Genomic DNA, 72,089 nt, shown 5'->3' with positions numbered 1-72,089 from the left:
AGGCATTTCCGCCCACAGAACTGCCGCTCACTGGATGTTTTTTCTTTTTCGGACCATTCTCTGTAAACCCTAGAGATGGTTGTGTGTGAAAATCCCAGTAGATCAGCAGTTTCTGAAATACTCAGACCAGCCCTTCTGGCACCAACAACCATGCCACGTTCACAGGCCACAAATCACCTTTCTTCCCCATACTGATGCTCGGTGTGAACTGCAGGAGATTGTCTTGACCATGTCTACATGCCTAAATGCACTGAGGTGCCGCCATGTGATTGGCTGATTAGAAATTAAGTGTTAACGAGCAGTTGGACAGGTGTACCTAATAAAGTGGCCGGTGAGTGTAAATGTGTGAAGAACACATTGAAGAACACGGTGAGCAGGACAGAGACATCGGGGAACAGGAGAGAGACATCGGTGAGCAGGACAGAGACATCGGGGAACAGGAGAGAGACATCGGGGAGCAGGACAGAGGCATCGGGGAGCAGGACAGAGGCATCGGGGAGCAGCACTGAGACATTGGGGAGCAGGACAGAGGCATTGGGGAACAGGACAGAGGCATCGGGGAACAGGACAGAGACATCGGGGAACAGGACAGAGACATCGGGGAGCAGCACAGAGACATCGGGGAGCAGGACAGAGACATCGGGGAGCAGCACAGATACATCGGGGAACAGGACAGAGACACAGGGAAGGGCAGAGAAATCGGGAAGGGCAGAGAGATTGGGGAGACTTCAGTGGAAGAAGAGGAGCGGATCCCGGGACAGCGTATCTCCCGACAAGTAAGCAGATGTGCAGAACATCTGTAATCTATTCTTCACTGTGTTTTTCACTTAAATGATCCTGTGTTCACTGTTTTTATTCTATTCTTCACTGTTCTTCACATCTGCTAACTTGTCGGGAGATAATATACGCGCGGAACAGTGAAGAATAGATTGCAGATGTTTGCATACATCTGATAACTTATCAGAAGACATTCTTTTTCAATTAATTAACACATTTTATTCCCGAACCATGGTCCTTCTGAAAAATGCCCGGGTCTCCCATTGACTTCAATGGGGTTCGTTATTCGAGACGAGCACTCGAGCATCTGGAAAAGTTTGTCTCGAATAACGAGCACCCGAGCATTTTAGTGCTCGCTCATCTCTAATCTTTAACTCACTAACTTAGGGCACCTAAAGCTCCTAGACTCAGAGACAAAATCTGCAAGAGGAGCCCCCATCCCCGATACTCCATACCCCACTCCATAGCTACAACACTCAACTCCGTACCTGATGTTCCAAGGAAGAGACACATAATAAACAACCAAAATGCTAAAATGTTACATAAATCACAAAAACAATGAACAAATGCAACATGTTAGGACGTTGCCCAGTAAAATCCGATGTGACACCACATATGACAGTCTCCTTAAATGTGGAAAACGCTTTGACCACCGTCCGGTTTCCGCTGTGGCACAACTCAGGATGGGCGCAGCCGCGGAAGACTTCACTGCTTGTGAAAAATTCTGTGGGACAAAATGGAAAATAGTAATTCATATAGTAATTATGGCGATCTATGGGGGGGGGGGGTGTCTATGAGTTGGACCCAGATTCTATAGATGATAAATATTTCAAGCCCAGAAAACCCCTTTAAATTTTGTTCTGTCAGATGTGACAAATAGCCACAATTTGGCCCAAATGGAAATCTTGGTGGCCCCTCGGTTAGTTTGGGATTATTACTATTGTACTGTACGCTCTATCGGCTGCTGCAAAAAGCTGTAAAGCAACGCTTTCCTTTACATTAGTTTTTGTATTAGTGGAAGAGATCTTTGTCCCTGGTTTTTCTAAGGGGGAACCTGCTCCCTGCACCCCTGTGGTTACACATCTGAGAAATATTACCGTCTTTCAGCTCCGTGGTGTAGGATATACATTGCGTTGCGTCGCCGGTACATGGGATGTAGTCTTGGCCCAGGCAGACGCCATATGTCTTATAGTAACAGGATTCACACAGGATTCCATTTGTCTTCTTGTTTTTCGGAGGCGCTAGAACAAAAAATATAAGACAAATAGTCAATAATGTCCCATCACCTCCTCTGTATCTCACCCTAGAGTGAGATCCAAGGTCAACCGTCCAACCTCTAAAGCTTGGCCCAACTCCTTTATGTAGACAGACTACGCCCCCGAGCAGCCCAGAACAGCTGAACGAGAGAAGAATCGGGGGCGATGTCACAGTCCAGACCCACAGCCAATAGAAACGCTGGAATGTGGAGCATAAATGGAGGCTTCAACCTCCATGACCTGAAGCAACGCAGTAAAGAAGAGCGGATGGAGCCCATCCAGAATGATCTGAGCTGAGGTGCCTTCTGGGTGGGATCTGACCACCTCTTTTCACTTTGATAAAAAATAATGACACTTTCCTTCCAATAGGCAGAGATGAATGACCGTAGCTGCCCATGTGATGATGTGCTGAGGTATTATGGGATATCTATCACTTGTCTATTTCCATTTGAATCTCCAGTTTTGTATAACGGGTGAACACCTACCGGTCGGTAATGGGGAGACACAGTTGTCAGTATAACAGCAGGAGGTGTTTTTGGAAATGACCTTCTCCTCAGTGGTTATGGTCCCCGCAGTAGAACACTCCGAGGAAAAGCCGCATCTTCTTATCATCTCTGAATATTCCTTTTCCCCTAAAAACAAAAATTTCTGTTAACATTTTGGGCCCGATGCAGACAAGTAGGTTTAGTTTTTACTCCAGGTCAAAGTTCCCTACTGATTATCTTTGGCTCAGCGTTACTCTACCGATGACTCTGCTTGTGGGGCAACTCTTTCCGAAACTAAATTGTTTGTCATTCCTTGTGTGAACTCTGGTTTACGAGTGTTGATGGTTTTGGTTTTGGTTGAAAGTGTTACTGATGGACAGAGCTCTGCCCCAGTTAGCTGGCTACATTACAGCTAGTTAAGTGCTGGTTATATTTCTTGGCTTGCTCTTTACTGCCCATCTCTGTGTTTTTGGTTATCCGATCTTGGCTTACATTTTAGGACTATCCCTTTGTTCCCTACTTTTGTGCCTTGTTTGTGGGTCTTATTTTGTGTCCTCGCTTTGGTGCAGGAAGGGAACGTCGACCAGTTGCTGCTGACTGGTTAGGGCGGACCCAGTAACTAGGATGGTGACAGTATGGAGGCTCAGAGTCCCTATTACAGAAGCCCATAGCATAGGTAGATGAGGAGGTCAGTCCTTGCCCAAAATATTTTGAAGGGATGGCAAATGTTTGCAGCAGGAAACATACAATATGTCCTAAATGTAAACAATGAATAATTAGATACATACCGTGTGTTGTCCACATAATGATGGTCAGACATGCGTCGTGTTCCGGTGGACATTTGACTACCTTGTCACAATTGCGCCCGACTAATCCGTGACATTCTCTGCACGACAAGAAGTTCACTGTAAGATAAAAAGATAATATTCTGTAGATGGAATAAGACTCCATTAATACCAGTAGATTTTCCCTGTATACAGCCGCCACCAGGGGGAGCTAAATGGCTGCAGGTCCTACTTGTATGGATAGAAATTCCCTCAGTGTCTGCAGATTCCTAAGGTCCTTGGACAAGATCTAGAGGCTGCTCCTGGAGGTCATCAGGATCATCAGTCTGACAGAATCTAAAGTTTCTTAGACCCCTTTTAAGCTTTTAGCTTTATCTGTTTATACATGTTCTAGGGAAGGAAGGGGATTTCAGTTTTTAAAACCTTTTTGAGTGATATTCTTGTACACATGTCACTGGTATCTAAATGTATCGGGGAGCTTTGCTGGAGGCATTTAGAGGGTGATACTAGTGATCGGTGCGGGCACCAATCCCGGATGTTACCACTAGGGGCGAGCTTTCAGGTTAAATATCCAGAACAGGTCGGCTCATCCCTAGACGTCATCCTGGAGAAGTCCCGTTTGGTTCCCACTATTAATCCTTTGTTAGGAGTCCAGACGTCATTGCAGGGACAACACCGGGACGAGGTGCAGGAGGTACTGGCCCAGGACCAGCAGCCACCAGTGTGAACCAGCAGGGGTCAGACAGAAGAGTGGTCAGGTACAAGCCAAGGTCAGGTCGAGTATTCAATAACCACAATAAACATATAGAAGTCTCCTCACCTACAGGTAAGTGACTCGTCTTCTCCGCCTTCTTGATGGTGTATTCAATAGGTCTAAACTCCCAATTGTTATTCCGAAATATTTCCCCAATCAGATTTCGCACATTATAATAATTAGCAGACGCGCAGCCGAAAGCAGCGAGAGGGGTTTCCCCATCTACATAAAGAAAAAGATGGGAAATACACTGTGGACTAATAAGACTCTCTACTGTCAGATGGGTGGTCCTGGGCTAGAGCAGACAGTATGGCTCCGCCCATTTGACAATACAGACATGAAATTCTTAAGTGGACTCATTGGACCAGCTTAATATTCAGGCACCAAAGGAGATAAGTTGCCTTTTCCCTTGTTTAACATGAGTACTGCCCCCCACCCCCCTCCAATCGTGACGTCATGGTACATCCCAGAACATTATATGATTATAAAACCCAAGGAATTAGATTTACTGGTGAGGTTGAAGCACAACGTCTCCTCTCCAGTGCATTTCATGGCAACTTTTGGGACACATAGGGCCCTGTTGGAGTGACAGGCCGGGCAGACCAGTCCATTATGTGTGTTCTTGTCTGGTGGCACTGAAAAGAAGTGGAGAGACGTGGTTAAAGGTGATGTCATCGCTTAAAGGGATTTTACAGGACAAAATAAATGTACAGGATTTACAGGATAAAATATCAAAATCAAAGTAGGTGTCAATCATCTCCCACCAATGAAGCCAAGCCATAGCTCCATACAATACACAGTGGCAGAGATTGGTACTGCAGCCATATCCCGACCATATAACATCACTGCCTCGGTAAGTGGCCTCCGGTGCCACCTGCCACTTCAGGATGTCAGGTGTCCTCCCCCGACCAATAGAACTCCTTGATCTCTTCTCCCCAGGAGACCCGGAAGGTGTCGCACTTACAGGCTGGAAGGGGCAATTTACAGTCGTCAGTAGAGCAACAATCGGTGGTGTACTGTATCCGGTAACTCGGCGATGACCATGCGCCGCTCTTGTAGCAGGAATGGCTGTTCCAGCATTGTCTCCTGACAGCCCGGGTGCTGAGGTACTGATCCTCTGAAACACAAATGCAGAGCAACACATGGGGATAGGCAGTGCCTGAAGAAATGTCACCTCCTCCAGCGTTATAGATCATCCCTCATTATTCTGACCACTGAGCTCAGATATTACTGCCGTCCTTGAAATAGGATACAATGTGACCCTGTATAATGATCATCCTATTACAGTATCTCTGTACTGAAAGTCACTGACCCACAACACGATTTCTCCCCGTTCATAATTAGTGGAGAGATAGTACCATCTCCTTGTCTCAGGTACATTATGTAGGCACAGATAGTACTTCTCACCTTTCATTGTATATCCTGAAAGCAGAATCTTCTACAATAAGAAGAGACGACTAAGAAATGTTTAATTTTCACCCGTTAAGGCAAGTGCAAAGACAGGAGTCAGACTGCAAATTATGCAGACAAAGATAGTACTGCCCCTCTATTGTTACATATAAAAGATATAGGCACAGATAGTACTGCCCCCTATTGTTTATTGTAGATGACTCAGGCACAGATAGTACTGCCCCTCTATTGTTACATATAAAAGATAGGCACAGATAGTACTGCCCCTCTATTGTTACATATGAAAGATATAGGCACAGATAGTACTGCCCCCCTATTGTCTACTGTAGATGACTCAGGCACAGATAGTACTGCCCCCCTATTGTCTACTGTAGATGACTCAGGCACAGATAGTACTGCCCCTTTCTTTGTTTTTCCTGTATCTAATCTAGGCACTGATAGTACTGCCCTTCTATTGTTACCTGTAAGTGATTCAGGCACAGATAGTACTTCCCCTTTGTTTCTCCTGTATCTGATGTAGGCACTTATAGTACTGCCCCTCTATTGTTACCTGTAGATGACTCATGTACAGAAAGTACTGCCTCTCTGTTTTTCCTATATCTGATGTAGTCACAGAGAGTATTAAACCTCTATTTTTACATTTAAATAATGTAGATAAAATATTTGCCCCTCTATTTTTACACGTAAATGATGTAGGTACATATAGTAATGTCTCTCTATTTTACCTATAAATTATTCTGGCACAGATAGTACTGCCCCTCTGTATTTTCTGTATATGATGTAGGCACAGATAGTACTGGCCCTCTATTGTTACCTGTAAAGGATTCTGGCACAGATATTACTGCCCCTCTATTGTTACCTGTATATGATTCTGGCATATATAGTACTGCCCCTCTATTGTTACCTGTGAAGGATTCTGGCACAGATAGTACTACCCCTCTATTGTTACCTGTGAAGGATTCTGGCACAGATAGTACTACCCCTCTATTGTTACCTGTAAAGGATTCTGGCATATATAGTACTGCCCCTCTATTGTTGCCTGTGAAGGATTCTGGCATATATAGTACTGCCCCTCTATTGTTACCTATGAATGATTCTGGCTCAGATAGTACTGCCCCTCTATTGTTACCTGTAAAGGATTCTGGCACAGATAGTACTACCCCTCTATTATTACCTGTGAAGGATTCTGGCATATATAGTACTGCCCCTCTATTGTTACCTATGAATGATTCTGGCACAGATAGTACTAATAAAGATCATTATTATAAGTCAAGTGCAGCTTACAGCAGACTGCCTATGGGGCTACACATAACATTGTGGGGGTACTGCTGGTGTACCCCGTACTTACTGTAAAGTATTCTTGTGTGCAGCACCAGACACAGCTGCCCTTTTGGGCACAGAGTCTTCTGTCCGGAGCAGTCATTACTCCCGTCACTGGTTGACTCACACGTTTCACACCAAAGACAAGAACCTGGATGAAGCAAAGGGAAACGCGTCATCAACATCCACATCACATACAAGTGACTACAAGGAGACATCAGCCTCCTACATTATCCCTAACTGACCTGACATGTCCATGGACTGACCAAGCAGGGTCTGTGGTAGGAGAACTCTGAAGTCTTCTCTGAGGCTGCATAACAATCCTCAGATAACGTCTACATGACATACAAGTGACTACAAGGAGACATCAGCCTCCTACATTATCCCTAACTGACCTGACATGTCCATGGACTGACCAAGCAGGGTCTGTGGTAGGAGAACTCTGAAGTCTTCTCTGAGGCTGCATAACAATCCTCAGATAACGTCTACATGACATACAAGTGACTACAAGGAGACATCAGCCTCCTACATTATCCCTAACTGACCTGACATGTCCATGAACTGACCAAGCAGGGTCTGGGGTAGGAGGACTCTGAAGTCTTCTCTGAGGCTGCATAACAATCCTCAGATAACATCTACATCACATACAAGTGACTACAAGGAGACATCAGCCTCCTACATTATCCCTAACTGACCTGACATGTCCATGGACTGACCATGCAGGGACTGGGGTAGGAGAACTCTGAAGTCTTCTCTGAGACTGCATAACAATCCTCAGATAACATCTACATCACATACAAGTGACTACAAGGAGACTGTCCGCTCTCCTACATCTGTAACGGAAGACGATGATCATTTATCTGCAGCCCCAAATATAGAATGTGGATGTAGGACAAGAGGAAGCTCCTACATTAACCCTAACTGACCTGACATGTCCATGGACTGACCAAGCAGGGTCTGTGGTAGGAGGACTCTGAAGTCTTCTCTGAGGCTGCATAACAATCCTCAGATAACATCTACATCACATACAAGTGACTACAAGGAGACATCAGCCTCCTACATTATCCCTAACTGACCTGACATGTCCATGGACTGACCAAGCAGGGCCTGGGGTTGGAGGACTCTGAAGTCTTCTCTGAGGCTGCATCACAATCCTCAGATAACATCCACATGAATGTGTGAGATGATGAAGCCTGCGCTACTGTACATGACTATCACCATCTGACCTCTACCTGCCTCCGGTCCACAGAGAAGCCAAATCAGAGCAATGACAAGAAATGGCAACTTACCTGAAGCCATCAGTAGGGCCTGGATGGAGAGGATCAGCAGGAGCCTCATGGTGGAGCAGGTCCAGAGGTGTTTCAGCTTCTTCCATGTAACACATCAGAGAGAGATCCCCCGGGAGGCAGCGCAGGGCACAGGTGTCACCAGATATAGACAGGTGCCAGACAGCGCCTCTCAAAGGAAAATACATCAAATTGCAGTGAAATCTGCAACATTTCTCATTTACAGAGTTTCGGACCATATGAGAGTAAATTGGGTTTTGCCTTGTGTATCTCCGCTATGAAGGCCACTTACTGAGGACATGATGTACCTACTGCCTAGACTGAGCATCCAGTCCAGGTAATGGAAATCAAACATCAAAATCCATCCTGATAAACCCTGGGGAACTTACTATAGATCCAGGAAGTTCTGGTCAGTACCTGACGATTTATAGATGATCAGGTACTGGTATGAATCCCAAAACCTCATGGTGCTCACTCTCCTGTAATTTTGGGCTTCTGCCACTTTATTGTATCTGGGGGAGCTACACCAGGTAAATATAGATACACACATAGAAATATATATATGCACATGGGGGTAATTTATCATATGCTGGCACCTGATAAGAGCCACTCCCCCCTTTTAGGCTCAGGCTGGGCAAAACTAGGCCAGGTCCAATCTTAAAATCCTGCAAACAAGTGATCAAAGGTTTTTCGGAAGTACACAGGCTCGGGGTAGGAATGGCTCGTGCCTTCTTACTCCACCGGCGGCCGCACCCTACATGGCGAGCAGGACTCATAGATGCACGAAATTGTAATATTTTCAGAGCTTCTTCACCAGACATTGGCATAGAAGCAGCGATAAATGTCTGTCCATCTCCTATGGAGAACAAAAGAATGGCTTCTACCTCCAGAGCGGGGGCACCTACCAGCCTCTATTAACTTACCTGGAGTGCCCCAAGACACATCTCTTCTTCTTTTGGATCTTCCAACCAAAATGGCTGCAGCAGAAGCTTCTTCAGGGTCCTCGATGTCGAGACGGGACGTAGCTGCGTCACGTGACCTGCTTACCGGAGACCCCTGACCAGATCTTTGATCTGATCTTGTGATCCGGGTGAGGGGGTTGGCAGGACCAGTTTGTTGTCATCATGTTTCTTGTTTCCATATTTCTGAGAGATCCCCAGCCCTGGGCCCTGAAACCTCCTCGGAGAGTGGAGGAATGGACGTCTTCGGATGGATATTTTTGATCCTTGGGATACATTTACGCTGAGGGAAATGTTCTGGAAAGATCTACAGGATGGATCTAGATGTACACAGCAATAAATATGTGTTTTAGTGTAGGACCGATCTGACTCGTAGGACTTTGCATGAATGAATGTTGTTTCTCTCCCGGAGGAGTCCGATGGGATTTCTTTCTCTCCTTCCTTCTTCTCTTCTATGTTGATTAGAGTCTTAGTTGATGACGAGGCTCCCGGAGGAGCTCACGCCTGTCCTTAGTCTTTGCCATCAATCATCAGCAGCGGCTCCGCTATGAAGGTTATTCCTCTCGCGGTCTCTATAATATGCGCAGTCACGGTCACAGGTAAGAGAGACAATATAACATAGACTGTGTATAACTATAAGCTCTAGGATGTGGATCACGCAGGGTGGGGGACTGTCACCTACAGGATCAAGTCTTGTGCCCTTTTAAGATATAATTCGCATCACGTTGGGGCAGATTAACTTACCCGGTCCTGTCGCGATCCCATAGTGCTTTTCTGACGAGGATTCGGGTCTGGCGCGATTCACTAAGATCCTGCACCGAGTTCCTGTATCCATTGCTTCTGCACCAATGTCCGCCGGAGTTCACCATCTTCTTCCCGGGGCATGTGATCTTGCAACACATTTCCTTTTTGAAATTCCACAGTTTGTCCGAATCCGTCGGGTTGTCCGACGACCACGCCCCCTGATTTCTGTCGCGTGCAAGTCGCTGCTGATGCGCAAAACCCGGGGCAATTCAGGGCATCATGGAAATATTCGGGAAACCCGAAGAAAGTGTGGCGTTCGGACCCTTAGTAAATGAGCCCCATTGTGTTGTAGGGACTGAAATATAACTGGAAAACTTTACATCAAAGGAGGCAATGAGCTTAGTGGTTACATAGTTCTGAAATACGGCTACTAGTGGGAAGGTTATGGAAAGGTTTACAGCTGGGAAACGCTAAACCTCAAACAGTGGGCTGAACAGACTACGACTACAGCTTGGACTGAAACTTTATTGCAAACTTTATTTGTGGCCCCAACCAGACCCTCGGAGGATAAAACATCATGTGATGCTCCGATCAGCTCATGGCTACACATGGTCAATTAGTTATTGTTCTCATAGAAACTACTTAGGGCAGTGGTGGCGAACCTAAGGCACGGGTGCCAGAGGTGGCACTCAGAGCCCTTTCTGTGGGCACCCAGATCTTTACCCCAGCACAGAGTTTGCCAGATACTACTCAAGGCTTCTTCCTGTGGTCCAAGACAGCCCAGGACGTGCCATGCTCAGCGCTATTTCAAAGCGACATCCTTGGCTGCCAGAACTACAGGAGGAGCCAGAAGGTGTGGAAAGAGATGGATTGTCATTAGAGCTCCTGCTCTGGGTCCCCTGATTCTTCCTCTTCAGGGGACCCTGGAGGGAAGCTTCAATCCAAATTTCTCCATCATCTTTCTATTGTATTGGTGAACTCAGGGCGCCAATACGATTAAAACCTGTGATACAGCAGGGATCAATAAGTTACTGCTCAAATTGGCGTGTTGGCACTATGCGACATATAAGTTGGTTTTGGTTGTAGTTTGGGCACTCTGTCTCCAAAAGGTTCACCATCACTGAGAAAGGGGTTTCCGCACAACATCTGGTATGATACAAGACTTTCCCACAGCCCTGAATGGCTGACACTTCCCATTCACTCACCTATCCAGCCTGAATTCTGGCTTGATATAATCCTGGCATGGATGGGGCACAGCCCTGTCAAGCACGGTAGTCTGCTACCAGCTCTTGTTAGATATAAGCCCCATCCATGCCAGGATTGTATTGAGCCAGAAGCCAAGCTGGGTAGGATATATATTATCAAGACACAGATACAGGGATACGTGGATCGAGGAATATATATATATATATACAGTCACCGGAGTAAAAGTTACAGGTAGAGTACAACAAATATAAGCAATCAAACGTGGGGATACATGTCATCACCTCCAGGATCTCCCGACCTTTAGTGATAGTAATCCAGGAAAAAGAACAATAGCCAAGTGCATCGCTATTATTGGAAGATCTCAATAAATGAGTTCTAACCTCTCGATGGGAGTTCTGGGATTATGATTCCGGAGCCGTCAGACACTTCCGGATTTCCCATATCCTTTGAGACTGGACATGACCCACTTACTATGCTCCCATTGAGAGTTCTGTGTATCTCCTCCGGGATAGATTTAAGACCATGTTGTGCGTTTGCCCTATTGCCACAGTCCCGGAAATGGAGCTGGTATGGAGTCCCTGGTATGGAGCTGGTATGGAGCTGGTATGGAGCTGGTATGGAGTCCCTGGTATGGAGCTGGTATGGAGCTGGTATGGAGTCCCTGGTATGGAGCTGGTATGGAGCTGGTATGGAGCTGCTATGGAGTCCCTGGTATGGAGCTGGTATGGAGCTGGTATGGAGTCCCTGGTATGGAGCTGGTATGGAGCTGGTATGGAGTCCCTGGTAGGGAGCTGAGGCGGAATATAAATCTATTTCTGGCATGTGAAGTTGTCATTCCTTTGTCTTTCTATGGAAATTCTATGAAAACTCAGAGAGACTCTCAGACTGCTGCGGTGTGATCTAGGACTTTGAAGGACTGAGGGACGTGAGACAGAGCGGTGACATGTGTCCAGCACTGGACGGGAAAACCGGACATGATTCTATACTGTGATACTAGAGGTCAAAGGTCACTCCTGTTATCCTGTCTTTGTTCCTTAGCCTTGGCCATTAGTTGCCACACATGTAATTCATATTCCCCCGGCTGTGACCTGGACCCTGCCCGGATGAATCGTGCGCCAGACCCCTGCCCACATCAGGACCACGTCTGCCTGATCATCAATGTACAAGAGAGGAGCTTCACAGGTAAGAAGCACAGAGATCCAGGAAACAATAGCAGACGGGCGGATGGATGGGATAATGGACGGACGGACGGATTGTGTGAAGGGTCATGTCAGGACACGCATTCTTTTTTTTTGTAAACAAATGGATTGTACATTTTGTTGTCCATTCATACTTGCTCCCCCCCCCCCCGCCCCGCATGTCTTAAAGGCTCCCTGTGTGCTCTGTGTTGGCTGTGACTCTGGTGCATCCCTCACCCTGTGCCAATTCTCCTCCCACCTCTCCACATAGATAAAGGTTTGGAATATTTTAAGCTGCAATGTGGGAATCCATCAGAATGTGATCAGCGCAGAAGCTTCACCATGGTCAAATACAGTATAACAATGGCCTCCAACTGCTGCAATACAAGCGGCTGTATCCCAGCACTACCAACATGTGAGTATTATATATCACTGCATACAGTACATGCTATATAGATAAATAGGGGGCAGTATTATAGTAGTTATATTCCTGTACATAGGAGGCAGTATTATAGTAGTTATATTCTTGTACATAGGGGGCAGTATTATAGTAGTTATATTCCTGTACATAGGGGGCAGTATTATAGTAGTTATATTCCTGTACATAGGGGGCAGTATTATAGTAGTTATATTCCTGTACATAGGGGGCAGTATTATAGTAGTTATATTCCTGTACATAGGAGGCAGTATTATAGTAGTTATATTCCTGTACATAGGAGGCAGTATTATAGTAGTTATATTCTTGTACATAGGAGGCAGTATTATAGTAGTTATATTCTTGTACATAGGGGGCAGTATTATAGTAGTTATATTCTTGTACATAGGAGGCAGTATTATAGTAGTTATATTCTTGTACATAGGAGGCAGTATTATAGTAGTTATATTCTTGTACATAGGAGGCAGTATTATAGTAGTTATATTCTTGTACATAGGGGGCAGTATTATAGTAGTTATATTCTTGTACATAGGAGGCAGTATTATAGTAGTTATATTCTTGTACATAGGGGGCAGTGTTATAGTAGTTATATTCCTGTACATAGGGGGCAGTATTATAGTAGTTATATTCCTGTACATAGGGGCAGTATTATTGTAGTTATATTCTTGTACATAGGGGGCAGTATTATAGTAGTTATATTCCTGTACATAGGAGGCAGTATTATAGTAGTTATATTCTTGTACATAGGGGGCAGTATTATAGTAGTTATATTCTTGTACATAGGGGGCAGTATTATAGTAGTTATATTCCTGTACATAGGGGGCAGTATTATAGTAGTTATATTCCTGTACATAGGGGGCAGTATTATAGTAGTTATATTCCTGTACATAGGAGGCAGTATTATAGTAGTTATATTCCTGTACATAGGAGGCAGTATTATAGTAGTTATATTCTTGTACATAGGAGGCAGTATTATAGTAGTTATATTCTTGTACATAGGGGGCAGTATTATAGTAGTTATATTCTTGTACATAGGGGGCAGTATTATAGTAGTTATATTCTTGTACATAGGAGGCAGTATTATAGTAGTTATATTCCTGTACATAGGGGGCAGCATTATAGTAGTTATATTCCTGTACATAGGGGGCAGTATTATAGTAGTTATATTCTTGTACATAGGGGGCAGTATTATAGTAGTTATATTCTTGTACATAGGGGGCAGTATTATAGTAGTTATATTCCTGTACATAGGGGGCAGTATTATAGTAGTTATATTCCTGTACATAGGGGGCAGTATTATAGTAGTTATATTCCTGTACATAGGGGGCAGTATTATAGTAGTTATATACTTGTACATAGGGGGCAGTATTATAGTAGTTATATTCCTGTACATAGGAGGCAGTATTATAGTAGTTATATTCTTGTACATAGGGGGCAGTATTATAGTAGTTATATTCTTGTACATAGGGGCAGTATTATAGTAGTTATATTCCTGTACATAGGGGGTAGTATTATAGTAGTTATATTCTTGTACATAGGGGGCAGTATTATAGTAGTTATATTCCTGTACATAGGGGGCAGTATTATAGTAGTTATATTCCTGTACATAGGGGGCAGTATTATAGTAGTTATATTTCTGTACATAGGGGGCAGTATTATAGTAGTTATATTCCTGTACATAGGGGGCAGTATTATAGTAGTTATATTTCTGTACATAGGGGGCAGTATTATAGTAGTTATATTCCTGTACATAGGGGGCAGTATTATAGTAGTTATATTCCTGTACATAGGGGGCAGTATTATAGTAGTTATATTCTTGTACATAGGGGGCAGTATTATAGTAGTTATATTCCTGTACATAGGGGGTAGTATTATAGTAGTTATATTCTTGTACATAGGGGGCAGTATTATAGTAGTTATATTCCTGTACATAGGGGGCAGTATTATAGTAGTTATATTCCTGTACATAGGGGGCAGTATTATAGTAGTTATATTTCTGTACATAGGGGGCAGTATTATAGTAGTTATATTCCTGTACATAGGGGGCAGTATTATAGTAGTTATATTCCTGTACATAGGGGGCAGTATTATAGTAGTTATATTCTTGTACATAGGGGGCAGTATTATAGTAGTTATATTCCTGTACATAGGGGGCAGTATTATAGTAGTTATATTCCTGTACATTGGGGCAGTATTATAGTAGTTATATTCCTGTACATAGGGGGCAGTATTATAGTAGTTATATTCTTGTACATAGGGGGCAGTATTATAGTAGTTATATTCTTGTACATAGGGGACAGTATTATAGTAGTTATATTCTTGTACATAGGGGGCAGTATTATAGTAGTTATATTCTTGTACATAGGGGGTAGTATTATAGTAGTTATATTCCTGTACATAGGGGGCAGTATTATAGTAGTTATATTCCTGTACATAGGGGGCAGTATTATAGTAGTTATATTTCTGTACATAGGGGGCAGTATTATAGTAGTTATTTTCCTGTTCATAGGGGGCAGTATTATAGTAGTTATTTTCCTGTTCACAGGGGGCAGTATTATAGTAGTTATATTCTTGTACATAGGGGGCAGTATTATAGTAGTTATATTCTTGTACATAGGTGGCAGTATTATAGTAGTTATATTCCTGTACATAGGGGCAGTATTATAGTAGTTATATTCCTGTACATAGGGGGCAGTATTATAGTAGTTATATTCTTGTACATAGGGGGCAGTATTATAAAAGTTATATTCTTGTACATAGGGGACAGTATTATAGTAGTTATATTCTTGTACATAGGGGGCAGTATTATAGTAGTTATATTCTTGTACATAGGGGCAGTATTATAGTAGTTATATTGTACATAGGGGGCAGAATTATAGTAGTTATATTCCTGTACATAGGGGGCAGTATTATAGTAGTTATATTCTTGTACATAGGGGGAAGTATTATAGTAGTTATATTCTTGTATATAGGGACAGTATTATAGGAGTTATATTCTTGTACATAGGGGGCAGTATTATAGTAGTTATATTCCTGTACATAGGGGGCAGTATTATAGTAGTTATATTCTTGTACATAGGGGGCAGTATTATAGTAGTTATATTCCTGTACGTAGGGGGCAGAATTATAGTAGTTATATTCTTGTACATAGGGGGTAGCATTATAGTAGTTGTATTCCTGTACATAGGGGGCAGTATTATAGTAGTTATATTCTTGTACATAGAGGGCAGTATGATAGTAGTCATTTTCCTGTACATAGGGGGCAGTATTATAGTAGTTATGTTCTTGTACATAGGGGGCAGTATAATAGTAGTTATAGTCCTGTACATAGGGGGCAGTATTATAGTAGTTATATTCTTATACATAGGGGGCAGTATTATAGTAGTTATATTCCTGTACATAGGGGGCAGTATTATAGTAGTTATATTCTTGTACATAGGAGGCAGTATTATAGTAGTTATATTCCTGTACATAGGGAGCAGTATTATAGTAGTTATATTCCAGTACATGGGGGGCAGTATTATAGTAGATATATTCCTGTACATAGGGGGCAGTATTATAGTAGTTATATTCTTGTATATAGGGACAGTATTATAGGAGTTATATTCTTGTACATAGGGGGCAGTATTATAGTAGTTATATTCTTGTACATAGGGGGCAGTATTATCATAGTTATATTCCTGTACATAGGGGGCAGTATTATAGTAGTTATATTCCTGTACGTAGGGGGCAGTATTAAAGTAGTTATATTCCTGTACATAGGGGGCAGTATTATAGTAGTTATATTCCTGTGCATAGGGGCAGTATTATAGTAGTTATATTCCTGTACATAGGGGCAGTATTATAGTAGTTATATTCTTGTACATAGGGGGCAGTATTATAGTAGATATATTCCTGTACATAGAGGGCAGTATTATAGTAGTTATATCCCTGTACATAGGGGGCAGTATTATAGTAGTTATATTCTTGTACATAGGGGGCAGTATTATAGTAGTTATATTCTTGTACATAGGGGGCAGTATTATAGTAGTTATATTACTGTACATAGGGGGCAGTATTATAGTAGTTATATTCCTGTACATAGGGGGCAGTATTATAGTAGTTATATTCTTGTACATAGGGGGCAGTATTATAGTAGTTATATTCCTGTACATAGGGGGCAGTATTATAGTAGTTATATTCCTGTACATAGGGGGCAGTATTATAGTAGTTATATTCTTGTACATAGGGGGCAGTATTATAGTAGTTATATTCCTGTACATAGGGGGCAGTATTATAGTAGTTATATTCTTGTACATAGGGAGCAGTATTATAGTAGTTATATTCCTGTACATAGAGGGCAGTATTATAGTAGTTATATTCTTGTACATAGGGGGCAGTATTATAGTAGTTATATTCCTGTACATAGGAGGCAGTATTATAGTAGTTATATTCCTGTACATAGGGGGCAGTATTATAGTAGATATATTCCTGTACATAGGGGGCAGTATTATAGTAGTTATATTCTTGTACATAGAGGGCAGTATTATAGTAGTTATATTCCTGTACATAGGGGGCAGTATTATAGTAGTTATATTCCTGTACATAGGGGCAGTATTATAGTAGTTATATTCTTGTACATAGAGGGCAGTATTATAGTAGTTATATTCTTGTACATAGGAGGCACTATTATAGTAGTTATATTCTTGTACATAGGGGGCAGTATTATAGTAGTTATATTCCTGTACATAGGGGGTAGTATTATAGTAGTTATATTCTTGTACATAGGGGGTAGCATTATAGTAGTTGTATTCCTGTACATAGGGGGCAGAATTATAGTAGTTATATTCTTGTACATAGAGGGCAGTATTATAGTAGTCATTTTCCTGTACATAGGGGCAGTATTATAGTAGTTATATTCTTGTACATAGGGGGCAGTATTATAGTAGTTATATTCCTGTACATAGGGGGCAGTATTAAAGTAGTTATATTCTTCTACATAGGGGGCAGTATTATAGTAGTTATACTCCTGTACATAGGGGGCAGTATTATAGTAGTTATATTCTTGTACATAAGGGGCAGTATTATAGTAGTTATATTCCTGTACATAGGAGGCAGTATTATAGTAGTTATATTCTTGTACATAGGGGGCAGTATTATAGTAGTTATCTTCTTGTACATAGGGGGCAGTATTATAGTAGTTATATTCTTGTACATAGGGGGCAGTATTATTGTAGTTAGATTCTTGTACATAGGGGGCAGTATTATAGTAGTTATATTCTTGTACATAGGGGGCAGTATTATTGTAGTTATATTCTTGTACATAGGGGGCAGTATTATAGTAGTTATATTACTGTACATAGGGGGCAGTATTATAGTAGTTATATTCCTGTACATAGGGGGCAGTATTATAGTAGTTATATTCTTGTACATAGGGGGCAGTATTATAGTAGTTATATTCCTGTACATAGGGGGCAGTATTATAGTAGTTATATTCATGTACATAGGGGCAGTATTATAGTAGTTATATTCCTGTACATAGAGGGCAGTATTATAGTAGTTATATTCTTGTACATAGGGGGCAGTATTATAGTAGTTATATTCCTGTACATAGGGGGCAGTATTATAGTAGATATATTCCTGTACATAGGGGGCAGTATTATAGTAGTTATATTCTTGTACATAGAGGGCAGTATTATAGTAGTTATATTCCTGTACATAGGGGGCAGTATTATAGTAGTTATATTCCTGTACATAGGGGCAGTATTATAGTAGTTATATTCTTGTACATAGGAGGCACTATTATAGTAGTTATATTCTTGTACATAGGGGGCAGTATTATAGTAGTTATATTCCTGTACATAGGGGGTAGTATTATAGTAGTTATATTCTTGTACATAGGGGGTAGCATTATAGTAGTTGTATTCCTGTACATAGGGGGCAGAATTATAGTAGTTATATTCTTGTACATAGAGGGCAGTATTATAGTAGTCATTTTCCTGTACATAGGGGCAGTATTATAGTAGTTATATTCTTGTACATAGGGGGCAGTATTATAGTAGTTATATTCCTGTACATAGGGGGCAGTATTAAAGTAGTTATATTCTTCTACATAGGGGGCAGTATTATAGTAGTTATACTCCTGTACATAGGGGGCAGTATTATAGTAGTTATATTCTTGTACATAAGGGGCAGTATTATAGTAGTTATATTCCTGTACATAGGAGGCAGTATTATAGTAGTTATATTCTTGTACATAGGGGGCAGTATTATAGTAGTTATCTTCTTGTACATAGGGGGCAGTATTATAGTAGTTATATTCTTGTACATAGGGGGCAGTATTATAGTAGTTATATTCCTGTACATAGGAGGCAGTATTATAGTAGTTATATTCTTGTACATAGGGGGCAGTATTATAGTAGTTATATTCTTGTACATAGGGGGCAGTATTATAGTAGTTATATTCCTGTACATAGGGGGCAGTATTATAGTAGTTATATTCTTGTACATAGGGGGCAGTATTATAGTAGTTATACTCCAGTACATAGGGGGCAGTATTATAGTAGTTATATTCCTGTACATAGGGGGCAGTATTATAGTAGTTATATCCCTGTATATAGGGGGCAGTATTATAGTAGTATATTCCTGTAAATAGGGGGTAGTATTATAGTAGTTATATTCTTGTACATAGGGGGTAGTATTATAGTAGTTGTATTCCTGTACATAGGGGGCAGTATTATAGTAGTTATATTCCTGTACATAGGGGGCAGTATTATAGTAGTTATATTCTTGTACATAGGGGGCAGTATTATAGTAGTTTTATTCCTGTACATGGGGCGCAGTATTATAGTAGTTTTATTCCTGTACATAGTGGGCAGTATTATAGCAGTTATATTCTTGTACATAGGGGGCAGTATTATAGTAGTTATATTCCTGTACATAGGGGGCAGTATTATAGTAGTTATATTCTTGTACATAGGGGGCAGTATTATAGTAGTTTTATTCCTGTACATGGGGCGCAGTATTATAGTAGTTTTATTCCTGTACATAGGGGGCAGTATTATAGTAGTTATATTCTTGTACATAGGGGGCAGTATTATAGTAGTTATATTCCTGTACGTAGGGGGCAGTATTATAGTAGTTATATTCTTGTACATAGGGGGTAGCATTATAGTAGTTGTATTCCTGTACATAGGGGGCAGTATTATAGTAGTTATATTCTTGTACATAGGGGGCAGTATTATAGTAGTCATTTTCCTGTACATAGGGGGTAGTATTATAGTAGTTATATTCTTGTACATAGGGGGCAGTATTATAGTAGTTATATTCCTGTACATAGGGGGCAGTATTATAGTAGTTATATTCTTGTACATAGGGGGCAGTATTATAGTAGTTTTATTCCTGTACATGGGGCGCAGTATTATAGTAGTTATATTCCTGTACATAGGGGGCAGTATTATAGCAGTTATATTCTTGTACATAGGGGGCAGTATTATAGTAGTTATATTCCTGTACATAGGGGGCAGTATTATAGTAGTTATATTCTTGTACATAGGGGGCAGTATTATAGTAGTTTTATTCCTGTACATGGGGCGCAGTATTATAGTAGTTTTATTCCTGTACATAGGGGGCAGTATTATAGTAGTTATATTCTTGTACATAGGGGGCAGTATTATAGTAGTTATATTCCTGTACGTAGGGGGCAGTATTATAGTAGTTATATTCTTGTACATAGGGGGTAGCATTATAGTAGTTGTATTCCTGTACATAGGGGGCAGTATTATAGTAGTTATATTCTTGTACATAGAGGGCAGTATTATAGTAGTCATTTTCCTGTACATAGGGGGCAGTATTATAGTAGTTATATTCTTGTACATAGGGGGCAGTATTATAGTAGTTATATTCCTGTACATAGGGGGCAGTATTATAGTAGTTATATTCTTGTACATAGGGGGCAGTATTATAGTAGTTATATTCCTGTACGTAGGGGGCAGTATTATAGTAGTTATATTCTTGTACATAGGGGGTAGCATTATAGTAGTTGTATTCCTGTACATAGGGGGCAGTATTATAGTAGTTATATTCTTGTACATAGAGGGCAGTATTGTAGTAGTCATTTTCCTGTACATAGGGGGCAGTATTATAGTAGTTATATTTTTATACATAGGGGGCAGTATTATAGTAGTTATATTCCTGTACATAGGGGGCAGTATTATAGTAGTTATATTCTTGTACATAGGGGGCAGTATTATAGTAGTTATATTCCTGTACATAGGGAGCAGTATTATAGTAGTTATATTCCTGTACATAGGGGGCAGTATTATAGTAGTTATATTCCTGTACATAGGAGGCAGTATTATAGTAGTTATATTCTTGTACATAGGGGGCAGTATTATAGTAGTTATATTCTTGTACATAGGGGGCAGTATTATCGTAGTTATATTCCTGTACATAGGGGGCAGTATTATAGTAGTTATATTCCTGTACGTAGGGGGCAGTATTATAGTAGTTATATTCTTGTACATAGGGGGCAGTATTATAGTAGTTATATTCCTGTACATAGGGGGCAGTATTATAGTAGTTATATTCTTGTACAAAGCGGACAGTATTATAGTAGTTATATTCTTGTACACAGGGGGCAGTATTATAGTAGTTATATTCCTTATAGTCCTCACTATGCAGGGACACCCGGGTTCTAGCATGCCATTGGTAATACTTTATCACTGTTATTATGAGATACATGGTTCCCGGATCTATAATACCATCTGGAGATGGGACGCCATAGATGATGTCCGGGTACTGGAGGAATTGCAGCCTCGGGATGTTCAGCAGGTCAGATACTTCCTTCCAGATCTTCCTCCCTCCCCAGCACTCAGAGATGAAATGCTCCATCGTCTCCTCCTGCTGACACCCCAGGGGACACTTCCTATCTGCCACACTCAGGAACTTTAGGTTCCCTCTCACAAATAACTTCCCATGTAGTGACAACCAAGCGATATCAAACAACTTGGGGGGAAGTCGCTTCCCATTGAGGAACCTGAGACTCTTCTGTAAGGTGGTGGTCACACAGTCTCTAAGTGCAAGTGGTGAGTGGTAGAAAGCCCGACATATCCTAGTATAGAGATCCCTCCTGGTGTTACTGACAATGTAGGACTTCTCCAGCTTCCACATCCTGACACACTTCAGACCATACACCAGATACTGGGGGAGGAAGCCAGGAGTCCATCGGCCCCTCTTGAGACTGCCGCCTCGCACCCAAGACTCTGCAAAAGGCAATATCCAGTCCCTGACACTACTTACCCACAGGAGACCATTGTTTGAGTCCAGGCAACCAAAATTGACTTTCAGAAACATGGAGTCAAAGAAAACCCTTGGATTTAACATATCCAGCCCACCCTCTCTCCTCTGCAACCTGTTCCCCCATAAAAGCTGGAAGAACAGGCTAAAGAGCCTAGCGGAGAAAGATTCTGGCAAAGGAAAGACGACAGAGACATAGAGGAAGACAGGGACCAGGTAAGTCTTCAGCAGAGTAACCCTTTCTCTATAGGTCAGCCTCCAGTTCTTCCATCGCTGAACCTTTGCATTTCCGGTTTCCAACTTCTCTTCCCAATTTAGTTTGGCATTATCTTCCCTCCCGAATTTAACCCCAAGGATCTTAATATGGGTGGAGGCCTTGGCGAACTGTGGCAGATCAAAGCCAGGAGCAGCATCCAATGTCCAGAAAGCTTGGCTCTTCTCAAGGTTGACCAGAGACCCGGAGGCCTCTGAGTAACTTCTGATGGCTGCAGACAACATCTCCACCTCACGAGGTTCAGATATCACCACAGTCACATCATCCGCGTAGGCGACTACCTTCAAAGGCAAGCAATGGGGGACCGGCACCCCCTGAAAATCGCACCGCTGCAGTGATCTCAGGAACGGGTCGATAGCAAACACATACAGCAGTGGACTCAGAGGACAACCTTGTCGCACCCCCGCCTCTACCCCGAAAGTGTCCCCCTGCCAACCATTGATCAGAGGAAAGCTCTCAGCCTCTCTATACAAAGTTCTCAGCCAATCTATAAATTGTCCCGGAATACCGTACTTTGACAAAGTGGCCCATAGATAATCGTGATCAACCCTGTCAAAGGCTTTAGCCTGGTCCAGACCTACAACATATCTCCCACACCTCAGAGCTTTACATCTCTCAAACATCTCCCTTATCGAGATGACTGCTCCAGAGATGTTCCGCCCTTTTACTGTGCCGTACTGAGAGCCTGCCAACAGTGCCGGGGACAAACAGACTAATCTAGAAAACAGGATTTTTGCCAGAATTTTCCTATCAACATTCAAGAGGGCGATCGGCCTCCAGTTCTTGATGTCACTAGGCTCCTTACCTTTGGACAGCAGAATAAGGGAGGACACTCTCATGGATGGAGGCATCAGGTGATTTTTCAGACAATTGGTAAACACATCCACAAGGATCGGGGCTAAGAGGTCCCTGAACTTCTTATAGAATTCTGCTGTAATACCGTCAGGACCTGGTGCCTTCTTCAGATGTAACTTATCAATGGCCTCTTTAACCTCCTCCTCTGTTATTTCTGCTGTCAAAGGAGAAAAGTCCAAATCACTAGTGTCAGGGCCTGGAGTTGCCTCCAAGAATTGAACCATTTTGTCTTTATCCAAAACCTTCTTCTGAAATAACTCAGCATAGTAGGATCTCACCACCCCCAGGATACCCTCCCGAGATTCCTGTAAAACTCCCTGGGAGTCAGTGAGACCTGTGATCGTTTTCTTGGCCACACGTTCCCGGCAATTTTCATACGGATCAGGGACGCCTAGAGTCCCGTAATCTCTTTCTATTACCAGGGACGTGTAGCGGCTGTACTGATACTGCTTTATTTCAGATTTCAGTCGGTCAATCTTTTGTTTGTCATCCCCACCCGCCGAATAGAGTGACTCCAATTCTTTCCGCAGCTTGAGATACTGGCTGTACTTACTCTTACCCTTCTTTACTGACAGTCTCTTTAAGAGGGACCGGATCTCCTCCTTGACATCCTCCCACCAGTCAGATACATGAGTATAGAAATACACTCTCTCCGATTCACCCTGTATAAGAGAGTGGACTTGCTCCTGGACAAACACATCTTCTAATAGGGTAGAATTTAGTCTCCACAAGCCTCTTCCTATATCTGGCCGTTCTGTATTACCTAAGTAGAAGTAAAGGGCCAGGTGATCCGAGTATGGGACAGACTTCTCACTTCTATCCCCAATGACCTCTGTGGGACTCACCAGCGCTAGGTCTATTCTGCTATACCTCCCAGCACAGGAGTAGGTAAATTTGGGTTTCCTACCACCCTGCACAAAGACATCAGACAAACCTGACTGTGCTATAATATCATTTAAGACCTTAGAGTCCCTGGCAAGAGGTCTACCAGTGGGTCTGTCACTCAATGTCCTAGTGGCGTTGAAATCACCCGCCATGATGACTGGGAGAGATGTAAATAAATATGGCTTCACGTCATTAAATAGATTGACTCTGTCAGTCACTGTCTGTGGACCATAGATATTGATAAGCCGGAGCCTTCTACCTCGTATAGTAACCTCCAGCACCAAACATCTTCCCATCGACACCTCGGTTAGTCTGTGAATGGTGACATCGTGGGTATTAAACAGTATGGAGACCCCGGCACACGGCTCCACAGACAGTGACCAGATGGACGGCCCGGAGCGCCATTCTCTCTCTGCTTCTTTTAACAAACTAAGACTATTAAGATGAGTCTCCTGTAGGAAAAAGACATCGGCATCGAGATAATGTAGATGTTCATACACCGCATGTCTTGTCCTTCTTGCCCTAATGCTGTTGACATTGCTAGATATTATTTTCAGGTTGAAGTTCGCCATTAGAGCTATAACAAGAAGCAGAGAGAGTGTCCCCATCATCATAAATCTGGATCAGATCCCTCCTCTTCACCACCCGTCTCCATGTCTGATTCAGACTCTGGCCCCACCCTATGGGGTCTCCGTTTTGAGGGGGGGTCACCATCGGGATCCTCATCATACTCTGCCACCATCCTCTGCAGTTCCTTCTCTAGCTCCTCCTCTGCGTCTGACTCTGAGAGGACACTGAATCTATTGACTGTCATGGTCATGTCTGTTCCACTGTCCACTCTGATCTTTGATGACTTGTGAACTGTGGTCCACTCACCCTCAGGCTTCCGGGTGGACCTATCTTTTTTCCTCCTCTTATTAGCAGATGTTGTGGCTGGAGAGGGAATGAGCACTGAGGGTGGTGCAACCTGCTGGACAACTTCCATATCTCCCTCTGTGGTTTGGGTCTGAGGCTGGTCTGGTGTTGGTATAGCATCACTTCACACTTGGACCTGCTGAGGTTCTGGCGTAGCCTGATCTGACCCTAATAACAAAGCCTCCTCCTCCCCCAGGTCATCTGCCCCTGCCAATAGGTCTTCATCAGGGAAGCTCTTACATATGTTGTGCCAGGCATTGGGACAATCCCTGTGGGCATGCCCGATCTCACCGCACAGGTTACACCTGATGTTCTGGCAGTCCGCACTCACATGGCCAATATCCCCACACAGGCTGCACTTGACCACAGAGCAATTACTGGCGATGTGACCGACTCTACCGCATTTGAAGCATCTACGGGGCTGACCTTGATAGAAGCATACCCCCTTCTCCCGGCCAATGAAGAAGGAGTTGGGCAGGTGCTGGGTTATGTTATTGTACTGTCTTAATTTCACCAGGACCTCCCACCCTCCTGTCCAGATCCCGTCCTCATCCCGGGTCTTAGTGAGCTCTGACATGAGGTCACAGTGCCTCTTGAGCCAGATGACAATATCCTGCGGGGGCACAGACTCATTCCAGAAGATGACTGTGACAGTGACTGTACCAAGTTTAGAGATGGGGATGAAGCTGAAATTATTCCACCCCTCTGCATCTCTAAACCTGGGGAAGATGGCCCAAAAGCGGTCCAGGTTGCCCATCAGCTTAAAGCTCACATCATATCCCTGGCGGTCGGGGAGGTTAATTACTGCCAAAATGTCACTTGGCGAGAAACCCATTTGTTCACACAATAGTGATCTGACCACAAACCGCCTGTCAGGTAGGTCCTCCTTGGCCCCTTTGTGCCTAAACCTAACCACATTCCTCCTCTTAAATGCCTGACCGGTGTAATGAGAGCCGGATGAAAAAGATGGTGCACCCCGGCTCCAGGCGTTGCCAGAAGAAGACTGGTGAGGGCCCGTACCCTGCTGTGTCTGGGGGCGCTGCGGGGGCTGCTGGGCTCCTGCACTCTGAGGGTCTGCTACCTCAGCAACTAGAGGGGGGAAGTCCTGAGCATCAGACTGTACTACCCCCTCCCCACCATCAGCCTCCATACACTGCTCTACCTGCTCTATGGCAACATCCCACACAGACTGCGCTTCCCCTGCTGGAACATTATCACACACAATGGTATTATCAGGAGGAGATACAGATGCATCAGCATTATCACCAACATTGGGGGCAGCAGCATCACAGACAATAGGGGCAGCAGTACCACAGATATTAGAAACAGCATTAGGCACTGATGTATGAGCAGTATCACCCACTGAAATCCCATCATTGTCAGTACAATCAGTCCCAGCAGAGTCCTGATGATCCTGCTCAGATGCCACAGTGTTACCTTCAGGATCAGGTGCACAGTCCTGCTGCAGTGAGCCGTCAACTGGGACTTGTGGTGCTTGTTCTCCGCTACCATCAGGCAGATGTCCACGTTGCACGCTGAATGCTGGGACATGTGGTGTTTTCACTGCTCTGGTAACATCAGAGGGACGGCTGTGATCCTTCTGCTGATTGCAGGCTGCTGGGACTTGTGGTGCTTCTGCTGTGGGTGGTTGCTGTTTCATGGCTTTATCTTTCTTGTAGAGATCCCCTTGCTGGTATGGGAAAGTCGCAGGCTGGAGTATAGGTTTCCCCTTGGTCTCAGTTGCCGGATTAGATGCCCCTCCATGATGTCTCTGGGCCTGGAAGCGCTCCTGGTTCCTGTAGGTCTCTGCCAGGGGACCCATCTGCTCCAGGACAGCCTCAGTCTGGGCGACATTGTCAGTGAGCTGCTTGGCCAGGGTGGTCAGCTTCTTGTCTAACAGCTCATGTCTCTCCGGGTTTGCTGCCTTGAGCTTGTAGGCACAGTCAATGTTTTTTTGTAGCAGCAGTTTTTGTTCCTTCAGGTTTCCCAGTCTCTTTACCAGTGCTGGGATCTGATCAGCCAGGAGGAGCTCAGGTGCACGCTCAGCCGCTGCATAGGGAGTTGCTGCAGGTGCACGCTCAGCCGCTGCATAGGGAGTTGCTGCAGGTGCACGCTCAGCCGCTGCATAGGGAGTTGCTGCAGGTGCACACTCAGCCGCTGCATAGGGAGTTGCTGCAGGTGCACACTCAGCCGCTGCATAGGGAGTTGCTGCAGGTGCACGCTCAGCCGCTGTACATGGAGTTGCTGCAGGTTTCTTACAGGTGGTAGGTGATGGCACTCTGCTGGGTCCGGGTCTCTGCGCCACTGTTGGGTTCTGGCGCGCTGCGGCTCTTACTGCTGGGGGATGACACTGTCCAGTAGCAGCACTTGTGGCAGCCTGAGGCCTCCCTGCTAGCTTGGTCTCGGCCTTGCTGCCTCCACTCCCATACCTTGTGCGCTCAGATCGGATCAGTACAGGCTGCTGCAGGTTCTCCAGCAAGGTCCGCTTCTCCAGAGATGTCCTCCTCTGCCTGGCTGATGGAGGTGTACACGGCACAGCTGAGGCCAGGGCTGGAGGCTTCCTCTGCTCCTGCACAACCTGCTCGCTCCTCTGTCCTGGATGACCCAACATTGTGTTCCCACTCACTGGCTTCTGCTGCACATTCACACTGGTAGGTGACTTCACCAAACTGGAACTTACTGCTGCTTCTTTCTTCACAAACTCTTCATTCTTTACATGACTGCTTCTGGCTGAACTGCAGCCGCTGACATGACTTACTGAACCGGAGATTTTAGGATCCTCATCCATTAGTTTTGGTGTCTGGGAGTTATTTCCCAGAGAAGGCCTTGGAGCCTGGGCCTTGCATGGGGAACTTCCCCACCCAGGGTGGCCCCGCCCTGGGCTAGCTCCAGACATGAGGAGACCTCAGGAGCTCACACTGCACACAACCTCTCAGCAAGGGGGCAGTATTATAGTAGTTATATTCCTGTACATAGGGGGCAGTATTATAATAGTTATATTCCTGTACATAGGAGGCAGTATTATAGTAGTTATATCCCTGTACATAGGGGGCAGTATTATAGTAGTTATATTCCTGTACATAGGAGGTAGTATTATAGTAGTTATATTCCTGTACATAGGGGGCAGTATTATAGTAGTTATATTCTTGTACATAGGGGGCAGTATTATAGTAGTTATATTCCTGTACATAGGAGGCAGTATTATAGTAGTTATATTCTTGTACATAGGGGGCAGTGTTATAGTAGTTATATTCCTGTACATAGGGGGCAGTATTATAGTAGTTATATTCCTGTACATAGCGGACAGTATTATAGTAGTTATATTCCAGTACATAGGGGGCAGTATTATAGTAGTTATATTCCTGTACATAGGGGGCAGTATTATAGTAGCTATATTCCTGTACATAGGGGCAGTAGTATAGTAGTTATATTCCTGTACATAGGGAGCAGTATTATAGTAGTTATATTACTGTACATAGGGGGCAGTATTATAGTAGTTATATTCCTGTACATAGGGGGCAGTATTATAGTAGTTATATTCTTGTACATAGGGGGCAGTATTATAGTAGTTATATTCCTGTACATAGGGACAGTATTATAGTAGTTATATTCCTGTACATAGGGGGCAGTATTATAGTAGTTATATTCTTGTACATAGGGGGCAGTATTATAGTAGTTATATTCTTGTACATAGGGGACAGTATTATAGTAGTTATATTCCTGTACATAGGGGGCAGTACTATAGTAGTTATATTCCTGTACATAGGGGGCAGTATTATAGTAGTTATATTCCTGTACATAGGAGGCAGTATTATAGTAGTTATATTCCTGTACATAGGGGGCAGTATTATAGTAGTTATATTCTTGTACATAGGGGGCAGTATTATAGTAGTTATATTCTTATACATAGGGGGCAGTATTATAGTAGTTATATTCTTATACATAGGGGGCAGTATTATAGTAGTTATATTCCTGTACATAGGGGGCAGTATTATAGTAGTTATATTCTTGTACATAGGGGGCAGTATTATAGTAGTTATATTCTTGTACATAGGGAGCAGTATTATAGTAGTTATATTCCTGTACATAGGGGGCAGTATTATAGTAGTTATATTCTTATACATAGGGGGCAGTATTATAGTAGTTATATTCTTGTACATAGGGGGCAGTATTATAGTAGTTATATTCTTGTACATAGGGGGCAGTATTATAGTAGTTATATTCTTGTACATAGGGGGCAGTATTATAGTAGTTATATTCTTGTACATAGGGGGCAGTATTATAGTAGTTATATTCTTGTACATAGGGGGCAGTATTATAGTAGTTATATTCCTGTACATAGGGGGCAGTATTATAGTAGTTATATTCTTGTACATAGGGGGCAGTATTATAGTAGTTATATTCTTGTACATAGGGAGCAGTATTATAGTAGTTATATTCCTGTACATAGGGGGCAGTATTATAGTAGATATATTCCTGTACATAGAGAGCAGTATTATAGTAGTTATATTACTGTACATAGGGGGCAGTATTATAGTAGTTATATTCCTGTACATAGGGGGCAGTATTATAGTAGTTATATTCTTGTACATAGGGGGCAGTATTATAGTAGTTATATTCCTGTACATAGGGGGCAGTATTATAGTAGTTATATTCCTGTACATAGGGGCAGTATTATAGTAGTTATATTCCTGTACATAGGGGGCAGTATTAAAGTAGTTATATTCCTGTACATAGGGGCAGTATTATAGTAGTTATATTCCTGTACATAGAGGGCAGTATTATAGTAGTTTTATTCTTGTACATAGGAGGCAGTATTATAGTAGTTATATTCTTATACATAGGGGGCAGTATTATAGTAGTTATATTCCTGTACATAGGGGGTAGTATTATAGTAGTTATATTCTTGTACATAGGGGGTAGCATTATAGTAGTTATATCCCTGTACATAGAGGGCAGTATTATAGTAGTTATATTCCTGTACATAGGGGGCAGTATTATAGTAGTTATATTCCTGTACATAGGGGGTAGTATTATAGTAGTTATATCCCTGTACATAGAGGGCAGTATTATAGTAGTTATATTCCTGTACATAGGGGGCAGTATTATAGTAGTTATATTCTTGTACATAGGGGGCAGTATTATATTAGTTATATTCCTGTAAATAGGGGGCGGTATTATAGTAGTTATATTCTTGTACATAGGGGGGCAGTATTATAGTAGTTATATTCTTGTACATAGGGGGGCAGTATTATAGTAGTTATATTCTTATACATAGGGTGCAGTATTATAGTAGTTATATTCCTGTACATAGGGGACAGTATTATAGTAGTTATATTCTTGTACATAGGGGGCAGGATTATAGTAGCTATATTCTTGTACATAGGGGGCAGTATTATAGTAGTTATATACCTGTACATAGGGGGCAGTATTATAGTAGTTATATTCTTGTACATAAGGGGCAGTATTATAGTAGTTATATTCCTGTACATAGGGAGCAGTATTATAGTAGTTATATTCCAGTACATGGGGGGCAGTATTATAGTAGTTTTATTCCTGTACATAGGGGGCAGTATTATAGTAGTTATATTCTTGTACATAGGGGGCAGTATTATAGTAGTTATATTCCAGTACATGGGGGGCAGTATTATAGTAGTTTTATTCCTGTACATAGGGGGCAGTATTATAGTAGTTATATTCCTGTACATAGGGGGCAGTATTATAGTAGTTATATTACTGTACATAGGGGGCAGTATTATAGTAGTTATATTCCTTTACATAGGGGCAGTATTATAGTAGTTATATTCTTGTACATAGGGGGCAGTATTATAGTAGTTATATTCCTGTACATAGGGAGCAGTATTATAGTAGTTATATTCCTGTACATAGGGAACAGTATTATAGTAGTTATATTCTTGTACATAGGGGGCAGTATTATAGTAATTATATTCTTGTACATAGGGGGCAGTATTATAGTAGTTATATTCCTGTACATGGGGGGCAGTATTATAGTAGTTATATTCTTGTACATAGGGGCAGTATTATAGTAGTTATATTCCTGTACATAGGGGCAGTATTATAGTAGTTATATTCCTGTACATAGGGGGCAGTATTATAGTAGTTATATTCTTGTACATAGGGGCAGTATTATAGTAGTTATATTCCTGTACATGGGGGGCAGTATTATAGTAGTTATATTCTTGTACATAGGGGCAGTATTATAGTAGTTATATTCTTATACATAGGGGGCGGTATTATAGTAGTTATATTCTTGTACATAGGGAGCAGTATTATAGTAGTTATATTCTTGTACATAGGGGGCAGTATTATAGTAGTTATATTCCTGTACATAGGGAGCAGTATTATAGTAGTTATATTCTTGTACATAGGGGGCAGTATTATAGTAGTTATATTCTTGTACATAGGGGGCAGTATTATAGTAGTTATATTCCTGTACATAGGGGGCAGTATTATAGTAGTTATATTCTTGTACATAGGGGGCAGTATTATAGTAGTTATATTCTTTTACATAGGGGGCAGTATTATAGTAGTTATTACTGTACACATTATATACATATGTTTCTGCTCTCTTTCCTCTCTCCAGTGTTACCTGACAATGGGACGTATAATGGAGTGACATGTCCGTCTTGTTTGTCAGAGGTGAAAAATAAAGATTGTATTCCTCAGTACTCGATGCGTTGCCGAGGAGAAGAGAAATACTGTATCTCTTATCATGAGACCGCAGATGGAGGTCTGTATCCATGGACTGCACATAATCAGCAGTTACTAAATGTCAATTCAAATCTCCCTGATGCATCGGAAGAACCACAGACGAATCTCATCACAGGAGAGATAACATATCAGATATAAACCATTAGAAGTCCAGCAGCACCAAAAAAGCATGAAATAAACTCTGTGGGTGCAGATCCCAAAAATACTGGTCTTGATACACCAGGCAATAAAAATCCAAAAAGAAAAGAGACTGCACTCCAAATCCTTGAAAAAGGATCCTGAAAGCTCCCATCCGTTTGTTCACATTCAAATCTGTAGTACAGATAATACAGACATTACATACACTGCAGACACTAGTACAGATAATACAGACATTACATACACTGCAGACACTAGTACAGATAATACAGACATTACGTACACTGCAGACACTAGAACAGATAATACAGACATTACATACACTGCAGACACTAGTACAGATAATACAGACATTACATACACTGCAGACACTAGTACAGATAATACAGACATTACATACACTGCAGACACTAGTACAGATAATACAGACATTACGTACACTGCAGACACTAGTACAGATAATACAGACATTACATACACTGCAGACACTAGAACAGATAATACAGACATTACATACACTGCAGACACTAGTACAGATAATACAGACATTACATACACTGCAGACATTAGTACAGATAATATAGACACTACATACACTGCAGACACTAGTACAGATAATACAGACATTACATACACTGCAGACACTAGTACAGATAATATAGACACTACATACACTGCAGACACTAGTACAGATAATACAGACACTACATACACTGCAGACACTAGTACAGATAATACAGACATTACATACACTGCAGACACTAGAACAGATAATACAGACATTACATACACTGCAGACACTAGTACAGATAATACAGACATTACATACACTGCAGACATTAGTACAGATAATATAGACACTACATACACTGCAGACACTAGTACAGATAATACAGACATTACATACACTGCAGACACTAGTACAGATAATATAGACACTACATACACTGCAGACACTAGTACAGATAATACAGACACTACATACACTGCAGACACTAGTACAGATAATACACACATTACATACACTGCAGACACTAGTACAGATAATACAGACATTACGTACACTACAGACACTAGTACAGATAATACAGACATTACATACACTACAGACACTAGTATAGATAATACAGACATGAGATACTCTACAGACACTAGTACAGATAATACAGACATTACATACACTGCAGACACTAGTACAGATAATACAGACATTACATACACTACAGACACTAGTACAGATAATACAGACACTACATACACTACAGACACTAGTACAGATAATACAGACATTACATACACTACAGACACTAGTACAGATAATACAGACACTACATATACTGCAGACACTAGAACAGATAATACAGACATTTCATACACTGCAGACACTAGTACAGATAATACAGACATTACATACACTGCAGACACTAGTACAGATAATACAGACATTACATACACTGCAGACACTAGTACAGATAATACAGACATTACTTACACTACAGACACTAGTACGGATAATACAGACATTACATACACTGCAGACACTAGTGCAGATACTACAGACACTACATATACTGCAGACACTAGTACAGATAATACAGACATTACATACACTGCAGATACTAGTACAGATAATACAGACACTACATACACTACAGACACTAGTACAGATAATACAGACATTACATACACTGCAGACACTAGTACAGATAATACAGACATTACAGACACTGCAGACACTAGTACAGATAATACAGACATTACAGACACTGCAGACACTAGTACAGATAATACAGACATTACATACACTGCAGACACTAGTACAGATAATACAGACATTACATACACTGCAGACACTAGTACAGATAATACAGACATTACTTACACTACAGACACTAGTACGGATAATACAGACATTACATACACTGCAGACACTAGTGCAGATACTACAGACACTACATATACTGCAGACACTAGTACAGATAATACAGACAGTACATACACTGCAGACACTAGTACAGATAATACAGACATTACATACACTGCAGACACTAGAACAGATAATACAGACATTACATACACTGCAGACACTAGTACAGATAATACAGACATTACATACACTGCAGACATTAGTACAGATAATATAGACACTACATACACTGCAGACACTAGTACAGATAATACAGACATTACATACACTGCAGACACTAGTACAGATAATATAGACACTACATACACTGCAGACACTAGTACAGATAATACAGACACTACATACACTGCAGACACTAGTACAGATAATACAGACATTACATACACTGCAGACACTAGAACAGATAATACAGACATTACATACACTGCAGACACTAGTACAGATAATACAGACATTACATACACTGCAGACATTAGTACAGATAATATAGACACTACATACACTGCAGACACTAGTACAGATAATACAGACATTACATACACTGCAGACACTAGTACAGATAATATAGACACTACATACACTGCAGACACTAGTACAGATAATACAGACACTACATACACTGCAGACACTAGTACAGATAATACAGACACTACATACACTGCAGACACTAGTACAGATAATACAGACATTACATACACTGCAGACACTAGAACAGATAATACAGACATTACATACACTGCAGACACTAGTACAGATAATACAGACATTACATACACTGCAGACACTAGTACAGATAATACAGACATTACATACACTGCAGACACTAGTACAGATAATACAGACATTACGTACACTGCAGACACTAGTACAGATAATACAGACATTACATACACTGCAGACACTAGAACAGATAATACAGACATTACATACACTGCAGACACTAGTACAGATAATACAGACATTACATACACTGCAGACATTAGTACAGATAATACAGACATGAGATAATCTACAGACACTAGTACAGATAATACAGACATTACAGACACTGCAAACACTAGTACAGATAATACAGACATTATATACACTGCAGACACTAGTACAGATAATACAGGCATTACATACACTGCAGAAACTAGTACAGATAATACAGACATTACAGACACTGCAGACACTAGTACAGATAATACAGACATTACATACACTGCAGACACTAGAACAGATAATACAGACATTACATACACTGCAGACACTAGTACAGATAATACAGACATTACATACACTGCAGACACTAGTACAGATAATACAGACATTACATACACTGCAGACACTAGAACAGATAATACAGACATTACATATACTGCAGACACTAGTACAGATAATACAGACATTACATACACTACAGACACTAGTACAGATAATACAGACATTACATACACTACAGACACTAGTACAGATAATACAGACATTACATACACTACAGACACTAGTACAGATAATACAGACATTGCATACACTGCAGACACTAGTACAGATAATACAGACATTACGTACACTGCAGACACTAGTACAGATAATACAGACATTACATACACTGCAGACACTAGTACAGATAATACATACACTACATAAACTGCAGACACTAGTACAGATAATACAGACATTACATACACTGCAGACACTAGTACAGATAATACAGACATTACATACACTGCAGACACTAGTACAGATAATACAGACATTACATACACTGCAGACACTAGTACAGATAATACAGACATTCCATACACTGCAGACACTAGTACAGATCATACAGACATTACATACACTGCAGACACTAGTACAGATAATACAGACATTACATACACTGCAGACACTAGTACAGATAATACAGACACTACATACACTGCAGACACTAGTACAGATAATACACACATTACATACACTGCAGACACTAGTACAGATAATACAGACATTACGTACACTACAGACACTAGTACAGATAATACAGACATTACATACACTACAGACACTAGTATAGATAATACAGACATGAGATACTCTACAGACACTAGTACAGATAATACAGACATTACATACACTGCAGACACTAGTACAGATAATACAGACATTACATACACTACAGACACTAGTACAGATAATACAGACACTACATACACTACAGACACTAGTACAGATAATACAGACATTACATACACTACAGACACTAGTACAGATAATACAGACACTACATATACTGCAGACACTAGAACAGATAATACAGACATTTCATACACTGCAGACACTAGTACAGATAATACAGACATTACATACACTGCAGACACTAGTACAGATAATACAGACATTACATACACTGCAGACACTAGTACAGATAATACAGACATTACTTACACTACAGACACTAGTACGGATAATACAGACATTACATACACTGCAGACACTAGTGCAGATACTACAGACACTACATATACTGCAGACACTAGTACAGATAATACAGACATTACATACACTGCAGATACTAGTACAGAGAATACAGACACTACATACACTACAGACACTAGTACAGATAATACAGACATTACATACACTGCAGACACTAGTACAGATAATACAGACATTACAGACACTGCAGACACTAGTACAGATAATACAGACATTACAGACACTGCAGACACTAGTACAGATAATACAGACATTACAGACACTGCAGACACTAGTACAGATAATACAGACATTACAGACACTGCAGACACTAGTACAGATAATACAGACATTACATACACTGCAGACACTAGTACAGATAATACAGACATTACATACACTGCAGACACTAGTACAGATAATACAGACATTACATACACTACAGACACTAGTACAGATAATACAGACATTGCATACACTGCAGACACTAGTACAGATAATACAGACATTACATATACTGCAGACACCAGAACAGATAATACAGACATTACATACACTGCAGAAACTAGTACAGGTAATACAGACATTACATACACTGCAGACACTAGTACAGATAATACAGACACTACATACACTGCAGACACTAGTACAGATAATACAGACACTACATACACTGCAGACACTAGTACAGATAATACAGACATTACATACACTGCAGACACCAGAACAGATAATACAGACATTACATACACTGCAGACACTAGTACAGATAATACAGACATTACATACACTGCAGAAACTAGTACAGATAATAAAGACACTATAGACACTAGTACAGATATTACAGACACTGCAGACACTAGTACAGATAATACACACACTACATACACTGCAGACACTAGTACAGATAATACAGACATTACAAACAAGATCTGCAGACACTAGTACAGATAATACAGACATTACAGACACTGCAGACACTAGTACAGATAATACAGACATTACATACACTGCAGACACTAGTACAGATAGTACAGACACTACATACACTGCAGACACTAGTACAGATTGTACAGACACTACATACACTGCAGACACTAGTACAGATAATACAGACACTACATACACTGCAGACACTAGTACAGATAATACAGACACTACATACACTGCAGACACTAGTACAGATAATACACACATTACATACACTGCAGACACTAGTACAGATAATACAGACATTACATATACTACAGACACTAGTACAGATATTATAGACATTACATACACTGCAGACACCAGATCAGATAATACAGACATTACATACACTGCAGACACTAGTACAGATAATACAGACATTACATACACTGCAGAAACTAGTACAGATAATAAAGACACTATAGACACTAGTACAGATATTACAGACACTGCAGACACTAGTACAGATAATACACACACTACATACACTGCAGACACTAGTTCAGATAATACAGACATTACAAACAAGATCTGCAGACACTAGTACAGATAATACAGACACTGCAGACACTAGTACAGATAATACAGACATTACATACACTGCAGACACCAGAACAGATAATACAGACATTACATACACTGCAGAAACTAGTACAGATAATACACACACTGCAGAAACTAGTACAGATAATAAAGACAATATAGACACTAGTACAGATAATACACACACTACATACACTGCAGACACTAGTACAGATAATACACACACTACATACACTGCAGACACTAGTACAGATAATACAGACATTACAAACAAGATCTGCAGACACTAGTACAGATAATACAGACATTACATACACTGCAGACACTAGTACAGATAATACAGACATTACATACACTGCAGACACTAGTACAGATAATACACACACTAAATACACTGCAGACACTAGTATAGATAATACAGACATTACATACACTGCAGACACTAGTACAGATAATACAGACACTACATACACTGCAGACACTAGTACAGATAATACAGACATTACATACACTGCAGACACTAGTACAGATAATACAGACATTACAGACACTGCAGACACTAGTACAGATAATACAGACATTACAGACACTGCAGACACTAGTACAGATAATACAGACATTACATACAGTGCGGACACTAGTACAGACATTACATACACTGCAGATACTAGTACAGATAGTACAGACATTGCATACACTTCAGACACTAGTACAGATAATACAGACATTACATACACTGCAGACACTAGTACAGATAATACAGACATTACATACACTGCAGACACTAGTACAGATAATACAGACATTACATACACTGCAGATACTAGTACAGATAATACAGACACTACATACACTACAGACACTAGAACAGATAATACAGACATTACATACACTGCAGACACTAGTACAGATAATATAGACACTACATACACTGCAGACACTAGTACAGATAATACAGACACTACATACACTGCAGACACTAGTACAGATAATACAGACATTACATACACTGCAGACTCTAGAACAGATAATACAGACATTACATACACTGCAGACACTAGTACAGATAATACAGACATTACATACACTGCAGACATTAGTACAGATAATATAGACACTACATACACTGCAGACACTAGTACAGATAATACAGACATTACATACACTGCAGACACTAGTACAGATAATATAGACACTACATACACTGCAGACACTAGTACAGATAATACAGACACTACATACACTGCAGACACTAGTACAGATAATACAGACACTACATACACTGCAGACACTAGTACAGATAATACAGACATTACATACACTGCAGACACTAGAACAGATAATACAGACATTACATACACTGCAGACACTAGTACAGATAATACAGACATTACATACACTGCAGACACTAGTACAGATAATACAGACATTACATACACTGCAGACACTAGTACAGATAATACAGACATTACGTACACTGCAGACACTAGTACAGATAATACAGACATTACATACACTGCAGACACTAGAACAGATAATACAGACATTACATACACTGCAGACACTAGTACAGATAATACAGACATTACATACACTGCAGACATTAGTACAGATAATATAGACACTACATACACTGCAGACACTAGTACAGATAATACAGACATTACATACACTGCAGACACTAGAACAGATAATACAGACATTACATATACTGCAGACACTAGTACAGATAATACAGACATTACATACACTACAGACACTAGTACAGATAATACAGACATTACATACACTACAGACACTAGTACAGATAATACAGACATTACATACACTACAGACACTAGTACAGATAATACAGACATTGCATACACTGCAGACACTAGTACAGATAATACAGACATTACGTACACTGCAGACACTAGTACAGATAATACAGACATTACGTACACTGCAGACACTAGTACAGATAATACATACACTACATAAACTGCAGACACTAGTACAGATAATACAGACATTACATACACTGCAGACACTAGTACAGATAATACAGACATTACATACACTGCAGACACTAGTACAGATAATACAGACATTACATACACTGCAGACACTAGTACAGATAATACAGACATTCCATACACTGCAGACACTAGTACAGATCATACAGACATTACATACACTGCAGACACTAGTACAGATAATACAGACATTACATACACTGCAGACACTAGTACAGATAATACAGACACTACATACACTGCAGACACTAGTACAGATAATACACACATTACATACACTGCAGACACTAGTACAGATAATACAGACATTACGTACACTACAGACACTAGTACAGATAATACAGACATTACATACACTACAGACACTAGTATAGATAATACAGACATGAGATACTCTACAGACACTAGTACAGATAATACAGACATTACATACACTGCAGACACTAGTACAGATAATACAGACATTACATACACTACAGACACTAGTACAGATAATACAGACACTACATACACTACAGACACTAGTACAGATAATACAGACATTACATACACTACAGACACTAGTACAGATAATACAGACACTACATATACTGCAGACACTAGAACAGATAATACAGACATTTCATACACTGCAGACACTAGTACAGATAATACAGACATTACATACACTGCAGACACTAGTACAGATAATACAGACATTACATACACTGCAGACACTAGTACAGATAATACAGACATTACTTACACTACAGACACTAGTACGGATAATACAGACATTACATACACTGCAGACACTAGTGCAGATACTACAGACACTACATATACTGCAGACACTAGTACAGATAATACAGACATTACATACACTGCAGATACTAGTACAGATAATACAGACACTACATACACTACAGACACTAGTACAGATAATACAGACATTACATACACTGCAGACACTAGTACAGATAATACAGACATTACAGACACTGCAGACACTAGTACAGATAATACAGACATTACAGACACTGCAGACACTAGTACAGATAATACAGACATTACATACACTGCAGACACTAGTACAGATAATACAGACATTACATACACTGCAGACACTAGTACAGATAATACAGACATTACTTACACTACAGACACTAGTACGGATAATACAGACATTACATACACTGCAGACACTAGTGCAGATACTACAGACACTACATATACTGCAGACACTAGTACAGATAATACAGACATTACATACACTGCAGACACTAGTACAGATAATACAGACATTACATACACTGCAGACACTAGAACAGATAATACAGACATTACATACACTGCAGACACTAGTACAGATAATACAGACATTACATACACTGCAGACATTAGTACAGATAATATAGACACTACATACACTGCAGACACTAGTACAGATAATACAGACATTACATACACTGCAGACACTAGTACAGATAATATAGACACTACATACACTGCAGACACTAGTACAGATAATACAGACACTACATACACTGCAGACACTAGTACAGATAATACAGACATTACATACACTGCAGACACTAGAACAGATAATACAGACATTACATACACTGCAGACACTAGTACAGATAATACAGACATTACATACACTGCAGACATTAGTACAGATAATACAGACACTACATACACTGCAGACACTAGTACAGATAATACAGACACTACATACACTGCAGACACTAGTACAGATAATACAGACATTACATACACTGCAGACACCAGAACAGATAATACAGACATTACATACACTGCAGACACTAGTACAGATAATACAGACATTACATACACTGCAGACACTAGTACAGATAATACATACACTACATAAACTGCAGACACTAGTACAGATAATACAGACATTACATACACTGCAGACACTAGTACAGATAATACAGACATTACATACACTGCAGACACTAGTACAGATAATACAGACATTACATACACTGCAGACACTAGTACAGATAATACAGACATTCCATACACTGCAGACACTAGTACAGATCATACAGACATTACATACACTGCAGACACTAGTACAGATAATACAGACATTACATACACTGCAGACACTAGTACAGATAATACAGACACTACATACACTGCAGACACTAGTACAGATAATACACACATTACATACACTGCAGACACTAGTACAGATAATACAGACATTACGTACACTACAGACACTAGTACAGATAATACAGACATTACATACACTGCAGACACTAGTACAGATAATACATACACTACATAAACTGCAGACACTAGTACAGATAATACAGACATTACATACACTACAGACACTAGTACAGATAATACAGACATTACATACACTGCAGACACTAGTACAGATAATACAGACATTACATACACTACAGACACTAGTACAGATAATACAGACACTACATACACTACAGACACTAGTACAGATAATACAGACATTACATACACTACAGACACTAGTACAGATAATACAGACACTACATATACTGCAGACACTAGAACAGATAATACAGACATTTCATACACTGCAGACACTAGTACAGATAATACAGACATTACATACACTGCAGACACTAGTACAGATAATACAGACATTACATACACTGCAGACACTAGTACAGATAATACAGACATTACTTACACTACAGACACTAGTACGGATAATACAGACATTACATACACTGCAGACACTAGTGCAGATACTACAGACACTACATATACTGCAGACACTAGTACAGATAATACAGACATTACATACACTGCAGATACTAGTACAGATAATACAGACACTACATACACTACAGACACTAGTACAGATAATACAGACATTACATACACTGCAGACACTAGTACAGATAATACAGACATTACAGACACTGCAGACACTAGTACAGATAATACAGACATTACAGACACTGCAGACACTAGTACAGATAATACAGACATTACATACACTGCAGACACTAGTACAGATAATACAGACATTACAGACACTGCAGACACTAGTACAGATAATACAGACATTACATACACTGCAGACACTAGTACAGATAATACAGACATTACATACACTGCAGACACTAGTACAGATAATACAGACATTACATACACTACAGACACTAGTACAGATAATACAGACATTGCATACACTGCAGACACTAGTACAGATAATACAGACATTACATATACTGCAGACACCAGAACAGATAATACAGACATTACATACACTGCAGAAACTAGTACAGGTAATACAGACATTACATACACTGCAGACACTAGTACAGATAATACAGACACTACATACACTGCAGACACTAGTACAGATAATACAGACACTACATACACTGCAGACACTAGTACAGATAATACAGACATTACATACACTGCAGACACCAGAACAGATAATACAGACATTACATACACTGCAGACACTAGTACAGATAATACAGACATTACATACACTGCAGAAACTAGTACAGATAATAAAGACACTATAGACACTAGTACAGATATTACAGACACTGCAGACACTAGTACAGATAATACACACACTACATACACTGCAGACACTAGTACAGATAATACAGACATTACAAACAAGATCTGCAGACACTAGTACAGATAATACAGACATTACAGACACTGCAGACACTAGTACAGATAATACAGACATTACATACACTGCAGACACTAGTACAGATAGTACAGACACTACATACACTGCAGACACTAGTACAGATTGTACAGACACTACATACACTGCAGACACTAGTACAGATAATACAGACACTACATACACTGCAGACACTAGTACAGATAATACAGACACTACATACACTGCAGACACTAGTACAGATAATACACACATTACATACACTGCAGACACTAGTACAGATAATACAGACATTACATATACTACAGACACTAGTACAGATATTATAGACATTACATACACTGCAGACACCAGATCAGATAATACAGACATTACATACACTGCAGACACTAGTACAGATAATACAGACATTACATACACTGCAGAAACTAGTACAGATAATAAAGACACTATAGACACTAGTACAGATATTACAGACACTGCAGACACTAGTACAGATAATACACACACTACATACACTGCAGACACTAGTTCAGATAATACAGACATTACAAACAAGATCTGCAGACACTAGTACAAATAATACAGACACTGCAGACACTAGTACAGATAATACAGACATTACATACACTGCAGACACCAGAACAGATAATACAGACATTACATACACTGCAGAAACTAGTTCAGATAATACACACACTGCAGAAACTAGTACAGATAATAAAGACAATATAGACACTAGTACAGATAATACACACACTACATACACTGCAGACACTAGTACAGATAATACACACACTACATACACTGCAGACACTAGTACAGATAATACAGACATTACAAACAAGATCTGCAGACACTAGTACAGATAATACAGACATTACATACACTGCAGACACTAGTACAGATAATACAGACATTACATACACTGCAGACACTAGTACAGATAATACACACACTACATACACTGCAGACACTAGTATAGATAATACAGACATTACATACACTGCAGACACTAGTACAGATAATACAGACACTACATACACTGCAGACACTAGTACAGATAATACAGACATTACATACACTGCAGACACTAGTACAGATAATACAGACATTACAGACACTGCAGACACTAGTACAGATAATACAGACATTACAGACACTGCAGACACTAGTACAGATAATACAGACATTACATACAGTGCGGACACTAGTACAGACATTACATACACTGCAGATACTAGTACAGATAGTACAGACATTGCATACACTTCAGACACTAGTACAGATAATACAGACATTACATACACTGCAGACACTAGTACAGATAATACAGACATTACATACACTGCAGACACTAGTACAGATAATACAGACATTACATACACTGCAGATACTAGTACAGATAATACAGACACTACATACACTACAGACACTAGTACAGATAATACAGACATTAGATACACTGCAGACACTAGTACAGATAATACAGACATTACAGACACTGCAAACACTAGTACAGATAATACAGACATTACATACACTGCAGAAACTAGTACAGATAATACAGACATTACAGACACTGCAGACACTAGTACAGATAATACAGACATTACATACACTGCAGACACTAGTACAGATAATACAGACATTACATACACTACAGACACTAGTACAGATAATACAGACACTACATACACTGCAGACACTAGTACAGATAATACAGACATTACATACACTGCAGACACCAGAACAGATAATACAGACATTACATACACTGCAGAAACTAGTACAGATAATACAGACATTACATACACTGCAGACACTAGTACAGATAATACAGACACTACATACACTTCAGACACTAGTACAGATAATACAGACACTACATACACTGCAGACACTAGTACAGATAATACAGACATTACATACACTGCAGACACCAGAACAGATAATACAGACATTACATACACTGCAAAAACTAGTACAGATAATAGACACTACATACACTGCAGACACTAGTACAGATAATACAGACATTACATACACTGCAGACACTAGTACAGATAATACAGACACTACATACACTGCAGACACTAGTACAGATAATACACACATTACATACACTGCAGACATTAGAACAGATAATACAGACATTACATACACTACAGACACTAGTAAAGATAATATAGACATTACATACACTGCAGACACCAGAACAGATAATACAGACATTACATACACTGCAGAAACTAGTACAGATAATACACACACTGCAGAAACTAGTACAGATAATAAAGACACTATAGACACTAGTACAGATAATACATACACTGCAGACACTAGTACAGATAATACAGACATTACAAACAAGATCTGCAGACACTAGTACAGATAATACAGACACTGCAGACACTAGTACAGATAATACACACACTACATACACTGCAGACACTAGTATAGATAATATAGACATTACATACACTGCAGACACTAGTACAGATAGTACAGACATTGCATACACTTCAGACACTAGTACAAGATAATACAGACATTACATACACTGCAGACACTAGTACAGATAATACAGACATTACATACACTACAGACACTAGTACAGATAATACAGACATTACATACACTGCAGACACTGGTACAGATAATACAGACATTACATATACTGCAGACACTAGTACAGATAATACAGACATTACATACACTGCAGACACTAGTACAGATCATACAGACACTACATACACTGCAGACACTAGTACAGATAATACAGACATTACATACACTGCAGACACCAGAACAGATAATACAGACATTACATACACTGCAGAAACTAGTACAGATAATACACACACTGCAGAAACTAGTACAGATAATAAAGACACTATAGAAACTAGTACAGATAATACAGACACTGCAGACACTAGTAGAGATAATACACACACTACATACACTGCAGACACTAGTACAGATAATACAGACATTATAAACAAGATCTGCAGACACTAGTACAGATAATACAGACACTGCAGACACTAGTACAGATAATACACACACTACATACACTGCAGACACTTGTATAGATAATACAGACATTACATACACTGCAGACACTAGTACAGATAGTACAGACATTACATACACTGCAGACACTAGTACAGATAATACAGACACTACATACACTGCAGACACTAGTACAGATAATACAGACATTATATACACTTCAGACACTAGTACAGATAATACAGACATTACATACACTGCAGACACTAGTACAGATAATACAGACACTACATACACTGCAGACACTAGTACAGATAATACAGACACTGCAGACACTAGTACAGATAATACAGACATTACATACACTGCAGACACTAGAACAGATCATACAGACATTACATACACTGCAGACACTAGTCCAGATAATACAGACACTACATACACTGCAGACACTAGTACAGATAATACAGACACTACATACACTGCAGACACTAGTACAGATAATACAGACATTACATACACTGCAGACACTAGTACAGATAATACAGACATTTTATACACTACAGACACTAGTACAGATAATACAGACACTACATACACTGCAGACACTAGTACAGATAATACAGACATTACATACACTGCAGACACTAGTACAGATAATACAGACATTACATACACAGCAGACACTGGTACAGATAATACAGACATTACATACACTGCAGACACTAGAACAGATCATACAGACACTACATACACTGCAGACACTAGAACAGATAATACAGACACTACATACACTGCAGACACTAGTACAGATAATACAGACATTACATACACTGCAGACACTAGTACAGATAATACAGACATTACATACACTGCAGACTCTAGTACAGATAATACAGACATTACATACCCTGCAGACACTAGAACAGATAATACAGACATTACATACACTGCAGACACTAGTACAGATAATACAGACATTACATACCCTGCAGACACTAGAACAGATAATACAGACATTACATACACTGCAGACACTAGTACAGATAATACAGACATTACATACACTGCAGACACTAGTACAGATAATACAGACATTACATACACTGCAGACACTAGTACAGATAATACAGACATTACATACACTGCAGACTCTAGTACAGATAATACAGACATTACATACACTGCAGACACTAGTACAGATAATACAGACATTACATACCCTGCAGACACTAGAACAGATAATACAGACATTACATACACTGCAGACACTAGTACAGATAATACAGACATTACATACACTGCAGACACTAGTACAGATAATACAGACATTACATACACTGCAGACACTAGTACAGATAATACAGACATTACATACACTACAGACACTAGTACAGATAATACAGACACTACATACACTGCAGACACTAGTACAGATAATACAGACATTACATACCCTGCAGACACTAGAACAGATAATACAGACATTACATACACTGCAGACACTAGTACAGATAATACAGACATTACATACCCTGCAGACACTAGAACAGATAATACAGACATTACATACACTGCAGACACTAGTACAGATAATACAGACATTACATACACTGCAGACACTAGTACAGATAATACAGACATTACATACACTGCAGACACTAGTACAGATAATACAGACATTACATACACTGCAGACTCTAGTACAGATAATACAGACATTACATACACTGCAGACACTAGTACAGATAATACAGACATTACATACCCTGCAGACACTAGAACAGATAATACAGACATTACATACACTGCAGACACTAGTACAGATAATACAGACATTACATACACTGCAGACACTAGTACAGATAATACAGACATTACATACACTGCAGACACTAGTACAGATAATACAGACATTACATACACTACAGACACTAGTACAGATAATACAGACACTACATACACTGCAGACACTAGTACAGATAATACAGACATTACATACACTGCAGACACTAGTACAGATAATACAGACATTACATACACTGCAGACACTAGTACAGATAATACAGACATTACATACACTGCAGACACTAGTACAGATAATACAGACACTACATACAGTGCAGACACTAGTACAGATAATACAGACATTACATACACTGCAGACACTAGTACAGATAATACAGACATTACATACACTGCAGACACTAGTACAGATAATACAGACATTACATACACTGCAGACACTAGTACAGATAATACAGACATTACATACCCTGCAGACACTAGAACAGATAATACAGACATTACATACACTGCAGACACTAGTACAGATAATACAGACATTAGATACACTGCAGACACTAGTACAGATAATACAGACATTACATACACTGCAGACACTAGTACAGATAATACAGACATTACATACACTGCAGACACTAGTACAGATAATACAGACACTACATACACTGCAGACACTAGTACAGATAATACAGACACTACATACACTGCAGACACTAGTACAGATAATACAGACACTACATACACTGCAGACACTAGTACAGATAATACAGACATTACATACACTGCAGACACTACTACAGATAATACAGACACTACATACACTGCAGACACTAGTACAGATAATACAGACATTACATACACTACAGACACTAGTACAGATAATACAGACATTACATACACTGCAGACACTAGTACAGATAATACAGACATTACATACACTGCAGACACTAGTACAGATAATACAGACATTACATACACTGCAGACACTAGTACAGATAATACAGACACTACATACACTGCAGACACTAGTACAGATAATACAGACACTACATACACTGCAGACGCTAGTACAGATAATACAGACATTACATACACTACAGACACTACTACAGATAATACAGACACTACATACACTGCAGACACTAGTACAGATAATACAGACATTACATACACTACAGACACTAGTACAGATAATACAGACATTACATACACTGCAGACACTAGTACAGATAATACAGACATTACATACACTGCAGACACTAGTACAGATAATACAGACATTACATACACTGCAGACACTAGTACAGATAATACAGACATTACATACACTGCAGACACTAGCACAGATAATACAGACATTACATACACTGCAGACACTAGTACAGATAATACAGACATTACATACACTGCAGACACTAGTACAGATAATACAGACATTACATTCACTGCAGACACTAGTACAGATAATACAGACATTACATACAGGAGATAGATAGATAGGAGATAGATAGGAGATAGATAGGAGATAGATGGATAGATGGATAGATAGGAGATAGATAGGAGATAGATGGATAGATAGATAGATAGGAGATAGATAGGAGATAGATAGGAGATAGATGGATAGATGGATAGATAGGAGATAGATAGAAGATAGATAGATAGATAGATAGATAGATAGATAGGAGATAGATAGATAGATAGATAGGAGATAGATAGGAAATAGATAGGAGATAGATAGATGGGTAGATAGATAGGAGATAGATAGGAGATAGATAGATGGATAGATAGATAGGAGATAGATAGGAGATAGATAGATGGATAGATAGATAGGAGATAGATAGATGGATAGATAGGAGATAGATAGATGGATAGATATGAGATAGGAGATAGATAGATGGATAGATATGAGATAGGAGATAGATAGATGGATAGATAGGAGATAGGAGATAGATAGATGGATAGATAGGAGATAGGAGATAGATAGATGGATAGATAGATAGGAGATAGATAGGAGATAGATAGATAGATAGATAGATAGATAGATAGGAGATAGGAGATGGATAGATAGATAGATAGATAGATAGGGGCTGTTCACATTAAATCCCTCCCCCTGCCCCTCCCCTTACCCCTCCCCCCTGTCTCAGGACATGTGTCACTCAGCAGGAGGGAGGTCCCCAGTGATTTCAGTCTCAATATAAGGACAATGACCTCATTGGGAAACCACCAAATACAATAGCAACAGCCAATCACTATCTTTTGCCGAGGTTGACTCCTCCCCCTGTACTCAGGGGGGAGGATCAGGCAGCGTATCGCCCTCTATAGGCACACAGTGATGCGTCAGTGATATACAGTGTAAGGTTCTCCCTATAATGTATGTGAGGAGCGGTGACTGCGGCTGCACCAGGTACAGGACACACAGGACGTCTCTATACACAAAGCTGTGATATTACTATTATCATTAAAACATAAAATCATTTCCAATTATTTGATTTTTATATTAAACCCCCCCCCCCCATAAAAATACTATTAGTCTGTGGAATATTCCGGAATGGGGAATGATTGGCTGTTCCCAGCACAATGTCAGATTTATAAAATCTCTTTACAAAAAGTCGCAAAAACAGAGACATTTTAGGTGCAAAAAATATGCAAAATAGAAAAACCTAAGATGCATCCGCCCCGGTGTCCCTCGTCACATCACTTTTCCGCTTTGTATTATCCGGATTTTCCTCTGTCTCCGCAGTTTCCCTCCTCCACTCCCGCGGCTGCGCCACAGAAAACTTTTGTAAGAAAGAAGAAATGAGACTTTTCCCTTTTGATTTGGATAAAGTCGCCGCATGTACAATAGTGAGCCACGAGCAGCCTCTGCCTGCAGGTGAGTGACCTCAGGGGGGCGCTAGAGGGACGCTGGGATATGGGGGACATGCACTGTGCTCTATCCCTTCCATAGCCCCTCCCCCATCGCGGCTCTGCACCAATAGAACGTGTCGTAGCACAGTTTTTGGATAACAGTTTTCTGTTCCGCAGGTCATTTTCTCTGGTGTCCCGTTTGCTTTGGGAAGGAGTTGGACGTCTCCAGTTTTCTGCTGTGCGCCGCTGATGAGGACGTCTGCCTGTTTGAGGCTACGCGCACCCTGTATGGTAAAGCACTGCTCCTCCTGCTCTATAACAAGAGCGTTCGGGTCTTCCGGGGATTCATGAAGGTCCTGCGCCCAATGTCCACCAGGTGTCGCTGCTGCGCCGACGTCCGCCGAGGTGCCCCGGAGTTCATCGCCTTCATGTGAGTATGGCCCGTGCGACCAATTTCTTTTTTTAAATGCGGCGGTTTTTCCGAATACGACGTTTTTTTTTATTCGGCCACGCCCCCCTCGATTTCCGTCACGTGCATGCCGGCGCCGATGCACCACAATCCGATCGCGTGCGCCAAAATCCCGGGGCAATTCAGGGAAAATCGGTGCAAATCGGAAATATTCGGGTAACACGTCGGGAAAACGCGAATCGGGCCCTTAGTAAATGACCCCCACTGTGTTTGCACCCAAACAGCTAATGCTGAGTCCCCGGTAAGAGAGGAGGGCGGCCCCCCCTCCCTCCATAGAGAATAGCGGGACACGCCGAAAGATAAAGCATGCTCTATCTATTTGCGGTGTGCGGCCCGGATTTGCCCGTATCTGCGCCGTGCCGCCATTGCCGTCTATGGGGACGTACATGTGCATACAGTGACCTGTGCCGCACAGCAGCTCAGAGCAGTAAGTCCTGTGCGCTTCTCTCATAATCAATTGCAGCAGCGTCTTAAAGACCTCTAGCATTGATCAGAGTATAGTATGGAGCTGGTGGGCCCGAGACACATGGAGGGGGGCACTTTGGATTTGCAATCAAAAATTTTTTCTTCAGGCATATTAATAAAATCCCTGGCACCCAGGCGTCTCTTTCAGCTGTAAACCCTAGGCACGGAGTCTGCTGTGCCTATAACATGCTGCCTGCAGATAGGACACTGTGTACAATCCGCTCAGCTCCTCCTGCTCTATAACATGCTACCTGCAGATAGGACACTATGTACAATCTACATAGCTCCTCCTGCTCTATAACATGCTGCCTGCAGATAGGACACTATGTACAATCTACATAGCTCCTCCTGCTCTATAACATGCTGCCTGCAGATAGGACACTATGTACAATCTACTCAGCTCCTCCTGCTCTATAACATGCTGCCTGCAGATAGGACACTATGTACAATGTGCTCAGCTCCTCCTGCTATATAACATGCTGCCTGCAGATAGGACACTGTGTACAATCTGCTCAGCTCCTCCTGCTCTATAACATGCTGCCTGCAGATAGGACACTATGTACAATCCGCTCAGCTCCTCCTGCTCTATAACATGCTGCCTGCTGCCTGCAGATAGGACACTATGCACAATCTTCTGAGCTCATCCCGCTCTATAACATGCTGCCTGCTGATAGGACACTATGCACAATCTGCTCAGCTCCTCCTGCTCTATAACATGCTGCATGCAGATAGGACACTATGCACAATCTGCTCAGCTCCTCCTGCTCTATGACATGCTGCCTGCAGATAGGACACTATGTACAATCTTCTCAGCTCCTCCTGCTCTATAACATGCTGCCTGCAGATAGGACACTATGTACAATATTCTCAGCTCCTCCTGCTCTATGACATGCTGCCTGCAGATAGGACACTATGTACAATATGCTCAGCTCCTCCTGCTGTATAACATGCTGCCTGCAGATAGGACACTATGTACAATCTGCTCAGCTCCTCCTGCTCTATTGCATGCTGCCTGCAGATAGGACACTATGTACAATCTGCTCAGCTCCTCCTGCTCTATAACATACTGCCTGCAGATAGGACATGATGTACAATCTGCTCAGCTCCTCCTGCTCTATAACATGCTGCCTGCAGATAGGACACTATGTACAATCTGCTCAGCTCCTCCTGCTCTATAACATGCTGCCTGCAGATAGGACACTATGTACAATCTGCTCAGCTCCTCCTGCTCTATAACATGCTGCCTGCAGATAGGACACTATGTACAATCTGCTCAGCTCCTCCTGCTCTATAACATACTGCCTGCAGATAGGACATGATGTACAATCTGCTCAGCTCCTCCTGCTCTATAACATGCTGCCTGCAGATAGGACACTATGTACAATCTGCTCAGCTCCTCCTGCTCTATAACATGCTGCCTGCAGATAGGACACTATGTACACACTGCTCAGCTCCTCCTGCTCTATAACATACTGCCTGCAGATAGGACACTATGTACAATCTGCTCAGCTCCTCCTGCTCTATAACACACTGGGGCAGATTTACTGACCTGGTCCATTCGCGATCCAGCGGCGCGTTCTCTGCGCTGGATTCGGGTCCGACCCGGATTCATTAAGTTAGTTCCTCCGCCGTCCACCAGGTGGCGCTGCTGCGCTGAAAAGCATCGGAATGCACTGGAGTTCACCAAGCCGGGCTGAGTGAAGGTAAGTGCAAGCTCCGCGGCAGATTTTTTTTTTTTAAATGCGGTGGTTTTTCCGAATCCGTCGGGTTTTCGTTCGGCCACGCCCCCCGATTTCCATCGCGCGCATGCCGGCGCCGATGCACCACAATCCGATCGCGTGCGCCAAAATCCCGGGGCAATTCAGGGGAAATCAGCGCAAATCGGAAATATTCGGGTAACATGTCGGGAAAACGCGAATCGGGCCCTTAGTAAATGACCCCCACTGTCTGCAGATGGGACACTATGTACAATCTGCTCAGCTCCGCCTGCTCTATAACATGCTTCTCTCCAGTGTTCTATAGCACTAGATAAGATGGACATTTGTGCCGGTGATTATTTTTAGTTTTGATTATTTTGTTAGATGGAGAAGAGCAAGTGCAATATTTCCGGAGGTGCGGGATGTCACATGAGTGCAGCAGGAGAGGCTCCATCAGCAGCAGCAAGAAGACCATGTCCATCAACACCACCTGCTGCCACCAGAGCCAGTGTCACTGTCCAGAGCCTGAGTGTGAGGAGCCGGCTCTAGCAGTAGGAGGGGATAGGAGCCCAGGGCCGGGACCCAAATATCAGGGGTACAGGCAGGACCACCAGTCCCAGAACTTATTATCAATCATCTGATTAGGAAAGTCCCTCAATACCTCGGAGGGGTCTCAAAGGTTTTATCTTCTGATGTTCTAAATGTTTGAAGAGCCAAACCAGGAAGATCAGAGGGAGATCCAGGAGGTGACCAGTGGCCAAGGAGCTGGATTTGGGTTCTTAGAGAGTCAGGTCCATTCTGACGTTGGTCAATATAGAGACGGGCTGTAACTCAGTGGTGGTCGGGCAGGAGTTCTGGAGGAAGCCTAGAATATTGAAGGATTCTCACTCCTTGATGTATTATTAGGATGAAGTCATCTCAAAAATTGTGGGTTTGGGTCCCTTTAGCCAGGACCATTGGGTTCAGCCAATACTAAACAGTCCATTCTGTCCTGGATCTGAAAGGATCACATGGCCCCATATGGCTGCAGGTCCCTCCATAAACTGGCTGTATCCTCATCATGTATCTACTATTACCCCCCAACAGAATAATCCTACAACCGAGGATTAAATCTCCCCAAGGAACCAAAAAAGTGATTTTTTTTGATTATTTAACCATTTTAATTACTTTCCCCAAAACTAGTATGAAAAAAAAAAACCTAAAAAGAAACATATCTGGTGTCTGCATGTATGAAAATGCAAAATCAATCAAAATATACAAAGTATATACAAAGTAGCAAAGGAATCGCTACTGACTGCGCTCCCTCATTGTCATCCTCTCAGTGCCAGCGCTCAGTGACCAGAGGAACGGTCTCATCTGTCCCGACTGTCACGTCTCCGGATCTCATCTGTGCTTAAGGAAAAGTATCAAGCGCTGCAGCGGGGATGAAGATACCTGCATCCAATACACCAGATCCATGAAGCAAGGTGACCGGGCTAGTCTTCATATACACATCTCACCCTTATAACCCAGAGGAGACGACTCTGTTCTCACCAAAAATAAAGCCCCATAATATAAGAAAACTAGAGCCAAACACACTGCGCTCCCGAATATTATAGCTACACATATTGTGCCCTTAATTATAATTGACTCATACACTATTCCCTGAATATAAATGCTTCATACACTGTGCTCTCAAATATAATAGTCTCACACACTGTGCTCCAAAATATAATAATCTCACACACCGTGCTCTCGAATATAATAGTCTCACACACTGTGCTCCAAAATATAATAATTTCACACACCGTGCTCTCAAATATAATAGTCTCACACACTGTGCTCTCAAATATAATAGTCTCACACACTGTGCTCTCGAATATAATAGTCTCACACACTGTGCTCTCGAATATAATAGTCTCACACACTGTGCTCTCAAATATAATAGTGTCACACACTGTGCTCTCGAATATAATAGTCTCACACACTGTGCTCTCGAATATAATAGTCTCACACACTGTGCTCTCGAATATAATAGTCTCACACACTGTGCTCTCAAATATAATAGTCTCACACACTGTGCTCTCGAATATAATAGTCTCACACACTGTGCTCTCGAATATAATAGTCTCACACACTGTGCTCTCAAATATAATAGTCTCACACACTGTGCTCTCGAATATAATAGTCTCACACACTGTGCTCTCAAATATAATAGTGTCACACACTGTGCTCTCAAATATAATAGTCTCACACACTGTGCTCTCAAATATAATAGTGTCACACACTGTGCTCTCGAATATAATAGTCTCACACACTGTGCTCTCAAATATAATAGTGTCACACACCGTGCTCTTGAATATAATAGTCTCACACACTGTGCTCTCAAATATAATAGTGTCACACACTGTGCTCTCAAATATAATAGTCTCACACACTGTGCTCTCAAATATAATAGTCTCACACACTGTGCTCTCAAATATAATAGTCTCACACACTGTGCTCTCAAATATAATAGTCTCACACACTGTGCTCTCAAATATAATAGTCTCACACACTGTGCTCTCGAATATAATAGTCTCACACACCGTGCTCTCGAATATAATAGTCTCACACACCGTGCTCTCGAATATAATAGTCTCACACACCGTGCTCTCGAATATAATAGTCTCACACACTGTGCTCTCAAATATAATAGTCTCACACACTGTGCTCTCGAATATAATAGTCTCACACACTGTGCTCTCGAATATAATAGTCTCACACACTGTGCTCTCAAATATAATAGTCTCACACACTGTGCTCTCAAATATAATAGTCTCACACACTGTGCTCTCAAATATAATAGTCTCACACACTGTGCTCTCAAATATAATAGTCTCACACACTGTGCTCTCAAATATAATAGTCTCACACACTGTGCTCTCAAATATAATAGTCTCACACACGGTGCTCTCGAATATAATAGTCTCACACACTGTGCTCTCGAATATAATAGTGTCACACACTGTGCTCTCGAATATAATAGTCTCACACACTGTGCTCTCGAATATAATAGTCTCACACACTGTGCTCTCGAATATAATAGTCTCACACACTGTGCTCTCGAATATAATAGTCTCACACACTGTACTCCAAAATATAATAATCTCACACACCATGCTCCCGAATTTAATAGCTCTACATCATGTGCATCCATGACTATAATAGGTGAACACGCTGTAAATAAAATATAATGATACACCATATACACACCTACATACAGCATATACACACAGTACTACATGGGTAGACGGCAGGAGTAGAGACGAGATTCCCAGTCCTGCCGTTCTGCCTCCCCTTCCCCCAATATTTCTTATGTGAGCTTCTGGCTCAGCTGTGTAGTGGGGAAGATGTTATATACATATTATGCTGTAAAAAGTGCAGTATAATATTTATATAAAGGGGCACATCCTACATTATTAAGTGTGGCATGTCAGGTCCTAGGCCCCCTGTCACTGCGGGCCCTATAACAACTGCTATGGCTGCTACCCCTGTAGTTATGCTGAATATAAAAGTTTCAGAAACTGCCCCTCAACATCGCAGTCTCACACATCGGGGCAGATTTACTTATCCAGTCCTGTGCGATCCCCAATCCGGAAAGTCCGGAATGCACATCTGCCACGATTCATGAAGATCCTGCCCCCGATATCCTGCATGTGTCGCTTCCCTGCTCAGGTCCCTGGAGTTCACCTTCTTCTTCCTGGTGCATGTAGGTGCATTGTCCGTGTATAATGCGCTGTGCGGGGAGTCACTAAGATCCTGCACCCGATATCCTGCATGTGTCGCTCCCCGCTCAGGTCCCTGGAGTTCACCTTCTTCTTCCTGGTGCGTGTAGGTGCATTGTCCGTGTATAATGCCCTGTGCGGGGAGTCACTAAGATCCTGCACCCGATATCCTGCATGTGTCACTTCCCCGCTCAGGTCCCTGGAGTTCACCTTCTTCTTCCTGGTGCATGTAAGTGCATTGTCCGTGTATAATGCGCTGTGCGAGGAGTCACTAAGATCCTGCACCCGATATCCTGCATGTGTCGCTCCCCGCTCAGGTCCCCGGAGTTCACCTTCTTCCTGGTGCATGTAAGTGCATTGTCCGTGTATAATGCTCTGTGCGGGGAGTCACTAAGATCCTGCGCCCGATATCCTGCATGTGTCGCTTCCCCGCTCAGGTCCCTGGAGTTCACCTTCTTCTTCCTGGTGCATGTAAGTGCATTGTCCGTGTATAATGCGCTGTGCGGGGAGTCACTAAGATCCTGCCCCCGATATCCTGCATGTGTCTCTTCCCCGCTCAGGTCCCCGGAGTTCACCTTCTTCTTCCTGGTGCATGTAAGTGCATTGTCCGTGTATAATGCGCTGTGCGGGGAGTCACTAAGATCCTGCGCCCGATATCCTGCAAGTGTCACTTCCCCGCTCAGGTCCCCGGAGTTCACCTTCTTCTTCCTGGTGCATGTAAGTGCATTGTCCGTGTATAATGTGCTGTGCGGGGAGTCACTAAGATCCTGTGTCCGATATCCTGCATGTGTCGCTTCCCCGCTCAGGTCCCCGGAGTTCACCTTCTTTTTCCTGGTGCATGTAAGTGCATTGTCCGTGTATAATGCGCTGTGCGGGGAGTCACTAAGATCCTGCACCCGATATCCTGCATGTGTCGCTCCCCGCTCAGGTCCCCGGAGTTCACCTTCTTCCTGGTGCATGTAAGTGCATTGTCCGTGTATAATGCTCTGTGCGGGGAGTCACTAAGATCCTGCGCCCGATATCCTGCATGTGTCGCTTCCCCGCTCAGGTCCCTGGAGTTCACCTTCTTCTTCCTGGTGCATGTAAGTGCATTGTCCGTGTATAATGCGCTGTGCGGGGAGTCACTAAGATCCTGCCTCGATATCCTGCATGTGTCTCTTCCCCGCTCAGGTCCCCGGAGTTCACCTTCTTCTTCCTGGTGCATGTAAGTGCATTGTCCGTGTATAATGCGCTGTGCGGGGAGTCACTAAGATCCTGCGCCCGATATCCTGCAAGTGTCACTTCCCCGCTCAGGTCCCCGGAGTTCACCTTCTTCTTCCTGGTGCATGTAAGTGCATTGTCCGTGTATAATGTGCTGTGCGGGGAGTCACTAAGATCCTGTGTCCGATATCCTGCATGTGTCGCTTCCCCGCTCAGGTCCCCGGAGTTCACCTTCTTTTTCCTGGTGCATGTAAGTGCATTGTCCGTGTATAATGCGCTGTGCGGGGAGTCACTAAGATCCTGCACCCGATATCCTGCATGTGTCGCTTCCCCGCTCAGGTCCCCGGAGTTCACCTTCTTTTTCCTGGTGCATGTAAGTGCATTGTCCGTGTATAATGCGCTGTGCGGGGAGTCACTAAGATCGTGCGCCCGATATCCTGCATGTGTCTCTTCCCCGCTCAGGTCCCCGGAGTTCACCTTCTTCTTCCTGGTGCATGTAAGTGCATTGTCCGTGTATAATGCGCTGTGCAGGGAGTCACTAAGATCGTGCGCCCGATATCCTGCATGTGTCACTTCCCCGCTCAGGTCCCCGGAGTTCACCTTCTTCTTCCTGGTGCATGTAAGTGCATTGTCCGTGTATAATGCGCTGTGCGGGGAGTCACTAAGATCCTGCACCCGATATCCTGCAAGTGTCACTTCCCCGCTCAGGTCCCCGGAGTTCACCTTCTTCTTCCTGGTGCATGTAAGTGCATTGTCCGTGTATAATGCGCTGTGCGGGGAGTCACTAAGATCCTGCGCCCGATATCCTGCAAGTGTCTCTTCCCTGCTCAGGTCCCCGGAGTTCACCTTCTTCTTCCTGGTGCATGTAAGTGCATTGTGCGTGTATAATGCGCTGTGCGGGGAGTCACTAAGATCCTGCACCCGATATCCTGCATGTGTCACTTCCCCGCTCAGGTCCCCGGAGTTCACCTTCTTCTTCCTGGTGCATGTAAGTGCATTGTGCGTGTATAATGCGCTGTGCGGGGAGTCACTAAGATCCTGCACCCGATATCCTGCATGTGTCACTTCCCTGCTCAGGTCCCCGGAGTTCACCTTCTTCTTCTTGGTGCATGTAAGTGCATTGTCCGTGTATAATGCGCTGTGCGGGGAGTCACTAAGATCCTGCGCCCGATATCCTGCATGTGTCACTTCCCCGCTCAGGTCCCCGGAGTTCACCTTCTTCTTCCTGGTGCATGTAAGTGCATTGTCCGTGTATAATGCGCTGTGCGGGGAGTCACTAAGATCCTGCACCCGATATCCTGCATGTGTCGCTTCCCCGCTCAGGTCCCCGGAGTTCACCTTCTTTTTCCTGGTGCATGTAAGTGCATTGTCCGTGTATAATGCGCTGTGCGGGGAGTCACTAAGATCCTGCGCCCGATATCCTGCATGTGTCGTTTCCCCGCTCAGGTCCCCGGAGTTCACCTTCTTCTTCCTGGTGCATGTAAGTGCATTGTCCGTGTATAATGCGCTGTGCGGAGAGTCACTAAGATCCTGTGCCCGATATCCTGCATGTGTCGCTTACCTGCTCAGGTCCCTGGAGTTCACGTTCTTCTTCCTGGTGCATGTAAGTGCATTGTCCGTGTATAATGCGCTGTGCGGGGAGTCACTAAGATCCTGCGCCCGATATCCTGCATGTGTCGTTTCCCCGCTCAGGTCCCCGGAGTTCACCTTCTTCTTCCTGGTGCATGTAAGTGCATTGTCCGTGTATAATGCGCTGTGCGGAGAGTCACTAAGATCCTGTGCCCGATATCCTGCATGTGTCTCTTCCCCGCTCAGGTCCCCGGAGTTCACCTTCTTTTTCCTGGTGCATGTAAGTGCATTGTCCGTGTATAATGCGCTGTGCGGGGAGTCACTAAGATCCTGCACCCGATATCCTGCATGTGTCGTTTCCCCGCTCAGGTCCCCGGAGTTCACCTTCTTCTTCCTGGTGCATGTAAGTGCATTGTCCGTGTATAATGCGCTGTGCGGGGAGTCACTAAGATCCTGCACCCGATATCCTGCAAGTGTCACTTCCCCGCTCAGGTCCCCGGAGTTCACCTTCTTTTTCCTGGTGCATGTAAGTGCATTGTCCGTGTATAATGCGCTGTGCGGGGAGTCACTAAGATCCTGCACCCGATATCCTGCATGTGTCGTTTCCCCGCTCAGGTCCCCGGAGTTCACCTTCTTCTTCCTGGTGCATGTAAGTGCATTGTCCGTGTATAATGCGCTGTGCGGAGAGTCACTAAGATCCTGTGCCCGATATCCTGCATGTGTCACTTCCCCGCTCAGGTCCCCGGAGTTATCCTTCTTTTTCCTGGTGCATGTAAGTGCATTGTCCGTGTATAATGCGCTGTGCGGGGAGTCACTAAGATCCTGCACCCGATATCCTGCAAGTGTCACTTCCCCGCTCAGGTCCCCGGAGTTCACCTTCTTCTTCCTGGTGCATGTAAGTGCATTGTCCGTGTATAATGCGCTGTGCGGGGAGTCACTAAGATCCTGCCCCCGATATCCTGCAAGTGTCTCTTCCCTGCTCAGGTCCCCGGAGTTCACCTTCTTCTTCCTGGTGCATGTAAGTGCATTGTGCGTGTATAATGCGCTGTGCGGGGAGTCACTAAGATCCTGCACCCGATATCCTGCATGTGTCACTTCCCCGCTCAGGTCCCCGGAGTTCACCTTCTTCTTCCTGGTGCATGTAAGAGCATTGTCCGTGTATAATGCGCTGTGCGGGGAGTCACTAAGATCCTGTGTCCGATATCCTGCATGTGTCGCTTCCCCGCTCAGGTCCCCGGAGTTCACCTTCTTTTTCCTGGTGCATGTAAGTGCATTGTCCGTGTATAATGCGCTGTGCGGGGAGTCACTAAGATCGTGCGCCCGATATCCTGCATGTGTCGTTTCCCCGCTCAGGTCCCCGGAGTTCACCTTCTTCTTCCTGGTGCATGTAAGTGCATTGTCCGTGTATAATGCGCTGTGCGGAGAGTCACTAAGATCCTGCGCCCGATATCCTGCATGTGTCGCTTCCCCGCTCATGTCCCCGGAGTTCACCTTCTTCTTCCTGGTGCATGTAAGTGCATTGTCTGTGTATAATGATCTGTGCGGGGAGTCACTAAGATCGTGCACCCGATATCCTGCATGTGTCACTTCCCCGCTCAGGTCCCCGGAGTTCACCTTCTTCTTCCTGGTGCATGTAAGTGCATTGTCCGTGTATAATGCGCTGTGCGGGGAGTCACTAAGATCCTGCACCCGATATCCTGAATGTGTCACTTCCCCGCTCAGGTCCCCGGAGTTCACCTTCTTCTTCCTGGTGCATGTAAGTGCATTGTCCGTGTATAATGCGCTGTGCGGGGAGTCACTAAGATCCTGCACCCGATATCCTGCATGTGTCACTTCCCCGCTCAGGTCCCCGGAGTTCACCTTCTTCTTCCTGGTGCATGTAAGTGCATTGTCCGTGTATAATGCGCTGTGCGGGGAGTCACTAAGATCCTGCACCCGATATCCTGCATGTGTCACTTCCCCGCTCAGGTCCCCGGAGTTCACCTTCTTCTTCCTGGTGCATGTAAGTGCTTGGATTGCAACACAAATTTAAATGTTAAATCCCGTGCTTAGTCCAAATCCGTCCGATCATCCCACGGCCCGCCCCCTGAATTGCGTGCAAGCAGCGCAGCTGCACCAAAATCCGATGGCGTGCGACACAATCCCAGTCTTAGGTACATAAAGAACAAAGAAAAAGAGGATGTGTACAGGTAATCAAGTAATTTTATTAAGCAACAAAAAATAGAATGTTAAAAAAAATTAAAAACACAATCGTGGTAACAATAACCACTGTGTATGGACGAGTGAACATGATAGAAAAAGCCAATATAAAATGTGTGCTCCATGGACACAAGCAAGGTAACAGGTATAAAAGTTGAATAGACCTTGTAAGAGTATAAATGGTGAGTATTATATAGGGACATACATTAGAGGTGACCCCACACACTGTCAGTAACACTTATGGATGGATACAACACATAGGCAAGAAAACTTTGCTATAAAGCGTCGTACATAAAAGATGTCACCAGTGATCGTCCGGCACAGAGAAAACCGCCCCCCGCGTATCGCCCAACTCGTAGGCTTCATCACATCCTGAAAAGTGACCCCATTACATAATGGGATGCAACCTGCACACAGCAAGAAAACGCATGCGCCGTGCGCCAGTCTTTACGTGTCTGCGCTAATATTGTGGATTTTTGTGGCTTTTTACAGACTTTTCCGTCATGAAGGAAGTCCTCTACGGCTGTGCGAGTAGAAGTTTCTGCAACGCTGGGCCCTCCAGGGTGCTGCCAATGGGGGGCTATGGACAACACATCACCACCGAGGTCATATGCAACGGAGGAAGACACCTCACAATACCCAGCAGCCTCTGCTTCATCCCAGCGCTCCTCATCGTGATCTGTCTCCAGCTCTCTCCACTAAAAAACTTCTAATGTCATGTAGACTCCACATGAGGAACAGACATGGTCACCTCTGCCGTAATAAAATCTCATATCTGCACCCCGACATTTCATGTCCATCGGGACACCCCTTCCTGTCCCCTTGTGCTCCTTCACTCATTGCTACATTACTTGTGGAGAGGGTCTCGTCCAATGCTCAATGACTCTGGGCCTGGGACCCCTCTCTTGTGTTCCTGTCATTTGATGTATGGGATTTAAGCTTCTGACTTTGTCCTTTTAGCAGGGCCCCCCTTGTTTATTGTAACCCCAACTTTCTATATCCCATCTTCCTCATACAGCTTCATGGTAGTTTCAGGTATGGACCGCACCAAAATCCCCCAACCATTGTCCACACCAGATTTCCCTAAACATGAATGCGTTGTCCACACCAGACTCTTCCAACCATGAATTCATTGGGGCAGATTTACTTACCCGGTCCGTTCGCGATCCAGCGGCGCGTTCTCTGCGGTGGATTCGGGTCCGGCCGGGATTCACTAAGGCAGTTCCTCCGACGTCCACCAGGTGGCGCTGCTGCGCTAAAGTTCCCCGGAGGCGCGCTGGAATGCCCTGAAATTCACCGGCCTATACCTGGTGAAGGTAAGTGTAATTTTCGCGACACATTTTTTGTCTTAAATGCGTCGGTTTTTCCGAATCCGTCGGGTTTTCGTTCGGCCACGCCCCCCGATTTCCGCCGCGTGCATGCCAGCGCCGATGCGCCACAATCCGATCGCGTGCGCCAAAATCCTGGGGCAATTCAGGGAAAATCGGCGCAAATCGGAAATATTCGGGTAACACGTTGGGAAAACGCGAATCGGGCCCTTAGTAAATGACCCCCATTGTCTACACCAGACGCCCCCGGCCATGACTTCAAGGACCGCACCAGACTCCCCAACAATGACTTCATGGACTGCAACGGACTTCTCCAAATATGAATTCATGGACTGGACCAGACTCCCCCAACCATGAATTTATTGTCCACACCAGACGCCTCAACAATGAATTCATGGACCACACCAGATGCCCAAAACCATGAATTCATGTTCAACACCAGACTCCCCCAAACATGAATTCATGGACCGCACTTGACACCCTCAATTATGCTGTGGGACAGCAAAGGCTACTTTAGCTAAGAGAAGTCTTTTCTCCCACAGCCAGGACTGTTTTGTATCTGGGGACCAACTGCACACCAGATTTTTTTTTCAGGGACTGGGCCGGGTAACCCTCTTAAGATTGTCTCTGGAAAACCATTTGTGTGCCTCGAAAATAGTCGATATCTAACCCCAACCCATATAATGTCCTATTTCCTGCAGTCCTTGATCTAAAACGCACCATTTCATGATGTTGCCCCCTTTTTCTATAGCAACCCCCACACACCTATAATGTCCCCAGCAGTGCTCCCCCCAAGCAATGTCCACAGCAGTTCTCTCCTCAATAAAACGTCCAGGAGTGCTCCCCATTAATTAAACGCCCCCAGCAGTTCTCCCCCCAAGGGAAAAGTGTCGCTGGACAAGAGCTTACCTGCACCCAGCAACGGATCGTGAACTCCGGCGGACCCCGACGGACTTCAGCGCAGCTGCGACACCTGGTGGACGTCAAGAGGAACTGCCTTAATAAATTGCCGGAAGACCCGAATCCACCGCAGAGAACGCGCCGCTGGATCGCGAAAGGTAAGTAAATCTGCCCCATTGTGTTCCACTGCTCGGTCTGTTGAAGGCGTCCGGGCTAGAACACGCCCAAGTAGCCTCTGCCGATAATTTGCATATATCTAAGATAAAGTTTTAATCATGTTTGGCAATACACAGGGATTACACAGAGATAGCTTAGGGATGAGGAACGAAAGAGAAGGGCAACAACCCCCCTACTATCTGCATAGAACAATATACGGGAGACACAAGCCTCAATCCATGGGGGTAGATATTCCATATGGGTAAGAAGTTGGGGTGATAGGAATTTGCTATTATGAAGGATTCTTTTGTGCTCCCCTGGGGTAGAGGTTGGGGGCTGGTTTGAGGGTTTAAAATGAAGCAAAAATTTTGTTAAGATACATTGTGCATTTGTATCATTATCAGGAAATGGTGGATATTATAATTTGGTTTGGCTCGGGATTTGTGGACAACCTGGACCACCGCGGATGATGACACAAGCCGATACCTGGGACCGGAATCTAAGTGGCACCCAGTCTTCACCAGAGCCCGCCGCAAAGCAGGTTGGTCTTGCTGTGGCGTGGTACCACCAGGTCATTCCACAGACATGACTTGTCCACGGTGGAAGTCAAGGTCGCGGTACAAAGTCGGCAGGCAATTTCGGTAGGAGGTTAAGACAGGCGGCAAAGGTTCAGGGTCGGATACGGAGCAGGAGGTCATGGCTAGCAGCGGAGGAGTGAAATCAGGAACAGGGGTCACAAAGGGAGGTCAACGGGCGGGAATCAGGAGCGGGGAGAGGTGAGCAGCGTGGGTGCCAGGCCAGCAAGGACAGAGGGGCACAGGTGAGCCCGCAACCCGCGAAATGGATCGCAGGAGCACCCGTGACCTCTATGACACTGAATAGCCCTTTTAGGATGCCAAGGCAACTATACAATTTAATCACAGACTGTCCTAAGACAGATAAAGCCATATAGGTCTGGCCGAAAACTTATCTTCTATTGGTGTAGTCGGGTAAAATGGGTAACTAATAATTTACAACACTCAAACTTTTTAAAATTACATGTTGAGGCTGTTGTTCTGTAGTAAATATCCTGAGACACTTCTGTCCTCACGAGCGCTAAAGTCTACTAATGGATCTCTGCAGCGATCTCGCTATTGAGCGACCTCAAACACAACATTTAAAACACAATCTCTACGAGCCCCCCCCCCCCCATCATGTTTCACTGGACACCAGCGTCCTCAGGGGATCCATAGCCCCGACCTAACCCTGAACCTAACCCAGGGCCGGCTTTGACTCCTGTGTTCTGCTGGGCAACCCACAGCAAAAACGGTCTGTATGCGATGAACACCATCGTATGTAGGACATTTTCTGTGCACTTCCATAGACTTCTGTGGAGAGACCTACAACAAAAAATTCTAAAATGATCTATTTTTCATGTTGTGGTCTGGAGGTCAGTTCACGTTGACCAGATTCAGATTTTTTATTGAAGTCAATGTGGCCGCATGGAAAAAAAATTACGGTGGCCGTTTTTTACATCCAAAAAAACCGTGGTGTGCGTGTTGTGCGTGGTGTGCGTGGTATGCGCTGTAGTGAACGTCGCCCATGGTTGTTTTTATATGTGAACGAGGACTAAGGGTACATTTACATGGTCACTAAAACCTCCCCTCCTTCTCTCAACCTAGTGCTCACCTCTCCACCTCCTCCTCTTAGCCCTAAGCTCACCCCTCCTCCTCCTGGCCTTATGCTTACCCCTCCTCCTCCCAACCCTGTGCTAAACTCTCCACCTCCTTCTCCCTGGATCTGTGCTCACCCCTCCCCCTCCTCCTCCCGGCCATGTACTCAATCCTCCACCACCTCCTACCGACCCTTTGCTCACCCCTCCATCTCCTCCTCCCAGCCCTGTGCTCACACCTCCTCCTCCTCCCGACCCTGTACTCACCCCTCCACCTCCTCCTCCTGGCCTGTATTCACTCCTCCCAGCCCTGTGCTCACCACTCCTCCTCCCGACTCTGTGGTCAACTCTCCTCCTCCCGGCCATGTGCTCACCTTTCCACCTCCTCCTCCTGAGCCTGTGCTCACAACTTCTCCTACCGGCCCTGTGCTCACCTTTCCACCTCCTTCTCCCAGCCCTGTGCTCACCCCTCCTCCTCCAAGCTCTGTGCTCACCCCTCCTCCTCCCAGCCCTGTCCTTACCACTCCTCCTCCTGACTCTGTGGTCTACTCTCCTCCACCCGACCATGTGCTCACCTTTCCACCTCCTCCTCCCGGGCCTGTGATCACCCCTTCCTCCTCCCGGCCTTGTGCTCACCCCGCCCACTCCTCCTCCTGGCCCTGAGCTCACCCCTACTCCTCCCGGCCCTGTGATCACACTCCCCCTCATCCTGCTGACCTTGTGCTCACCCCTCCTCCTTCCAGCCCTGTGCTCACCATTTCCCCTTCTCCTCCCCACCCTGTGCTAACCCCTCCCCCTCCTCCTCCTAGCCCTGTGCTCACCTCTCCCCCTCATCTACCCAACCCTGTGCTCACCCCTCCTCCTTCCAGCCCTGTGCTAACCTCTCCACCTCCTCTTCCCGGCCCTGTGCTCACTTCTCCTCCTTCCAGCCCTGTGCTCACCTCCCCACCTCCTCCTCCCGTCCCTGTGCTCACTTCTCCACCTCCTCCTCCAGGCCCTGTGCTCACTTCTCCACCTCCTCCTCCAGGCCCTGTGCTCACCACTCCTTCTCCCGGCCCTTTCATGAATGGTGGCGTTACACAGAAAATCAACTTTAAAGTGAGATTTAAGTTTGTTGTATAAAGTCACAGAGGCAGAGAGTTTAGGACTTAAGTCAAGCTCTCTCTGACATGAGGAACTGGATTTCTGGAGAGCTGGATATGATGTCCCCGGATACATGACCATCACTGAGCACAGAGCACTCAGATGGGGAGAGCTTGACTTCAGTGCCAAACTCTCCACCTTCATGACTTTGTACAGACAATTTCCATCTGAATTAAAATGATGTCACCGGCCAGTGAAAGAAACACGTTCTGTAAGGTGTTAATCTGCGTGGCAACACACTGGGAGTCATTTACTCGGCCAACGTTTTATTTTCAATTTGAAAAAAAGTGGAAAAACATGAGAATACGGCAAAAAAATAACAAAAGCATCACACGAGGTTGGGCTCTGCTACGTGTGCGTTTCCTTTTACCTACATGACTGTTTCTGTCCCTCCAGGACTTTCCTCTCCTCGTACAGAGATAATTTCCCCCCAGAGGAAACTTGTCCCCAGGTTATTTCTCTCGAGAGCAGAAGCAAAAGCAACATCCATCGCAGGACGGCAGCAGCTCGGTATGAGGGGTCCTGGCCCTGCTGCGGGGGTCTTCTCTATGCTCGTAGCAGCAGGTGAGGACAGATATACGATGCATTATGTAGATTATTTCTTCCGTAGTAAAGACTGTTGTATAAAGATCCACCATCGCTCTCCTGCTGAGTCTGATCCACCAGTCTCTACATGATGGGACTGGTAGGTGACAGCAGTCAGTGAGATGCAGGTTGGAGACCGTCGTTCTGTACCATGTGCTGCTTATTCTCTCTGGAGAACTCCTTATGTATCTATGCAGGACTCCAGAGGGAATAGTTATCCTCTAGTTATGGTATATAATTCCACCCATTGCCCCCAGGGTCTTACATGCAGCACACAACTCCACCCGGGCACCTAGAGATATATGTGAGAGAACGGCTCATTCTACAGATCTCTCCGACACTTCATGGTCATTATGGGATTATGTCCTACGTCCCCTGGAGGTGTAATGTGTACACAGCAGCAGGGAACATGATGGATAAGACAGGAGACATCGGGCTGCAGAGTTATATTAGATGTGGCTTCAGCCGCCAGAGGTTGTGGAGGATCAAGATCTGGAGGACCTGAATAGAGCAAAGAGGAACATCCCTTTAACAAATCTCAATTGCTGAGGTTGTCGGAGGAGTCAACGGATCAGCCACACATTAATATCAACATTTCATCCTTTATTCTTCCACATATTCCCGGGAGGAGGTCTCTTGTTGACCTTGAGGCTCAGTATAGTCTGATGCTCTCCTCCTCATTGATGATATTGAAGGCATCCGGTCAGCAGGTGAGACCCTACAGCACCGCAGCCTGTGTTATGTATTGTCCCTGGGGAGCTGTGTAATCCTATGATTGACTCTTCTTTCCCTAGTGTGTTCCTTGAAGTGCGTCTCCTATCATCATCCGGCTTATGACCAACAACTCGATGTAAAGGCAGGTCAAGTTATTGATTGTTCATCGGACCAAGATGTTTGCTTGCTGGTGTATTACATTCTTCAACATAGAAGTAAGTACCCCCCACTGACCCATTATAGGGGTACCAGAGGCTAAGCATATTGATGAACTATTCTATGCATATGTCCTTAAAGGATTTACCATCAAAATCCATTGTGATAAACCCGGGAAATTACTCGTAGATCCGGGCCCCTGGCACTGTGGTATCTTCTTATATTTGGTATCCATGGCCTCCTTCCTTCTAAAATTAACTCTTTAAATTATGCTAATCAACCTGAATGTCTGCCCTAGTCCCTCTGTGATCTGGCTTAACAGGCTGTTACACTGTCTCACCGCCTGCTCCCTCAGTACTTGTGAACTGAGACCTGTAACAGCCTGTAATTAGCGATCAAAGCAGGGCTGGGGTAGCCCCTCCGACTCATTAGAATAATTCAAAATTTGAATTTAAAAAAAATGTAATGTCCCTGGTTTATCATGATGGGTTTTGATGGTAGATTTCCTTTAATATCAGATTGTTGAGCATCTGACACTTAGCGCCCGCACAGATCAGCATCTCTCAACAGAGAACGGAACAGAAAGCAGACAGCGCCATCCTCTGTGTAGTGGTCGGACCCAGTTACTGCAGCTTAGTTCCCAATCACATGAGCTGCACCATCCTGGTCCCACTTGTCTCATTCCCAGAGTATCAGTGGCTGGAAACAGATGTTCTGCACAAGCTGATGTGGAGAACCTATTCTATGCAAACAACATTTTTTAATCAGTTTTTAATCCGTTTACTTGTTATTTGGGGAGTTTCCTTACCGGTGACGGAGAACCTTTTCTATGTATATAAAAATATATATATATATCACAGATAGCAACATCTTAGAAGACGCAGCCTTAACACATTGTACAACAGCAATTTGCCCGCATTCTCCACCAAATGATAAGAAAATCCCAATAATAATCACAATATATTAGTGACATTTCATGTCTGCAGCTTGTGTTGGCCCTGGAGCGGGGAGTATATTGGTTACTATATGATTTCATAGTGTCATAGTTTATACGGTTGAAAACAGACATTTGTCCATCAAGTTCAACCAAGTGAGGGAAGGGATTCCAAGATGAAGGTATTTAGGGGAAACAATTCTATATAACATAACCATCATGATTTGCTCAGGGAAATCTCTGCAGCACCTGTCACCTGCCGTCATGGTCTTATATTTGGTTATTTCAGATGAGAATAAGATGAATGGGTTTCGGTATCTGCGGAAATGTGGCTCATCTTCCCAGTGTGACCTGCAGGAAAGCCTGACCTCTCCCACCTACATTATCCGCTACTCCACCACCTGCTGCAGCACAGACAGCTGCCTGCCCCCGCCACCCATATGTAGGTATCGGATATTTATGGGTACAAGTCAATCAGAATGACCCCGCCCCCTTCATTGTAATAAAAGCACAATTTTAGAAAATTGAGGCTCTAATCACTGCCAAAGCTGCTGCAACTAAGTAAAGAGTCTGGTGACTTGTAACACTCCAATATTTTAGTTTTTTTTATTAAATTATAAAAACATTTTAACATTCTGCCATCAGATAATTCTAGAACTTTCCTATATATTTATATTATATTATATATTTCTTATATTTCTTATATATTTATATGTAACATATTGATGTTTTCATGGAAACTTTTGTAGTTCCTAAAGTAGACGAGGATAAAAATGGAGTCACCTGCCCGGCCTGCCATTCCACCAAAGATAATCCGTGCGTCCCGGAGAAAGCCATGGAGTGCACGGGAAACGAAACGCACTGCATTTTCTTCAATGAAACAATGTTTCAAGGTGATTGGATGATTTTCTTTCTAATATATTATTATTACCATCAAATATGGAAACATTTGAAAAATTATGGAACTTTAAAGGGAACCCATCAGCAGGTGTGACCACACAGACAGTGTTATGTATTGTGCCTGGAGGGATGTGTAATCAGACCTTGTGTATGTTGTTAGTAGCAGCAGGACTGTGAAATATTTATATTTCCAGAATGTAGCTTCTCCAAGTTACCTGAAGTCATGTCCTCACACTGCTGTGCTCTGTGATCTCTGCAGACAGTGTTATGTACTGCCCGTGGATAGATGTGTAATCAGACCTCACACTGCTGTGCTCTGTGCTCTCTGCAGCCAGTGTTATGTATTGTCCCTGGAGAGATGTGTAAGGACCAGCATTTGTGAGTCACTGCTGTCACTAACCACATGCACAGAAGTAAACATCTCTCCAGGGAACCAGGGCCTGCAGAGAGCACAGCAGTGTGAGGACACACCCTCAGTGCATTTCGGGGGCACTTGCACTCCTGCACCCATACGTGCACATGTATGGGATCACCAGGGAATGTACTCAGCACCACTGCACCATTTCTAATTTTTGTCTTATTTCCTTCCAGTCTACACCGTCCACTCCTTCGGCTGCGGATCCCAAAACACCTACAAAGACAAAGGAAGACTCGTGGCTTTACTAAGTTTTTACTCAACTATAACCATCACTAAGATCAAGCCAAATCCAGAGCTGGAGATCGGTGAGGGGAGGACTTCATGTCTCTTCTCGGCTACTGTATAAATGTTATTCCTTTGTGGCTTTTACGTGATTATTTCTACAAAAAATACTTTACAAAAAATCCCCGAAAACCGTGTGTCTTGTAAATCTATCCCAAATCATCGACAAATCCTGCCCAACACTATGAATCCTGCCCAACACAATGAATCCTGCCCAAAACCATGAATCCTGCCCCACACACAACGAATCCTGCCCCACACCATGAATCCTGCCCAACACCATGAATCCTGCCCTACACCATGAATCCTTCCCAACACCATGAATCCTTCCCAACACCATGAATCCTGCCCAACACCATGAATCCTTCCCAACACCATGAATCCTGCCCAACACCATGAATCCTGCCCAACACCATGAATCCTGCCCAACACCATGAATCCTGCCCAACACCATGAATCCTGCCCAACACCATGAATCTTGCCCAACACCATGAATCCTGCCCAACACCATGAATCCTGCCCAAAACCATGAATCCTGCCCAACACCATGAATCCTGTCCAACACCATGAATCCTTCCAAACACCATGAATCCTTCCCAACACCATGAATCCTTCCCAACACCATGAATCCTTCCCAACACCATGAATCCTGCTCTACACCCTGAATCC

General features: G+C 42.9%; 1 protein-coding gene across 1 annotated transcript; it reads left to right on the top strand.

Annotated features, from left to right (window-relative positions):
• The first annotated feature begins 31,409 nt into the window (after positions 1 to 31,409).
• LOC140065297 (phospholipase A2 inhibitor and Ly6/PLAUR domain-containing protein-like) lies at positions 31,410 to 63,033 on the top strand. The gene is made up of 6 exons (XM_072112890.1): positions 31,410 to 31,552; positions 50,802 to 50,933; positions 51,086 to 51,199; positions 53,924 to 54,070; positions 54,862 to 55,005; positions 62,746 to 63,033. Exons 1-6 carry the CDS (start codon positions 31,495 to 31,497, stop codon positions 62,964 to 62,966), a joined length of 816 nt encoding a protein of 271 aa, XP_071968991.1. The 5' UTR covers positions 31,410 to 31,494; the 3' UTR covers positions 62,967 to 63,033.
• Positions 63,034 to 72,089: the final 9,056 nt, after the last annotated feature.

This window comes from Engystomops pustulosus, chromosome 6 (assembly GCF_040894005.1).
Source record: "Engystomops pustulosus chromosome 6, aEngPut4.maternal, whole genome shotgun sequence".
NCBI classification, from domain to species: domain Eukaryota; kingdom Metazoa; phylum Chordata; class Amphibia; order Anura; family Leptodactylidae; genus Engystomops; species Engystomops pustulosus.
This window is presented reverse-complemented; position numbering and strand designations above follow the sequence as displayed.

Bases quoted from the DNA above. Each gene is read 5' to 3' on its own strand.
- LOC140065297 (XM_072112890.1), top strand. From the start codon at position 31,495: ATGCGTTGCCGAGGAGAAGAGAAATACTGTATCTCTTATCATGAGACC. The intron at 31,553-50,801 runs GTCTGTATCCAT...CTGTCTCCGCAG, and splicing joins TCATGAGACCGCAGATGGAG to TTTCCCTCCTCCACTCCCGC. The intron at 50,934-51,085 runs GTGAGTGACCTC...TCTGTTCCGCAG, and splicing joins CGAGCAGCCTCTGCCTGCAG to GTCATTTTCTCTGGTGTCCC.